This window comes from Silene latifolia, chromosome 6, assembly GCF_048544455.1.
Source record: "Silene latifolia isolate original U9 population chromosome 6, ASM4854445v1, whole genome shotgun sequence".
Taxonomy (NCBI): Eukaryota; Viridiplantae; Streptophyta; class Magnoliopsida; order Caryophyllales; family Caryophyllaceae; genus Silene; species Silene latifolia.
This window is the reverse complement of record NC_133531.1, coordinates 60,223,183-60,295,271: the sequence shown is the minus strand read 5'-3', so window position 1 is coordinate 60,295,271 and position 72,089 is coordinate 60,223,183. Positions and strand designations below refer to the sequence as shown.

At 38.3% G+C, this 72,089-nt stretch overlaps 1 protein-coding gene across 2 annotated transcripts; it reads left to right on the top strand.

The window, feature by feature from the left end:
- The first annotated feature begins 23,990 nt into the window (after positions 1–23,990).
- Positions 23,991–58,212, top strand: LOC141586824 (polypyrimidine tract-binding protein homolog 3-like). 2 transcript variants are annotated; one of them, XM_074408195.1, is made up of 15 exons: positions 23,991–24,002; positions 48,836–48,910; positions 49,125–49,182; positions 49,430–49,501; positions 50,113–50,189; positions 52,515–52,593; positions 53,498–53,630; positions 53,924–53,988; positions 54,068–54,117; positions 54,219–54,260; positions 54,709–54,760; positions 55,016–55,069; positions 55,957–56,061; positions 56,142–56,285; positions 57,520–58,212. In XM_074408195.1, the coding sequence occupies exons 3-15, from the start codon at positions 49,126–49,128 to the stop codon at positions 57,907–57,909; spliced, it is 1,320 nt and encodes a 439-aa protein (XP_074264296.1). In that variant the 5' UTR covers positions 23,991–24,002; positions 48,836–48,910; position 49,125; the 3' UTR covers positions 57,910–58,212. The 2 variants fall into 2 exon arrangements, with proteins under 2 accessions (XP_074264296.1, XP_074264295.1); XM_074408194.1 differs by lacking the exon at positions 23,991–24,002 and having other exon boundaries at positions 48,722–48,910.
- The last annotated feature ends 13,877 nt before the right edge of the window (positions 58,213–72,089 follow it).

Here is a 72,089-nt window from a genome sequence, read left to right as displayed (position 1 = left end):
TATTTATTTATTTATTCTTTCTCAAATTATCCGTTTTAAAAGTATTTTCGACATAAATCAATTAAAACCATTGTAATTATTGTAATTTTTATTATTGTATTTCTTGTATCATATTGTTTGTATGTTTCTTTCACAATGTAATCAATCTAAACCCTACTTTCACATTAATTGTATGAATTACGTGTTAACCGACTTAGTCTAATTCTTCACATGTTAGGATCAATTTATTGGATGTTGCATTGCATGCATATAAATCGACAATATATCGAGTATAGACAATTTCCCTAATCATTAGTAGAGGCCGCTATCGAGGCGGGCGGGATTAGGTGTTCGATCAAAAGAGCTTCCTAATACGTACCCTCACCCCTTACTCCAGATCTCTGTGAACATCCGTGTTCATTGGCATCCACGAGAGTCATTCTAGACATAGAATGCTAAGGGTAACGAGTTCTTGGTGTTCATGTCACTACTTTGTGTCTTGACATGGCACGAGGTATTCGAACGGTTTCCAATTTTCCACAATAAATTGGTGGCGACTCCACAAATGCAAACGCTTGTTCCCAAGCGCCCCCGTGGCCCATGTCCACAAGTATTAGGTATTTATTTTTGATACTAAAACGACGGTATCAAATTTTGGCGCCGTTGTCGGGGAGGTGGCGTAATTTTGTTGCTTATTTTAAGTTTGTCTCTCGTCTCAAGGAACTCATTCCTTGAGACTGATCTCATATTTTTCTAAGTGCTTTATTAGTGTTGCAGGAAATCTGTTTTAGAAGAGAACATTGTCATATCTGCTCTTCTGTAGACTCTACTTGCTGAGATGTCGAATATAGCCAGTCACTCAGAGCCTACGGTGGATTCTCTGCCTAAAGGTTTCTTGCTTCCTACTACAGATGCAGGGACCTTTGGAATCCATCCGTCCTATATAAACTTGGTTGAGAGAAATCTCTTCAAGGGATTACCTGGTGAAGATCCATGTAAGCATATAGAGCTTTTTACAGAGTATTGTTCCACCATTCCTTTAGCTGCTGGGGTGACGCAGGATAGAGTTAAGGGAGTCCTTTTCCCTTTTTCTTTGACTGATGATGCCCGGGTATGGTTGAGAGATTTGGACAGGGAAGCTGCCGGTGTTACTAACTGGAATTCCCTTGCTTTAGCCTTCTACAGACGGTATTTCCCACCACAACGCACTAATGCGTTGAGAGGCCAAATAATTGCATTTGAACAATTGCCTACTGAATATTTGAATGCGGCTTGGATTAGGTTCAAGAGACTTGTTCGTTCTATACCTCATCACGGCTTCAAATGTTGGTTCCTGTGTACCCAGTTCTACAATGGGTTATATCCTGACCAGAGAGCCATATTAGATAGCGCAGCCAAAGGAAGGTTCCAGAAAAATGTTGAAGATGATCAAGGATGGCCCCTTATTGAAGAAATGGCCATTCACGTAGCTGAATATGGAAATCCCAGAGGAGGTAGGCGCGTAAATGAGTCTTTGGTAGCTGAGGTAGAAAGTTCCAGTGGAAGGCTAGACAATTCGGAGATGTTACAAACTACGGGTGTGCATGAACAGGTTTATGCCATAATTGAGCAGGAGGTGATTTGTGGTAGATGCGGTACGGAGGGGCATGACCCTATCACTTGTATGGCAGATGTGGCGCGCGTCCGCGCTTATCAAAAATTCAAGCAAGGAGTACCATTCTCTAAGCTATATGAATACTTGACCATGACAAGTACCTCTAGTCCTTCTAAACCAATGCCACAACCAGTTGATTCACCCTCTACAATTGGAGAACTTGCAGAGTTGAAATCCTTAGTGCTGAACTTAACACTTCAGTTTAGAAAGAAGTCCGACAAAGATGACAACGCTATAGAAGAGCTGCAAGACCAAGTCGCGCGTCTTACATCCGCGCAAAGTCTAGTGAATCACCCACCTCCATGTGACCCGATCAATGCCATAAATCTCCGAAGCGGTCTTACTTATGATGGACCGAAAATGCCGGAAGATGAGGTTATAACTGCTGATGAGACTCCGAATATTGTTTTTAAGGAGTTAAGTAACGTTGTCCCTGCTGAACATCGTCAGATAGCTCGATCGAATGCCCCTCCCCCTCGATCGAGTGATATTTCCTCCACAAGTACTCGATCAAATACTCCCTCTGTTCGATCGAGAGAAGCCCAAATTGCTGAATTCGATCGAGGATATCATTCTTCTCAATCGAGTAAATTGTCCAACAACAATGTTCGATCGAGTGATTCAGGCCCTCGATCGAACTGTGCTGAATTTGAAGAACTCGATCGAGAGGTATGCATTCCTCGATCGAGTACTTTTCCTGAAGAATGTGTTCGATTGAGTGGAAACAATGCTCGATCGACCACCTGTGCTAGCGGGAGTTCTATTTCACAGCCTAATTCCACTACCGTGTCATGTTCCCCTGCTGCGGAGATGTCACGTTCTGTCAAAGGTAAAGATAAGGTCGCAGGCCCGCTTATTGCTACCAGAGTTCCTTATCCGGGATGTCTGAAAGATGCTAAGGTCGAGCGACAGTACGGTAAGTTTGTGGACGTGGTCAAGAATCTTCAGGTAACCGTCCCCTTTACTGAACATATTAACCAGGTACCTACTTACGCAAAATTTATGAAAGACATTTTGACGCGTAAGAGAGAGCTTAGTGAATTCGAGACTATTGCATTTATGGAAGAGTCTAGTAATTTACTTCTTAATAAAGCTCCACCGAAGATGAAAGACCCGGGTAGATTCTTTATTACCTGTACCATAGGAAACGAAGTGATAGATAAGGCTCTCTGTGATTTAGGAGCCAGTGTCAGTGTCATGCCTCTTTCTGTCTGCAAGAAACTTAATATGGGTCACCTTAAAATGACTAACATTACCTTACAGATGGCTGATAGATCTGTGGAGATCGACCCTACTTACCGCTAACTTCTGTTGGTAGTATTAGGTATTTATTTTTTATACTAAAACGACGGTATCAAATTTTGGCGCCGTTGCCGGGGACCCTTGGGTATCTTAGAGGACGTGCTTGTTAAAGTAGGCAAGTTCTTTATACCAGTGGATTTTATCATTTTACACATAGCTGAGGATACCCGGACCCCAATTATACTAGGAAGACCATTCTTATGTATAGCTGGGGCCATTATTGATTTCAAACAAGGGCATTTGACTCTTGCAGTGGGGGATGACGTGATCACTTTTAGTTTACCTGGTACACTTGCTCGCCCAATGATAGAGGATACTTGCTATTCAGTTGATATTGTTGACGAGTCTGTTTATGAGTTCTGGTCGGATTCTTTTATAAAGGATTCACTAGAGGCTTTGATGCTTTTGGATGAGTGTGCAGATAACCCAGAGAACAATGACGCTGTATTGGATTTGCTAGAAGCTGCATTAGATGAGCGTGAACTCACCGACGCTGGGGGAGACAGGGTGGAACAAATGATAAATACTCTTTGCGCCATAGAGGTAAAGGTACCTGAGTGTAAGCCTCTTCCTTCTCATCTTAAATATGTATTATTAGATGATACAGAGCAATATCCAGTCATTGTTAGTGCTAAATTGGATGATGATCAGCTGACCGCTTTGTTAGCTGTTCTTAAGAAAGACAGGAAGGCCATGGGTTATTCATTGGATTACATTAAGGGCATTAGTCCTGACATTTGTATGCACAGAATTGAGCTTGAGGAAGATCACAAGCCTTGCAGACAGGGTCAGCGCCGATTGAACCAGAAGATGCAGGATGTTATGATGGTTGAGGTAATGAAGTTGCTCGATGCAGGTATTATATATTCTATTGGTCATTCTAAGTGAGTGAGTCCAGTTCAGGTAGTTCCTAAGAAAGGAGGGACTACTGTGGTCAAGAATGATAAAAACGAGTTGATACCTACTAGAGTAGTGACTGGTTGGCGGATGTGCATAGACTACAGACAGCTAAATGCCGCCACAAAGAAAGATCACTTTCCCCTTCCTTTCATTAATCAGATGGTAGAAAGGTTAGCTTCCCATAAGTTTTTCTGTTATCTAGATGGATACTCAGGGTTCTTTCAGATCCCTATTTATCCAAACGATCAGGAAAAGACTACTTTTACTTGTCCTCAGGGTGTTTTTGCTTATCGCAGGATGCCTTTTGGTTTATGTAATGCCCCTGCCACCTTTCAAAGGTGCATGATGGGGATATTTTCTGAGTATATAGAGTCTATTATGGAAGTCTTTATGGACGATTTTAGTGTCTATGGAAGTGACTTTGCTAATTGTCTAACTAACCTTGATAAAGTGTTGCAGCGCTGCATTGAGGTTAATCTTGTGCTTAATTGGGAGAAGTGCCACTTTATGGTCAACGAGGGAGTTGTCTTAGGGCACTTAGTTTCTGATAGGGGCATTGAGGTTGATAAAGCAAAGGTGCAAGTGATTCAACAATTGCCTCCTCCTGTTAATGTTAAAGGAGTGAGGAGCTTCCTTGGTCATGCCGGTTTTTATCGCCGGTTTATCAAGGATTTTTTAAAAATTGCTAAACCGCTTACACAACTGTTGCTTAAGGATGCCCCCTTTGCATTTACTGGTGAGTGTCTTTCTGCTTTTAACAGGTTAAAGCAGGCCTTGATTTCAGCACCGATTATACAGCCTCCCAACTGGGACCTGCCGTTTGAGATTATGTGCGATGCTAGTGATTATGCACTACGAGCGGTGCTAGGCCAGCGGAAAGACAAAGCCTTGAATGCAATTTACTATGCGAGCCAAACTCTGGATGAGGCTCAAGTGAAGTACACCACTACTGAGAAGGAGCTGTTAGCTGTGGTTTATGCGCTAGAAAAATTTCGCTCTTATTTGATAGGGTCAGAAGTCACTGTTTTTACTGACCATGCAGCGCTGAGACACCTTCTTGCTAAGAAGGAAGCTAAACCACGGCTGTTGAGATGGATAATCCTCCTTTAGGAGTTTGATTTGCAGATCAAAGATAAGAAGGGTGCAGAGAATGTAGTAGCTGATCATCTGTCACTATCGCAGCAAGAGGGAGAAGATTCCCTACCTATTGATGATTCTTTCCCCGATGACTCCTTATTTGCTGTTTTGTCTTCTATTACTAACCATGATCCATGGTATGCAGATTTAGCTAACTATGTTGTTAGTGGCGAGCTGCCACCCGACCTTTCTTATCAGCAGAAGAAGCGTTTTCTCTATAACGCTAAGCAGTACTTCTGAGATCACCCTTATTTATTTAAGGAGTATGCAGACGGTCTCTACAGATGGTGTATTCTGCAGTGGGAGACAAAGGCAATCTTAGAGGGCTGTCATTCATCTTCTTATGGTGGTCACCACGGTCCGTCGCGCACCGTGGTAAGGTACTTCAGTCTGGTTTTTACTGGCCTACTTTATTTGCCAATGCTAAAATGTTTGTTTCAGCTTGTGATGCTTGCCAACGCTCTGGGAATATTTCTAAGAGATATGAGATGCCACAAAATGGTATCTTAGAGGTCGAGGTTTTTTATGTCTGGGGCATTGATTTCCAAGGACATTTCCCGTCTAGCAAAGGTAACAGGTATATTTTGGTAGCTGCAGATTATGTGTCTAAGTGGGTAGAAGCGATTGCTTCACCTAATTGTGATGCCAAGACTGTGATTAAAATGTTCAAAAAAATTATTTTTCCCCGATTTGGTGTCCCTAGGGTCGTTATTAGTGATGGGGGAATGTATTTAAAGAGAAGAAACTTACTTCTATTTTGTCTAAGGTTGGTGTCCAACACCGACGTGGTTTGGGGTATCATCCCCAAACTAGTGGGCAAGTTGAGGTCTCTAACAGGGAAATAAAAGAGATTTTGGCTAAGGTAGTTTCTAAATCACGGAAGGATTGGAGTCTAAAACTGGAGGACACATTATGGGCTTATCGGACTACCTTTAAAACACCGATTGGTGCATCACCATATCGGTTGGTTTATGGGAAGTCCTGTCATTTACCTGTTGAGTTATAGTGTAAGGCTTGGTGGGCTATTCGTGAACTAAACTTTGATCCTAAGTTGTGTGGTCAGAACCTTTTGTTGCAGCTAGATGAATTGGAGGAGTTTAGGCTAAATGCCTATGATAGCTCACGCATCTACAAAGAGAAGACGAAGAGATGGCGCGACAAACGGATCCTCCCTCGACAATTTCATGTCGGGCAGAAGGTGTTTCTGTTTAATGCCCGACTGCACCTATTTCCTGGTAAACTGAAGTCCAGGTGGAGTGGCCCTTATATAGTGACTGGTGTCACTAAATTTGGGTCCGTTAAATTAGAGAGTTCCGAGGGCAACAGGTTCAAAGTCAATGGCCAATATGTGAAGCATTACCATGAAGCAAACGATGCAGATGGCAGAGTTGAAGTTCTGTACTTCGACAATCCTGACGCGCCAGCTAATTGAAGTCAAAAGGTCGTGCGGAACCTCTTAAACCTGCGCTATCCGAGAGGCAACCCGACCTGTTTTTGTTGTAATTTTGTTTAAACTTGTTGCTTTAGTTTGTGTGTGCCTAGACTCTAGTTTTACGAACATTCGCTGGATTTTCACGCCCTTTTGTTAGTTGCGTGGTTTCTTTTATTGCATTTTGCAGGATTCCAACGACAACGGTTCGATCGAGAGGTTTCATTCCTCGATCGAACACTTCTGCTGCTCCTTTCCTTCGATCAAACACTTGACCTTCTCGATCGAAGGCCTGCAAAATCCCTCTTTTCGATCGAGAGCCTCTTCTCCTCGATCGAGTGCTTCTGGCACCATCTCCACTCGATCGAACCCTCCTGCCCTTTTCGATCGAGTCCTGCTGCTAAATCCCGCATGCTGCAATGATATTGGGCCACTTGCGACCTCCCATGTTCATGGTCGGTTTGGGAAGGTTCCTCCTTTACGTTATCTTGTAAGTTTTCCGACTTCCATTCTCCTTTTCTCTTCAGTTTGCACTTCTTTCCCTGTTTTTGGTACAATGAGGGCATTGTACGGTTTGGTTTGGGGAGGTGTGCATCCATATCTGTGTCTGCATGTTATTTTGTTGCATTTCCATTTTGCATGTTTATATATTTTCGCGTGCATTGTTGTTTTAAATTCAAAATTTCCGCAAAATTCAAAAAAATCACGTTTATTTCTGCATTTAGGTTGAGTCGGAACGTTGAACTTTTACGCTACTTTGAGTCCTTTTACCCTTACCTTGCATATTCTTAACATTCTGTTGGCATGGTAATGTGCATAATCTACGAGTTTTTGTTTCACTCTTATCTGAACGAATAGACTTGACTCCTATATTGGCAAGCTACATTTACATTCTGAGGTTTAGAGCTTTATAAACTGGTGACATTCATGACCGGTTTCATGTAGGATGTGAGTAGTACTCTCTATAAGGCATGTAACATCAATTTGCATAAGCATGAATTCAGTCTACTTAGTACCTGTTTGCATTCGGTCCGTGGTTGGTAACACATGTTAGGAGAGGCAATTCCCTTTATTTCATTCTACCCATGAGCTCCACATAGCCAAATTGCATGTTTTGTCCCGTATTGCTACAATCTATAATTCTGCCTACCCTAGCCAAGCTAGTAATAGTAGCTGTTGGAAATGTTCCATTGCAATATGGTTATATATCTGGTTTGAGAAGTTGGTGGAAATGTTGAAGGGAATGAAAAAAATGAAAAGAAAAAATTATGAAAAATTGAAAAAGAGAAATATGAAAAAAAAAAAAAAAAAAAAAAAAAAAAAAAAAAAAAAAAAAAAAAAGATTATGAGGAAAATCATGAGCCAAAATATATCATGTTGTGATCGCCGCCCCCATGTTATATTTGTGTCCTATGGGAAGTTGACGATATTATGGTGGTTAGTGAGTTGTGTGCTGCAAATTGGCACTGTTTTGCATTGATATATATTGAGTATGAAGTTGGGAAGTGTTTCTATTTTGGACCCGTTATTGCTAGCTTGGCTACTAACTCTTCATCTCCAAATTTATTTTAGCCTCTTCTTACCCATTACCTCACTTACCCAAATGTAAGTCCTCAGCATGTGTCTTGGTCATTAGTTGGTTGGAATGCATATGTACGGTTGTAGAGACTTTATTCATGTTAGACTGCATGCATGTTCTTATAGGGCGAGTTAGGTGAGTGTCTCTACTTCTTTCTATCTTTTACTTATATACTCACCATGTGTGATGAGCGACCCGTGAGAGTCCGATATTTATGAGTCTTGCAAGGTCGACGGTTCAGTAGTTTGAGACATTGATTTAACTCGTTTGCATTTGCTTACTGCCACTTTGTTAGTTGTTGTATTAAATTGGTTTGGGTGGATAATTTGTAGCTGATGAGTAGGTCTCGTTCTATTAGTTGTCTTTAGTTGCATTTATAGTTTGCTTGGGGACAAGCAAAGGTTTGGTTTGGGGAGATTTGATGCGTGTATTTTATATAAGGTTTTTACCTCATTTTTACACGCATTTCTTTGTTATTTATGTGGCATCTAGCTACAAATGCCCCCGAATAGTCTACTTTGGTTTGTCTTGTATAAATTGTAGGTATGAACTAGAAAGGAGTGAAATCAAGCCTGAACTTGTCCTAATCGCATGCATTTTGGAGAACAAGGAACCGGAGCTTGGAATCTGTCACTTAGAGATGCGTAAAGTGGCTTCGGAAGGTGTCAAGGAGTTCACCCGTGCTTATATAGCTCGATTGACCTATTTTGCTACTCATAGTGGTCGATCGAATGCTTTATCCATCAAGAGTCACTCGATCGAGCTCTGTCTTTACTCGATCGAGATGGCTACCCTCTGAAGTCTTCGATCGAACGGATTGTCAAGCATTCTCCTCGATCGAGTGGTTTCATTTCACTCGATCGAGAGCCTATGTGTTTTATGCGGGCTTTGAGTTGTTTTCGAGATTTCCTTTTGTAATTAGGATAAATAAGTTATGACGGCAGTCAAGATTTTTTTTTTCTTCTTTTTCCTCTCTTCTTTCCTTCGACTCTTTCTCTTACTCTCGGAGAACCTTTGCTCTTAAACCCTAACTTTGGATTTTTCCTCCTTGTAATCAGTACTCTTTATTCTACTCTTAATCTTTAATCAATTACTGGTTCTATTGCCTATTTCCCTTTAATCTCTATTGTTGATTCTCTCTTTTCATACTTCTATTATTTGAATTCCTATAGTTCATGTATCGTTGTTGTTTGCTCGATAATCATGCATAGCTAATCTCCCTTGCTAAGACATAGGGGAGCCATGATTTTAAGGAAATTATGAATAGGTGATTGGACTTGATGCGAATTAGATCTATGTTGTTAATCGCTGCATATAATTGTTCTTGTCTACTTGAGTCGACGCAATTAGGTAATTAATCACGGTACACCTTGACCTAGATCGGAAGATTGGAAAAGGTAAGACTTGCAGCGAACATTAGGGCATTCTAATGAGGGCGGAAGTTAAGTTATAATTGTCTTAGGACGAATAGCGGACCGGAAGGACCTTTTCACTACCCTGTAGATCGAATTTGCATTGACCTGTGACCCTAGATTACATTTCTCAAGAATCATGGTGAACTGACTGTCTTAGCTACTTTTTCTCTGCTTGATTGTTATCAACTCTCTTCTTTATTTCTCTTACTTTATTTCTCTCCTTTGATCTCCTTAGATTAGAACAATCATTTAAAAAAAAAACCCCAAGAAATTGTGAGTCGGGCGGACTTAGTTTAGCAGACATTTTCCCATCTCCCTATGGAGATCGACCCTACTTACAGCTAACTTCTGTTGGTAGTATTAGGTATTTATTTTTGATACTAAAACGACGGTATCAACCTACTAAACCGATCCAGCTGGTCCCATCCGGTCAAATGGATCGAAATTTTGGACCGAAATTTGAAAAAATTGGTATGTAAAAATAAATCACAGTGTAACCGTTCCCAGACCGGAATTTTTATAATTCGATTCGGTTCCGGCCGGGAATTTTGTCGTTCTGGTTCATGTCCAAACCGGTATCGGTCCGATCCGATTTTGGACCGGTGCACAGCCCTAGTTGTTTCTTGATCGAGTAACCCCAAAAGTCGAGTCAAAAGTTGTTTAGAAAGTTTGGAAAATCCCTATTTGTTCCTGGAGTGCCCAACTAGACCTAGCAGCTAAAAACTCGACCGAGCAAGGTATCTTCGATCGAGCATGGTGATGCTGAAAACTCGATCGAGAAAGGGAAGTTACTGGATTGAACAACCCGTTATTACAGCATCGCGAGATTTCTAATTTATGCAACTCTGTATTATTATTCTATTATATTCTAATCTTTTCCTAAACCGACTTAACTCACCCCAATCACTACATATACCTTCTAAACCCCTGGATTAAAACCCTTTCACTTATTTTACTAGTTTTCACACAAAATCTTGTAAACTAGTAAGGAGAAGGAAAGAAGAGGATCTTGAGCAATCGATTTGAGGGTTTTCTCAATTTCAAGCAAAATCAAACCTTTTTCGTGGTAAGTTCTCTAAAATGCATTATTAATCATTTGTTTATTTAGTAATCTTTATAATTATTGTTCCTAATTGAATAAAACTAAACCCTAGACTTGGGATTCAGGAAAAAGTACTAATCAATTAAATTATATGAATTGGATGGTGATTATATGATATTATATGTGTGACACCCCCATACACCAAGGTGCATTACCAAGACCACCTAATACATGAAAGTGCAACCATCTCGGTTACCCGAGTCAATATATATCAAATATACCATCAAAGAACTGATAAGTTTAAAGTGATTACATGCCAAAACCCAAAACCAAGCTGATAAGAGTACGATACAACTGTTGCAAAAACCAAACTAACTAAAGTAAATAAAATGTTCGACGCGACAGCGGAAGACTCCTAATTGACTCGTGGTGACTCATGCCCACCTAATCCCTCGCACATCCACGTCATACCTGCTCAATAACTGCCCACCATCTCCGAATGGATCACCACGGTTTATAAAATAATTAAATGGGGTCAGTTACTGCATACACAATATAAGATAATACAACAACAAGCACATAGTCACAATCCTCCAACACCGTCACATCACCAATCACCTGACTAGCCTGAAGGTTTAGTCCTGCCAGATTACTAGTCGCAACCAGTAATCCACTTCGTTGGTGGGGGACCGCAGCTGCCGTTCCCACCTAAGCCCCGCTGATACCTGTCGATGTGAGTATCAAAAATAATATTTATAATTTCCAAACTACAACTAGCAAGCGGTAGTAAGGGTCGATCCGCAGGGAGGTAGGGAGATAATAGTTGCTTTTAATTTTAGTCTAAGGGTAACAGTTTGAGGGGGTTTTTATATGAATTAAATCTAAATCTAATAACATAAACTAAATAAGCAAATAAAAGTAATAAAGGATGTAAACAATGATAAAAGAAATGCTAAGACGGTTGGTTCACTATAGTTATGATGGCACATAATCCTAGGTAAGTCCGAAATACAGTCGTGTAGGATGGGTAAAACATGTCCTCTCGGTCCAAGTTAACTATTAGCTCCATTCGGCCTATGCTACTAGTCCCTAGGTCTCACTAATACTAGCTCTCGCCCTGAAAAGTGATTCCTAAAGCCTAAATTACTTATCTTTCGATCTTAGCAATCTAGTCATCTTAATTCATTAATTAATGCCCTTCCCTATCTCTCGATCTACGGGTTGGTCAAAACTAAGCATCTAACAAGTCTTCTCTCGGTCTCATTGTTAAATATTGCACTTAACGAATCAAACGGTGCTAATCAGACACGAAGTCGGTCGATCGACCAGCTACCCCAGTCGATCGACAAACCGATTCAGTCGATCGACTAGTTAAGCCAATCGATCGACCAAACCCTAATTCGGGGTCACCTATTCTAATGCCATCTACGCTATAGATCCCCTACATCTTAGCACGGGTTGTTTAGCTAGACATATTGCTAGACATATTTACGCAAATAACAAGAACTAATTTGATAATAAGCATAATGGATTGCATAATTGAAATAATTGAATGAATAAATTCGCATAAAACTATAACTAGGGCTTGGGATTCTATCTAGCAAGAACTAATACTAACGAAATGAATAAAACAATACTGAAATTAAAGGAGTAGGATTACCAAAGCAAAGGAACAAGCGATGAATCCGAAAGTAAGGTACGAACTTTATTGAGAATTCTAAACTACGAATAGCTAATGTATTTTATTGTATGTAAACTAAAGATATGTATGATATGAACTAGATCCCCCAAAATAGAGGAGTTGAATCACGTTATAAAGGAATTATCCCGTAACCTAATCCTCATAATCTAATTATAATGGGCTTTGTCACGTCTTCTAATTTGCGTCAGACTCGTTGTTCAGTCGATCGACCACTAGGACCAGTCGATCGACTAAGTTGCGTTGTACAGAAGCTTCTGATGATCGTGCTCTGGTCGATCGACCAAAGGCACCAGTCGATCGACTGCTCCTCTTTCCTGAAGACTTCTGTTCAGCATTCTGACAGTCTATAGACCATGTAGGTCAGTCTATAGACCACTGTAGCTGGTAATCCGCTTCTGAAACTCTCGCAAATATATCTTTCAAGCCTTGAAATGCGCGCCAAGTTCATCTCTCAAGTCACTACTCCATGTCAAATGAAATGCTAAGTACTTAGGGACGGGTTCGGCTCGATTTCCGCTGGATTCTTCACATTTCTGCAATATTACACAAAAACACGAAAGTAGACGAAAATAGGGAAAATAGTAGATAAACTACATAATTGAGCTCTGAAATGCGTGTGAAATAGGGTGTAAAACATCATATTTAGGACACACATCAAACTTCCCCAAACCAAACCCTTGCTTGTCCCCAAGCAAGAACTAGACTCGATCCTAAAACCTAATTGGAACGATTTCAATCTCAGAGCGAAATGCAACCTGCAAAGCCTAAACCAGTTTAATGCAACAACTAACAATCAATTAGCAATATGAATCATGCAAACGAGTTATATAGTCGTTAAAAACTGCTGAACCGTCAACTATAGAGACTTATCATATTGGACTCTCACGGGTCGCTCAAATCACTCAATAAATATAGGTGAATATATGTAAAGATAGAAAGAAGTAATTTTGTAATGACTCTCACCTGACTACGACCTATAAGAACAAGCCTGCAATCTAATATGAAAATAATCTCTACAACCGTACATATTGTTAGAAATCTATATCTCATTATACAACATATTCATATATGTTTCAATTTAATTTAGTCATAAAATTAAATACAAATCTTATGCATGCAAACTTAAATTAAAAGAGAAGAAATCATCAACCCTTACTATGATAATTTCGGTCTTATGGGCACCAACAAGATCTCCTTCTTGTTAGTTCTTGAGCTTTCCAATAATGGATGAACATTCATGACTTCAAAATAGAAGCCCTCCAATTAGTAGCACCCAAGACTATCCCAAAATCCCACAAACTAACATGTACTAGATATTTGTAATGTGGTTTACCTTAAAATTGATTACTAATACTCATATACTACTACTAGTATTATTAGTGATTGATTTTACAAATTAGATTCATAAAAAAGAATTTTGTGAAGAACAAGAGAGAGAAGTTGTGTTTTTTATCATAAAAACCTAAGAGAATGAATAATAGAGAAAAATCACTCTATTTTTCTTACCCTCAAAACCGGTGGGCATAAGAGGTTTATGGACCTTTTTCTTTTTCCTTTTTGTCTTCACAAGACAAAATATGTAAGCCTTTGTCCATAGTCATGTCACTATCAAGCATATTAGACAAATGAATAAGACAAATGGAAAAAGACAAAACTTCTCACAAGCCCACCAATATTTCGGTTTATATGTAGTAATATGGAGTCCATTTTATTTTTGTCAATTGTACAATTGTATATCATGTGACATGTGACATGTCTTATGTCATGTTTTAATTTAAAATGCATATTTAACAAATTAAATATCATTTACAAATTAAATAAATCACATTTAACAAATTGACAAGTAATTCAAAATTACTTTCACATAAAATGGTCATTTAATTACTAGTTAGTATAATTCACAACATCTTGTAATTATAACTAATTTATCATTCTCATCTCGCGTGTTTCGCAAACACCGATTAATTTTAGTAATATAACTTCTTAAATTACTAAATAAAATCTTATTTAATCACATTATAATAAGATGTCATTTTCTCTCTTATGATAATAATTTGTTCAATTTTAAGGAATTAATTAATCTGTATCGACATACAATTAATTAACCTTTTTCAATTAAGGGAATCGTCCTTTAGGTGTGACCTCGAGGATCAATCGATCACCACCGTCGCACGACGACAATAATGTCAAACTCTAGCTAGCCAATCATTACCGATATGTATGGACCAATTGACTATATATGTAATGTATCATCCCTTTCGTATTCTTGGTATGAGATTTAAATATGTGATCAATATGATCGACAATTGTGATCGCATTATTGTCGGGGACACTTACTCCAACAATCTCCCACTTGTCCTCGACAAGTGTGCGTCACCAATTCTCTTGTCCTATTACTATCTCCCACTCAATGCAAGGTGTCTTTCGGGTCGTACTTGCAAGTGATCATATCGAGAGTGGTTTCCTCGATCTGGAGAATAACTGATTTGACCGGAGTTATCTACCATAGATACCTTCCGAGCGTGGCCACGCATTTCCGATTCATTACTCCTCGAGTGGCCCCGAGATATTGTTTTTAACCCGACAAGGGGGTGGACAATTCCTATCGCACTTATTCCCTTCGACTAGCCACAGCCATCATAACCCAAAATATGCCCATTTGACCCCATTTACGAAGGTCGTAGTAACACAAATCAAAGTTAATCTGAAACTGTGCCACCTTAGGCGAACAGTCTTTAGTCAAAAGAATCGACTCATTAGAATACTATAGTAGCTCTCGCCACGACCAGGCTATATAAATTTGTCAGAACTCTATAAGCGGTCACTGCCCGACAAAGTGTTCCTAACAGTCTGCCTATGTGATCGACTAGTCATCTCACATGACTGTATGGCACTGAATTTGCCATCAATCGCATCACACTCTAGTCACTTCGAGACGTCACCTCATACAAGTGACTATGGGCGAATACTTATGTTAATCCGGGTTCACTTTAACGGGGTTCAACATTGTCTCTACAACCCGTTTGGATGTAACAAAGTATAAAAGAGTTTTAAAGTAAAACTCGAACGACAAATGCGATTATCACATATGAATAGTCAATGCCTGATTACTACTTCATATTCTTTAATCCAGTTTGATCTTGAATGTAGTTGTTCATCTCAATTTTATTGAAATGACATGACTCATCATGTTAAACCTATGAGAAGGCTTTGGTTAGTAGGTTTTATCAACTTCTTGTACCTTACTCAACCTTACTACATACTCGTTTTCCTTTGTAATGTATACATTTGCATTACAAAACTTTCTGAGTACGTGTCGGGATCTAATCAAGACATAAGCTCTCTAGCCTTAGAATAGCTCCCATTGTTTTCACAGTGTGCGGGACCCATCCCTCTCGCACATCTCATGATTGCAAGTGTACTCAATTTCCGTTGTAAGTATCTCTCATTGTTCTTTATTGCCTAGAACGATTCTAGAAAACTTATTTCTTAAATAACATAGCCACAATGGTATCTTAACTATCCTAATGTGTTTTGATTATGGTTTTGTCGGAAACCATGCGCAATCTCAATTGTCAATTGTTACTTGTGTAACACCCTTACACAAAATTGCATAAAAAACACTTTGCATTACATCCTTAATGCTTCTGCAAGCACATAAGGGTAATTTTTATGGCTTACTTGGTAACTATTACTTAAATTCGATTTGAAACAATTCATCATACTCAAAGTATACGAAATGTTATACATCATTACTCATTTAATTGATTCGGCAGCGGAAGCAAAGGGAATCAATCAAATATGTTCAACTTGATTGAACTAATCATGAATCTTATCAACATAAGACTTCTTATTTGATGCTAATATCATGTAGATTTATCTACATAAATCTGGATATTAAAGATGTATTATATTACTCCAAGTCTTAAATCATTTCCAATGATCAATATGTCATCCATATATTAGACTAATTAAAATTTCCGTAACTCCCACTAATCTTCATGTATAAACATAAATTTTCAACTTATTGAGAAAAGTTTCATCACATGATCAAAATGTTGATTCCAACTCATTGATGTCCTACTTAAGACCCTCTCTTAAGTTTCACATTATCTTAGGATGGCAAGAATCTACAAAACTCAAGACATGTATTGAATACATTCCTTCTAATTGAAGAAGTGGGTTTTAGATTCACTTGCTCACAATCCCTAAGAAGATCCAAATAGACTTAAGCATTTCAACTAGTGCAAAACCCTTTGCAACCAATCAAGCTTTGATATCTAACAATTCACTTGGAATTTATTTCGGATTTTCATGGCTCTAAGCCTTGTATTGAGTTGTGACTTAAACACTCTCATGTAAGTCATATGTTCATTACTTTCCAGAAGTAATCAACTTGAATCAAACAATTTCTTCGTAAGTTGCAAGCTCTTTACTTTCTAAAAGTAACATTAATTCATCATCTTCAACAAGTGATGACTTTAACCTCCTAGGTTTTGAAAAAACAACGTCTTACACAAAACGTCTCATGTAGCCAAGAAAGACCAGTTTCTCGCGACATAACATTCTTTGTGGCTCTTGAATAATTTCTCTATTTCTAGAAGACAGCTTCACGAGCCACAAACCCGTTGTACTCGTGATTATAATAAGGAAAAATGAGCATTAGTTTCTTTTGAAAACTTACAAACATGGTACCCTACCATTTCATATCTCATATGATTCGTTTTAGATTTAGTGGAAAAATAATTTAGACAAAATGATAAAATCCCCAAAAGGATCAAGTAACTCAAAGTAACTTGATTGAAGTCCAAACCATATCGAATAGCGTTTGAATTCTTTATCCAACCACACATTATCCCATAATGCGTGCTAAGAGAGATTAATTTGTGATACCATATCACATTTTCTTTGGCTTATATCAAAGTCTTCACTTTGATAATCCCATCACGACTAAATCGTGATTCTTTGAACTCTTTGAACTTCTTCAAAGATTTCTCTATTTACCTTATTAAGTGAACATATTAGCGTAAACTTAAATTGTTGGTAAAAAAAATGATCAACCTATTTTGGATCAATGATTTACAACCTCGATCTCCTTTTCAACCAAAAGGCACGAGACATCTTATTTTGAATACAAGATACGCATATACCATAAGATTAACAATCTAATGGTTTCAAGAGTACTAGATAACTCTTTGCGTTCATCATTCCAGAATCTAAGGTTCAATCTTGGGTTACCAATTTGAGTCTTGCATCATCTACATGATATATCATTCTAGTTTGGTTTAGAATATAATCACCTTGATAATGGGCTAGCCATACATCAAATCATGGTGTATAGGGTCACAAAAGTGAAACCTCTTTTGTATCTTAACAAGTTTATATTCTTATTTAGAGTTTATGCACTTAATAGTCATAATTAAGGACAACTATAAACCCTAAACTAGATTGATTACACAATGACTCTATCTCTCGACATTATTTGATGCTAGTCGTCATATTATAATCATCTTATGTGTCGAAAACAATGATGAAAACCTCCACTGGTTTCTAATATTGACGAAGTAGTACTAGCAAAATATATGTTAATCAAATAAACATTTAAAGAAGAAGGTCTCATTAGATGTCCCACAACTAACTTGTTGATTCTTCAATAATTTGGGGTAGTTTCCTTTCTAGTGTCCAACATTTAAGACAATGGAAACTATATCGATCGGGATTGACAGGTTTAGTATCGTTATTCTCAATAACTTTACTTTTAACATTACCTTGTATCAATTCCATTCTAATTTTACTTCTTTAAAAACCTTATCCTTTTCTTAACGGTTTAAGAGAATGCTCCCACTCAATTCAATGAATCTTTACTTTAGAGAAGCAAAGTTGAATCTTATGAAGACTACTCTTCAATTCAATCGTTTTAGTCTTAAAACTTTCATTGAAGTGGTTGCGGTATTTTGGTCAATTTTGATTTCCAACAAATCTAGTTACCAAAATGATTTAACGTTTCAAGGTACTTAACTCAATTAAGCATATGAGAAACAATTCATTGTAAGTAGATATGTTAGTCAAGAATCAAAAACCCTTTTGATCACGAATAACTTTCATCTATACTCTTTACAAGAGATCCTTACAATGGATAATACGAGGTTTTTAGAAGAAAAATTCAAATTTTGTCTTTAGTTACGATGTTTTAATGCAGATTTGAATAAAATCGAAATGATATCGTATATGAATTGTAGTAAAGAAATAGAACAATATGATAACGGAATAGTGGAAAACTTAACATTTATCGTTTTATTAATACTTGTAAATTTTAATTTAAACAAGTTTTATTGCATTTATCTAGTGACCACTACCCAACTTGATAAATGATTCCAAGATCCAAATTCATATTAACTTGGGCACGGTAGGGCCGATTCATCCCTTATCAATATAACTCGGTGGATTAACGCTTTAATCGATTCTACTTTTAGAACTCTTGGTCGATAAAATTACATTAATATTTATCTTTAGCCCGGAACACATGCGACTACGGTCACGAATACTTCCGTTGAGCTCAATCCAAATTTCGAATAAATGTGTCCATGATCCAAATCCACATCAACTTGGGCACGGTAGGGCCGATTAATCCCTTATCAACATGAATTCGGTGGATAGACATTAATCACCCACTTCCCCTACGTAACAAAGTTTGTACCCCGGTAGGGCCGAGTGCACTCCCTCGCGAAATAGGTTTTCATGGTTTCTACTTTTTGGTAAGGCTAAGTCTCAATTGTTTATTTTTAGCGAGAGGTCATGTCAATTTATTATCTATCATGCTTTAAGTGAACTAAAGCGGTGAACTACGATAATTATAATTGACACGGTCGATAAACTCGATTAAAATGACAATGCATGTTTTAGTTATGGCGATTTAGCGATGCATGCAACATATAAATAAAATGCAAAACATAAATAAAATCCTAGTGTGGCCTTCCTAAAATAGAAAATCTAATTAACTATTACATATTCGGAAACCAACTCCATTGGTCCCTTGAACTTCAGTTTTTGGCACGCATCTCGAGGCAACACCGTCTTTAATTGTTCGCCTTCTCGAGTGACACCGTCTTCAAGGATCTCCGGAATAAATAAATTACATAACAAATTACATAATTTCCTATTATACATTTGTAATTAAAATAAAAATAAATCTATTAAATTACAAAACGGTGATACGAGATCATAATAAATTACAACCGAATCGATATTCCCATACATTTCGGGTAATACCAATTAAAAACTAAGGCCATACTAAGTAAAATTACATAATTCAAAAATTACATAAAATAAAATTATGACAATCATAAATAAAATGCAGCATATAATATGTATGAACATGCCCAATTTTATGCTAAATCCCCTTTAAGGAGCCAATATCGTATATTAAACGGTTTTTACGGATTTGCGTGATTTAACCTTTTAAAATCACAATAAATTACATAAAATCATATTTATGCACAAGTTAATTACCCTAACCAACTTAGGACTCAAAATTAGTCTCCACTAACATATTGACAATAATTAACTTATATTTCTTAAAATTGTTCATTAATGGACTCAAAATTACAATAAAATGCCATAAACTCCAAATAAATCACAAAAATCTCAAATAAATTCAAAATTTGAAATTTTAAACTCATGAAAATTCTGAAAAAATACCATGACACTCATAATGTTCAAAAACTTAGGTTAAAAATTTCAAAAATTATCAAGGAAAAACTATGTTGCGATTTACCGGATTTATCAAATATTATCATAAAAATATGAGAAAAATTATATTTATCAACTTTTCAATTTTAGATCTGAAATAGGTAATAAAATGCAACATGTGACGTTTTTCCTTAGTCATGAAGTATGTTTTAGCAATTATTCACTAATTAAAGTCACTATTTATGCTATTTTTCATCAAAAATTCATAAATCATGCATAAAAACTTCATTATAGCCTATTATTTTACACACATCTTGTAAAATTGCATGTGACAACATACTAAATTTCTATGACCAGATTCAAAATTTATCTCATATTAACCTATTTTTCATTTAAATTCGATTTTTATCATGAAAAATCCATATTTCGAGCATAAGAACTCCAAAAATTATGAAACTTTACAGGTCATCTAAAAATAATATATGTGAAAACATATCCAAAAACCACCTGAAAATTCGAAGTTTAGCTAATTTTAGTCCGAAAATGACATTTTTGTCATAAAATCACATTTTTAATGCCATTATTATATAAAATGAACAATAAAAATCCATAAATTAACCAAAATATCCTAAAAACATTTTAGGACCATAAACTTTAACATGCATAATAAATTTCGTGATATATCATAATAAGCACAAATTTATAAGTTTTATATGTTAATCGTATAACTCGGAAAAACTATAACCGATTTGCATGCAAACAACCTAAGGCTCTTGATACCGCTTGTTAGAAATCTATATCTCATTATACAACATATTCATATATGTTTCAATTTAATTTAGTCATAAAATTAAATACAAATCTTATGCATGCAAACTTAAATTAAAAGAGAAGAAATCATCAACCCTTACTATGATAATTTTGGTCTTATGGGCACCAACAAGATCTCCTTCTTGTTAGTTCTTGAGCTTTCCAATAATGGATGAACATTCATGACTTCAAAATAGAAGCCCTCCAATTAGTAGCACCCAAGACTATCCCAAAATCCCACAAACTAACATGTACTAGATATTTGTAATGTGGTTTACCTTAAAATTGATTACTAATACTCATATACTACTACTAGTATTATTAGTGATTGATTTTACAAATTAGATTCATAAAAAAGAATTTTATGAAGAACAAGAGAGAGAAGTTGTGTTTTTTATCATAAAAACCTAAGAGAATGAATAATAGAGAAAAATCACTCTATTTTTCTTACCCTCAAAACCGGTGGGCATAAGAGGTTTATGGACCTTTTTCTTTTTCCTTTTTGTCTTCACAAGACCAAATGTGTAAGCCTTTGTCCATAGTCATGTCACTATCAAGCATATTAGACAAATGAATAAGACAAATGGAAAAAGACAAAACTTCTCACAAGCCCACCAATATTTCGGTTTATATGTAGTAATATGGAGTCCATTTTATTTTTGTCAGTTGTACAATTGTATGTCATGTGACATGTCTTATGTCATGTTTTAATTTAAAATGCATATTTAACAAATTAAATATCATTTACAAATTAAATAAATCACATTTAACAAATTGACAAGTAATTCAAAATTACTTTCACATAAAATGGTCATTTAATTACTAGTTAGTATAATTCACAACATCTTGTAATTATAACTAATTTATCATTCTCATCTCGCGTGTTTCGCAAACACCGATTAATTTTAGTAATATAACTTCTTAAATTACTAAATAAAATCTTATTTAATCACATTATAATAAGATGTCATTTTCTCTCTTATGATAATAATTTGTTCAATTTTAAGGAATTAATTAATCTGTATCGACATACAATTAATTAACCTTTTTCAATTAAGGGAATCGTCCTTTAGGTGTGACTTCAAGGGATCAACTGATCACCACCGTCGCACGACAGTAATGTCAAACTCTAGCCAGCCAATCATTACCGATATGTGTGGACCAGTTGACTATATATGTAATGTATCATCCCTTTCGTATTCTTGGTATGAGATTTAAATATGTGATCAATATGATCGACAATTGTGATCGCATTATTGTCGGGGACACTTACTCCAACACATATGTATTCCAACCAAACAAATGACCATGACACATGCCGAGGTAAATATGGATATGTGAGGCAATGGGTAAGAAGGGGCTAAGATAAATTTGGAATAGAGGAGTTAAAGCCAAGCTAGTAACTACAGATCCAAATTATAACAACGTCCAACTTCTTGCTCAAGAACAATCGATACAAAACGGTGCTAATGATTAGCACAATTCTCACAATCTCCAATAACAACTGTAATTCCCCAAATGATAATAATAAAACATGGGAATAAAATCACCAAACTATAAAGATTCAATCATGTGATTTTTTCTTTTCTCTCTTTCGCTACTGCAGCAATCAGTCGATCGACCAAGTGGGACGGTCGATCGACTGATTCTCTTTTCTTTTCGAATCATTTTTTCTCTTTTTTTTTTCTTTTCTTCTAATTCTGTTTTTTTTTTTCTTTCTTTCTTTCCTCCTTTCCAACATCCCACCATCCTTCTCATAAAGAGCAATATAGCCAAAATGCAATAAACACATTCCCACAACTACCAATACTAGCTCGGATAAGGTAGGCTAAATAATGGTATGTAGCTTATGGGACAAAAAGGCAATCTGGCTATGAGAGGTTTATGGGTAAAATGAGAAAAAGGGACCTCTTCCACATGTGTCAACAAACCACAAACCGAATGCATACAGGTATTAAGCAGATTAAGTTCATATTTATGCAAATTGATGTAACATGTCTTACAAGGAGTAACTACTCACAATCTTAGATAAACTGGTCGTGAATGTCACCAGTTATAGGCTCTAAAACTCAGAATATGATGTAGTTTGCCAAAAATCTAAGTCAAGTCTAAGGATTCAGCGAATAAGTTAACGAAAACTCGTAGATATGCATATGATTCTACCAATAACATGTCAATTAAGCACGGCTTAGGCATAAACAGATGAAAATGCAATGTCATCATTGAAATACTATCGTTCCGACTCGACCCACATGCTAAAATAAACATGAAATTTTTTGAATTTTTGAAATTTTTTGAATTTTCTGTATATATAAGAGAAATGAAATAACAAATGCAAACTGAAATGCAATAAACGTGAAACAGAAATGCAATAAAACATGTGAATGCAATGAAAAACCCTTCCCCAAACCAAATCACACAATGTCCCCATTGTGCAAAATCATGTAATGAAATAAAAGGGAAACGGGAATTTGTGTTATTATAACTAAAGAAGACATGAAAAGGAACTCGGAAACTCACAAGATTTTAAGCGCAAAAGGAAACCTCCCCAAACCAGCGTGAGCTAGGAGGTTTCAGTAGCCAGCAATGCTACCATAAGTACCTGAAAAGAAACAAAAATACCGCGCGTAATTCCGAGAAAACAATTTACGAAACGCAAAATTATGTGCAAAATAAGAAAACGGAAGAAAACAGAAATGAATCAGAGAATAAAGTGGAGAAATGACTAACTCAACTCCGCAAATCGACCAAACACAGCAGCGGAATGCTCGTGAACAGATACAGCAGCGGGGCGCGGTCGATCGACCATACAAGGCAGTCGATCAACTGAGATACCTGTTGTAAGTTTCTGATTTCTTCGAATTAGCTCAATAAATTGAGCTAATATGGTCTATAAACCTGCAAATACACATAATAACGCGCCCAAAATTGCGCTAAACCCAAATGTAAAGTCTTATAGCCTAAATAAATCCTAAGCAAACCAAATTAAAGCGAAGTCTCGCGCAAACCAAAGCAATAAATAGTCTTAAAAATGCAATAAAAGTGTCTAAACTTTTGAAATAAAAAGTTTTCATCCGCGAAAAATGCGGAAAATCTCCGACCATGGCTTCTGGCTATATGAAGTACCCTCCGCGGTGCTCAACCTCTTAGCACTCCATTCCACCACATCATCCGACGGGTCAACATCAGAAGCATCTTCCCATACTTGGACATCCTCTTCAGTTTCAAGCTCCAAGTCTGAAACTGTAACTCGAACTGGCGCCTTCTTGGGCTCCTCATCTGTGCAATAGCTAAGACATCCTAGACCGCCTCTTTGAACGATTGGCTCCTTCACAGCTGGAGCAATGAACGGCTCTTCCTTCCCCAAACCATTCCCTGCAATATCCAAAACAGAAGAATTGTCCTCCAATTTGCTCCCAATCTAGGGCGGAGGTGTCACAACAGGAATAGGCATAGGTACTAAAGTAGGCATATCAGAAAGCACAAAATAAGATTTCTTTTCAGAAATCACATTACAAGTAACTGGCCACATAGGGACTTTCTTCCTAGGGGACTGGGCAAACATAATAGAGTGCTTCCCTACCTTAAAGGTCAAAGTTCTTTCCCCCCACATCAATTCTTTGCACCGGCGGTGTGCGAAAATGGTCTTCCCAAAATAATTGGGGTGTTGACATCTTCAGAAATGTCCAAAACAACAAAATCAACGGGAAAAAAGAACTTCCCAATTTGCACGGGCACATTCTCTAAAACACCTATCGGTCGCATCTCAGACCGGTCAGCCATTTGCACAGTCATGTCAGTAATAGCAAATCTAGTCAATCCCAATGTCTTAGCCAGGCTCAAAGGCATAACACTGACACTAGCCCCTAAATCACATAATGCCTTCTCAATGGAGAAGGTACCAATATTACAGGGAACAGAGAAACTTCCTGGGTCAGACAGTTTACGATCAGCAGTGTGAGTTAAGTATGAACTAGACTCCTCAGTTAAATGCACAGACTCGACAGCATTCAAAGACCTTTTCTTAGCTAATAGCTGTTTCATAAACTTCATATATGCAGGTATTTGATTAACTAGCTCTAAGAAAGGTATTTGCACATTAAAACTACACACTAAATCTTTGAATTTACCGAATGTTACCTCATCTTTGGTTGGCACTAGTCTTTCTGGATAAGGGGCTATAAGAAGCAACTTAGCCCTCTCCTCTAGGTCTCTCATACCGGCATCAGTGGACTTAGGCTGAAAATCAAATACTTTATCCTTGTTGTAGCTCGAACCTTCTTCAGACCGTCTCAGGAATGAACCATTAACCGTCGTAGGGTCATACTTTGGAACCGGAACTGACCCATCAGCATTTGGATCTTGCCTTGATAATTTCGGAGTCGTCTTACCCCGAAATAAGTAGTCCCTCAAGTTATCTGGCATTTGAGGACGAAACGGTTTGACATCAGCGGCATCATCAGTCGATCGACCAGTGGGGTCGGTCGATCGACTGATCTCCTCTTTTTCAGAATGATCAGAAAGATCAGAAAGTGTCGCTGAAGAATAAAGGGTGGTCGATCGACTGGGTGTGGCGGTCGATCGACCGTGATCGCTGTTGTTCGTCTTTTTCTCGCTCTTTTTCTTCTTTCCTTTTCCAGCAGCTTTTTCGGGTTTATCTCCCGCAATAGCGGGCCCATTAAGAGTAGTCCCGCTCCTCAACTTAATCACATTCAAAGTTTCTTTCTTTTGGTCCGGCTGCGACGGTAATTGCCCCGGAACTCGAGTTGCACTCTTGCTAGCCAGTTGAGCGATCTGAGACTCCAACAATTTCATCCCGACCTCTCTAGCTTGAGACTCCTTTAGCAACAAATTTTTCAACTCAGTAAAATCGGAACCTTGGAACTGCTGTTGCTGCTGAGGGACATACGGAGGCTTTTGGTATGGCTGCTGCTGCTTATGAGGGGGCACATAGTTCTGCTGCGGCGGAGGTGGAGTCGGATTTTGGACATTCTGGCTACTCCACCTCAAGCTTGGATGAACATTCGGCTCAAAATAAGTGTTGGTCTGCCTATAATGCTGGAAAGCTGCACAAACCTCATTGGGACTGATACAGAAATCTGCAACGTGTCCTTCTCCTCCACACCTCTTGCATGAAAAAGGACCGTCTGAAACAGCGTTCACTTGGTAAATACCTCCCTTTGAAGCTCCTCCTAACTCATACTTGTCAAATCTTGCCGTAAGAGCCTCTAATGCAGCTACAGAAGGAGATTCAGCAGCTCTCCTTTGATTTCCCCTAGAATTTCCATGCTCAGCTTTATGGGTGGCCATATCATCAATAATCTTCCACCCCTTAGTTTCTCCAACATTCTCCTGGAATCTACCATTAGCTGCAGCATCCAGGATAGCCCTCTGATCATCATAAAGCCCATTATAGAATTGATTGCACAAGCTCCATTGCTCAAACCCATGGTGTGGAATAGATCGCACCAGCCTCTTGAAACGGACCCAAGCTTCATGAAAATCTTCATTAGGTCCTTGCTTAAAACTCGTGATCTGAGCTCTAATCGCATTGGTCTTCGATGCAGAGAAATATCTTTTATAAAATGCTAGGGCCAGCGAGTTCCAATCAGTAATCCCATTAGCAGCTCGATCCAGATCTCGGTACCACTCCCTAGCGGCATCACGGAGTGAGAATATGAACATCGTTTCTTTTACCTGGTCCTGGGTCACACCTGCTGGTGGGGGTATAGAACAACAGTAGTCAATGAATATCTCCATATGTTTAGCTGCATCTTCATTTGCAGCTCCCCCAAATTGGTTTCTCTCAACCAAGTTAATGTAGGGCAGTTTCGGTTCAAATTTTCTATCCGTCCCAGCTGGCAACGCGAATCCCTTATAGAGATTCTCGGCTTTTGGCTCGGAGTGATCGCTATACTCGCTTCTTCACCATCTCTAGAAAATCTGGAGAAGTAACGGTATCTGTGGAAGAAACTGGAGATGGTGGTGGATTTTCTTCAAATAACTCGTTCTCGTAAAAACTAGACCGAGAACTAGGCTCTTCCTCGGACTGTGTTTCTTGAAATAGCCTTCTCTTAACTCGCAGGGTCCTTTCTAACTCGAGATCAAGGGGAAATAATTCGCCTTTTTGAGACCTGCGCATAAGAATAAACTATAACAAGAAGATGAGAAAAGTTTAAGGAACGAAAAGTTCCTTAAACTAAGAAAAAGACTAAAATAAATAAGCAACTAAAACTAGCGCTGCCTCCCCGGCAACGGCGCCAAAATTTGATACCTGTCGATGTGAGTATCAAAAATAATATTTATAATTTCCAAACTACAACTAGCAAGCGGTAGTAAGGGTCGATCCGCAAGGAGGTAGGGAGATAATAGTTGCTTTTAATTTTAGTCTAAGGGTAACAGTTTGAGGGGGTTTTGATATGAATTAAATCTAAATCTAATAACATAAACTAAATAAGCAAATAAAAGTAATAAAGGATGTAAACAATGATAAAAGAAATGCTAAGACGGTCGGTTCACTATAGCTATGATGGCACATAATCCTAGGTAAGTCCGAAATACAGTCGTGTAGGATGGGTAAAACATGTCCTCTCGGTCCAAGTTAACTAGTAGCTCCTTTCGGCCTATGCTACTAGTCCCTAGGTCTCACTAATACTAGCTCTCGCCCTGAAAAGTGATTCATAAAGCCTAAATTACTTATCTTTCGATCTTAGCAATCTAGTCGTCTTAATTCATTAATTAATGCCCTTCCCTATCTCTCGATCTACGGGTTGGTCAAAACTAAGCATCTAACAAGTCTCCTCTCGGTCTCATTGTTAAATATTGCACTTAACGAATCAAACGGTGCTAATCAGACACGAAGTCGGTCGATCGACCAGCTACCCCAGTCGATCGACAAACCGATTCAGTCGATCGACTAGTTAAGCATATCGATCGACCAAACCCTAATTCGGGGTCACCTATTCTAATGCCATCTACGCTATAGATCCCCTACATCTTAGCACGGGTTGTTTAGCTACACATATTTACGCAAATAACAAGAACTAATTTGATAATAAGCATAATGGATTGCATAATTGAAATAATTGAATGAATAAATTCGCATAAAACTATAACTAGGGCTTGGGATTCTATCTAGCAAGAACTAATACTAATGAAACGAATAAAACAATACTGAAATTAAAGGACTAGGATTACCAAAGCAAAGGAATAAGCGATGAATCCGAAAGTAAGGTACGAACTTTATTTAGAATTCTAAACTACGAATAGCTAATATATTTTATTGTATGTAAACTAAAGATATGTATGATATGAACTAGATCCCCCAAAACAGAAGAGTTGAATCACGTTATAAAGGAATTATCCCGTAACCTAATCCTCATAACCTAATTATAATGGGCTTTATCACGTCTTCTAATTTGCGTCAGACTCGTTGTTCAGTCGATCGACCACTAGGACCAGTCGATCGACTAAGTTGCGCTGTACAGAAGCTTCTGATGATCGTGCTCTGGTCGATCGACCAAAGGCACCAGTCGATCGACTGCTCCTCTTTCCTGCAGACTTCTGTTCAGTATTCTGACAGTCTATAGACCATGTAGGTCAGTCTATAGACCACTGTAGCTGGTAATCCGCTTCTGAAACTCTCGCAAATATATCTTTCAGGCCTTGAAATACGCGCCAAGTTCATCTCTCGAGTCACTACTCTATGTCAAATGCAATGCTAAGTACTTAGGGATGGGTTCGGCTCGATTTCCGCTGGATTCTTCACATTTCTGCAATATTACACAAAAACACGAAAGTAGACGGAAATAGGGAAAATAGTAGATAAACTACATAATTGAGCTCTGAAATGCGTGTGAAATAGGGTGTAAAACATCATATTTAGGACACGCATCACCCGCTCATCTTTACCGAGCGAAAACCCATGTTCCTTAATGTGCACATCCCCTCTTGTGGCGGGTTCCACAAGGGGCAAATCAATAGCGTGAAGCCACTCCCGCAAGTGACTCCACTCAGCCGAGGGCGCACCTCGTGAACCACAGACAAACAATAACAACCAATTACAATATCAACAATACTAAATCAATTACGATATAACCAAATGCCAACAACCAACATCCATCTCATAATCATGTATACAATAACTGAGTAGGAAACCCTACCTGGAATGCAATCACTACAAATCGACACAAGCAGCAGATCAATAGTGCTCCTCTACGAAATCACCTCCTATCAACATATAGTCATACAATCACAATATAATACCAATAATACTCTCAAAATCCCCAAATCACCCAATTAGGGTTTAAACCAAAGTTAACGAATAAACATAAAAACTGTACTAGGATCTTACCAACAATATGATGGTCTCAAAGGTGTAAAGAACTCTGCGATCTGACGACTCTAGCCCTTTGGATTTGATAACAATGCGAGAGAAGATTAAATGTAGTTTGTTTTCTCTTGTAAAATATTTAGAATAAAGTAAAAAGTAAAAAGAAACTGGTGAAAAAACTTTATATATCATTCTCGCATTGCTATCAAAACCCGGCCAAAAACTCGTAAGAACCAACGTACTCTTTCGAGTGACTGAGGTACTCGATCGAGTAGCCCCTTACTCGATCGAGTTACCCCTACTCGATCGAGTACCCGACAGACAGAACACTGTCCAGAATGCAAAACTCACTTACTCGACAGAGTAAGCCTCACTCGATAGAGTACCCAACAACTCATAAAACCGTAGTATTACAATATGTTGTAGGCAACGAGTTTATAGAGGATCGATTCTAAGTATTGTGCTAGACGTGAATTTCGTGAAGACTAGCAAAAAGGTAGGGATTTCTTACTCACTTCTCCAATTATTATTGTTGTCTTAAGATGGATTGTATATAGTGCTTATGATATTGTGAATAATGCGTTGAGATGGTTGAATGTTTACTATTATTATTGTGAAAGTTGATTAGTGATGAGATGTCGATCAACACGTTATTCAGGGGGTTGTGCGAGTGATGATGTGATTGCCACGGTACCTTATTTAGGGGGTTGTACCGCAGTGGTTTCTAACACGTTGTTAAGGGGTTGTTCTACAATAGAGGTGCTCAGACGGTTGGCACGTGTGAAACGTGAGGCCAGGTTGTATGGTGATGGTTGTTACGTGTGGGGCGTGAAACCATGTTGTATACGTTATTATGTTTGTTGCATTGTTGTTGTTGTTGTTCATTAATATTCAAGTTACTGTTATTATTATATAAATCATGTGTCTTTAGTATGTCAACCACTAGTTTACTATGTGCGCTCTTGTGTTAAAATTACTTTTAACTCTGCGATGATCCATTTGATATTTTCGGCAAATGAAATAGTGAGTCATGCAAATGTTTATATGTAGTTGTGGATGTTGCTGGGGCGTGGGACGTGTCGAGCATCACCTAGGAGCGACCGATTAGTAGCTTACTATTTTTATTTAACTTAGATAATAAAGACTTCCGTTTTATTAGTTAGTTATTAAGTTACTGGTTTTGGAATTTGTAAGACAGTTTGACATTAATATGCAATTCAGTTTAAAGTACTCTTTTATTGTTTGTCTTATGATATGTACTACCTCGGGCAACCGAGAGGGTAACACCCTTATTTATTTGGGAATGTCTTGTTAAAAGTTCCTGGATAAATTTAGGGTATTACACACCTACTAATGAATCTCTTTTATAAACTCACGTGATAAAAAGTGTAGATTATAATAAGAAAGAACACGAAGAAGATAAGAGTAATTATTATCAATTCGAATCAGGTCCATCTTGATAATCCGACTCCCCTCTTTAATCAGGTCTTTGCATCTTTTCACCATAAATTTGGGATTATTGCTAAAGAGTTGATTTTCACTAATAAGTTGAATACAAGGGTAACTATCCATTCGAATAATCAATTTGTCCAATCTTAGTTTCTTATCACGTTCCAACCTGGTAAAAAGAGATACTAGTCCGGCCTTCATAGAGGAGCACAAAGCAAAAGAAAAATAGTAAGCAGCTAACAAATCTATTTCGTCTCGAAAAAATCCTTCACTACCAACTGGGCCCGAGATACCTTTCGACGCTCCGTTAGTATCTAGAAAAAGCCAACCATGTCGAGGAGGAAACCATATATCTATAAAAAAAACTTCCCTCTTTGCACTGCCCAAATGAGGGATGAACATGAAAAACTGATCGAAAGCCCTCTTGGAGGTTAGGAATTGGAGGAAGATAAAGGCACGAGGGTTAATGGGGTTATCCACCAACAAGTAATCGCAAAGTGCATCGACTAGTCTTCTGTAGGATTGGGAATATTATTGATAACATTATTTGACAACCAATTTGAAAAAACAAGAGTTGAAAAACGAGGCATGAGAGGCTAAGTCCTCGACTTGGCTCCAATTGTGACATTTAGGAAAAGAGCGGAGTAGAAGCTCAAACACTTCTTCTTCAGAACTACATCTTGGGCACAACGGATCTTCACCCATATTCCTCCTAACCTAGTTGACATTAACCATAACCATGAGCGTCTAACCATAGAAACACTCTCCAAACTAGGGGCACGGGGATAATGTTCGCATCCGGTCCCTTCAAATAACCCAAAGCAGATTTAATCGAAAATTTATCTGATGCTCTTTCCAGGAAATCGCACCCTCTAAATTTGTGTCAGGAATAAATAAAATAGCAGACGTGATTTTTTAGTGCTCAATTAGAGGAAGAAATTAGCGAATAAGCTCCGTTTTCACCCTATATTTTCACACCACATATCGCCTATAGTAGCGCCTAGATTGTTATCTGGAATCCGGGCAATCATAGTATACGGAGACAAGTACCGTCGATCAGAGGATGATCCCATAAAATGGTCCCTCTACCATTTCCAACCACTATAGAAGAACTTTGCATAATGATTTTAGCTTAAGACGATATAACACCCAAACATTAGACATATTTTGTTTGAGTTGGAACATGTCTATATTAGACCTTGAAGTTCTGGATGCCTAACATTGTTGTTGTTGAAGTTGCGAGTCTTGTCACTACTAAGCTACTATCATATGTATTGTTGTTCTTAGATTATCTTTTTGGATGTATAAAGTATTAAGAGTATTTTAGTGTATTTTTTATGTTAAAACATTTTTTATCTCTTGAGAAGGGAAATCTAAATTGTGGGTTTAATGATAATTAATTTTTGGAACGGATCAGTGTTTGAGGGACACTTGGAGGGCGTTTGGATCGAACAAGGGGGAAAGGGAATTAAAGGCAAAAGAATGGAGAGGAAATGGAATTCCTTTGATTCTCTTTCTTTTTTTCGGTTAAAATATAAGGGAATGAAATAAAAAGCCAAAAAAAAAGAAAAAAAAAAGAACATGCAACACCTACAAACCACCAACACGAACCATGACCAACATGACTCACACCAACAAGAATAAAGGTTGTCGACCACCGACGATTCGTACCAATCACTTGTGTGTCAATCACATAACACTACTTCTTCCCCTTCGTTGCCCACCTGTTCCAAATCACTATTCACCTCCATAATCACCACTTAAAACACCACCACACCAGTCCATGAAACACAAAAACGCCTCCCTCACCCCTTAAAACACCAGATCTGATGGTTTTAGGGTGGGTTCATGGGCCTAGGATGTATCACCTAAGGGGATAAGGGGAGACATGTCGCGAGCGAAGGAGCAAAAGGGTAGCGTCGGTAGTGGTGGTGAGGTTGGATGGTGTCGTCGGTTGTGGTGGCAGCGGTGCGATGGTGGTAGAAGTGGTAGTCAAATGAGGTAAGGAAAAGGTAGGGAAAGGGAATTCCATTTCTTTGGGGGGAGGGGGGGGGGGGGAGGTTGAAACAAACAACATCAACGGGAATGAGGGTTTTGATTCCTTTTCTTTTCCTGAATACTATCCCTAATCAAATGCCCCATTAAATTTTTAAGATGGAGGGATCTTTTATTTTTCACACTAAAAGTTTTTAGCGATAAATTAACATAAAGGTATTTTGTATTTTAAAGTACATCTCATTTTTGATTATGGAGGGAAATCAGAAAATTTTGATATTTTTGCAATAAAATTTTCGGCATGTGAAATAAGTAGGGTAGTTTAGTATAATAATATTTCAACCCTTAACTTTAGTTACTTTTTGTACTTTTACCACTTTTATTTTATAAATCTTATACAAAAAAAAACATATGAAATTCATAAAAGGATGTAATTAACTTAGTTATAATGTTACATCCTATGTCTAATTATTTGTTTACATATGATTAAATTATCTTTTTGTAGATACCCGTATCCGTCGATATTGGAATTTACAGAAATCCCGACAAAATACCCGATAATGATAGGACACATGTTTACTTACACCGCTCATTAGCGGATTTCGTTTAGTGATGCGCGGGACAAGCGTTATTTGACAGTTTTATAATTTAAATGAAATTTAAATTATTTTGAAATAAATGAAATTTATTTCATCGGTTTTCATATTTTTAAGTTTATTTAAAATTTAAGCTTTTATAATTTATTTGAAAAATGAATTATCGTTCAAAGTTTTTATTTAAATTTATTTTAAATGAGATTGTGATGGTTTTTCGTGTTTTTATCGTTTTATTTAATTTGAAAAATTAGATTTTTCAAGCGGTTTTTAACTCGATTTTTAGACGGTTTTAAGCTCGTTTTTTGGACGGATTTTGGCACGATTCTTGAGGCTTGCTTTGACCCATCCCCCATCTCCACACGTCCCGGGTTCGAACCCCACTACCACCTCTTTTTCCCTCCCCCTTTTCCACCCCAAAACCCGCACACATAACTCCCCTTCCCCATTTTTTTGCCCGAGCCCAACACCAACCAAAACACCACCCAAAAACCCACCCTTACCCATCAACCCAACACTCTCACCTGACCCATAACCCAACACTCCCACTTGACCCAAACCCACGTCCAAAAACCTGTACCCAACCCGCACCCGAGCCCCTGTTTTGCCGCATCAAAACAGGGTGCAAACCCGAGCTCCTTTCGAGCTCAATCCAACCCTACTCCTTCCCTACCTTTACTTGTTTGCTCTCCAAGCATAGGAGATATTTTTCACCTCCCATAAACAGCTCACAATCTCCATAAAACCAAAACACAATCTCCAATTCCTATCATTTCCATAACCACCATATCCACCTCCACCTTCCATATCTTTTCCAACTCTCTTCCCCCTTCCACAAGCCAACCATATACCAGCCAAATGACCTAACCCTAGCTCCCCTACCCCGTTTCCTATATAAACCAAGCCTCACACTCGAAAAAATAGGACGGAAAAAGAGCATACACACATACACGGTTTTGAGAGCTCGAAACCCTAAGCAAACCTTCATCAACCTCACGTAAAAAGCTGCCTCAAACTCCTCTCATACCCAGAAAAAAAGTACAAGGTTCATACAAAGGATTAGACAAGCATTAGAGCATCGATTTGCTCTCTTGTTTGTGTTCTCCCGCGTTTTGGACAGCTACTGTTCTCGTCCATATATCTTTGTTTTAAATTCATTTTTACTTCTGTTTCTTGCTAAATTTTGAATATTTGTCCTTCAAGGATTCCAGAACATCTTTCGGATTTAGAATTGAGCAAGAAACGAAGTCACAATCTTTGTTTGAAAATCGTTGTACGAAGTACAACATAAATCGTGTTTTTAAACTCGTGTGGACAGCACCTGTTTTCGTTCATTTTTAATTAATTCAAAGTACTTTTTACTTCGTTTTTTTGCTAAAGTTCGAATCTTTGGAGTCTAGGGATTCCAGAACATCTTTTGGATTCAGATTTGAGTAAGAAACGAAGTCACAATCTTCGTTTGAAGATCGTCGCACGAAGTGCCTTTTTTAGCGAGAAAGTTTATTTTTCGAAATTGTTTTCGTTAAATTGTTTCAAAGTTTGTTTTACAATCGTCGAAGACGCGCCTTCTAAGCAAAGCTTGCATACGGGATCCCGAGTGGTGTTTAAGTCTACATGTAAGTGGTCGGTACCTCTTGGAGGGTTTAGTTTTCGGTACTTGTCGTTAGGAGCACCTAGACCAAAACACAATTTATAACTCCACAAACAACTCTACAATTAGTAAAGAGGTAAGTAAAGGTCGGATCCCAAGGGACGGGAATTGAGATGAGATTTTCAATTGCAACTAGCGGTGTCTAGGGGTGTCACAATTTGGGGTTTGAAGTAGAAGATCACTAAACTAAATAGCAATAAAAGTAAACAAGCAAGATGATTAAAAAGGGATGTAAACAATTGATAAAAGGCACTAGGGTGTCATGGGGTCATAGGGGATTCATGGGAATTGATCATACAAATATATTCTCAAATTATAAGCAAGCAATTATTGTTGTGATGGATCGAGTTGGTTTATATCTTACAATCCTAGGAAAGTTTGGGTCCGGAGCAATCGATTAGATTGTACAACACCTACAAGTCGACTTAATCTTCCCTACTCAACTATATGCATGGTCTAATGAGACTCGAGTTGGTTTATGTCTTACAAGTCTCATTGAAAGGATAGGTGATGGGTAAAAAAATGCAAGGATTCATAGGCTCGCATTTCATCAAACATAACATGTGCATAAGTTGAGATCACAACAAGCAAGCAAATAAACTATGAAAACATATTAATTTAAGCATGAATCATCCCCCATGTTGGTTTCCCCTAATTACCCATTAACCCTAGCTAAGGAAACTACTCACTCATTATCATGTTGAACATGCTAGCAAGGTTGTCAATCATACCAACAAAGTAAAACATGATGAATAAATGAAGATAATTAACAATAATTAAAAAGGGATTAAGAGGATTATACCTACTAATGATTCCAATAATAAAGCAAAGAATAATAGAAGTACTTGATGATTGATTGGAAGGTTGTCAATCTCCCAATAATAACCCAAATAATCTTCAATTACCCAAAATGAAAGATGAACAAAAGAGAGATTAAGGAAATAAAATTTGTATTAAGACTTGATTAAATGTTGATTACAAGATTAAAGAGAGATTTGATTGATATTAACTACACTAAAGATTGCTAAGAAGAACATGCTTAGCTAATTAGACTAATGGGGTATTTATAGGGAGGATTAGGTACATAAATTAGGGTTAACTAAGGGCTTAAATGACGATTAAGTCCTTGAGGAATCGCCGGTCTCGAGAGAGACTCCGGTCTCCTTTTCGCCGGTCTTTGGAAAAATATGCGCATCCTTCATTGAACATGTAGAAGACGGATTTAGCTGTCACACAATCCGAGCGTCCAGGGCACGGGACGGGCGGATTGTGGAGGATCTGGCCGAGCGGATTCTTGGGGTGGACGGGCGGCTTGTGGTGGTTCTGGACGGGCGTCCAGCTGGGGAAGATGCTCGGATTGCATATGCTGGACGGGCGGATTGTGGACAATCCGCTCGGATTGTCTTACAGCTTCTTTCTTTCTTCTTTTCTTCCTTTCTCTTCATAAAATCCTTGAGGATTTCCTCGGGGATGCAAGGATCTTTTCTCATCATTGCCCATCTACTATAGTATGTACAAAGGCCTTCTAGTCTTGTCTTCTCTTTGATGCTTGGTCATTGAATTCAATCAATTTAGCTCTATTTTGCCATGAAAATGCAAGGTTTGCACTCCTTTCCTACCAAGGACACAAAACCTCAAAGAATATGCAAAACAAAGGACTAAAGACAATAAATGACCCAAATATGCACTAAAAAGCATGGGAACAAGGCTAATTCGGGGACTAAATATGCTCAAATTATGGTCACATCAAATATCCCCAAACCGAACCTTTGCTCGTCCCGAGTAAAGAGGTGACAAAGACTAGGACCATTATTTAAACTAACCTAATAGCATAGCCGTCATCCGATATGAGACAATTAGCGGGTCTCACTCCGCCCCTTCAACTCACAACAAGACAACCATGAGGTAGGATGCCTTCTTGCAAGGTAAGGTGGGTCTTGCCAAAATGGCGACACATCCAAACATTAAAGCACATAAAACCGAGTAATGGATGCATCTACAAAAGAATAGCCACTTTCCTCATCTAAGTGGCGGGAATTATCTACAAGGGAAGCAATTCAAGGGTACACACTCCTTCATAGATGCAATTTCTTCAAACTACTAAGCCTAGAAGGATACCAATAAATCACCTCCAAGTTGTGTCAAGCTAGGGTACCTTTGTCCTCAATCGTTAAATGCTTTTGTCAAGAATAGACTCCCTATGGTGTTAGAAACACTGGAGGATCGCGGAACTCCCCCTCTTGCCTAGACAAGAAGAAGGGTCGTCCCCTCTCTACCATGCACAAAAATGGATACATTGGATAAAGGGATCGATAGTATTTGAGTTTCATTTGGGAGTTTTCTTTGTTGTTGTTTTTCCCCCCAATTTCTTGTGGCATATAACATTTGAGAACACTTTCTTTTTGCCATTTCTTTTGATTTTTGGCATTTCAATACTTGACAACCTTCAACTTTTCTTTGCATTTCTTTTTGAACATTTTCAAAGTCACCCCATATGTAGTGAGGGTGCCTTATATTTGAAGCTTTAGGAGTTCTATTTTTGCTCCTCTTTTCATTGATGCATTTTTTTTTTGCAAACTTTCTTTCACTTTTCATTTCATTTCTTGAACTCAAATCAATTTCTTTTTGTGCCCATTCCCTTTGATGACAAAAATGTGGTAGAACATGGATGATGAATGCATGGTTTCAAGGGTCACCTTGGAATAAACGGTAGCCAAGGAGTTATCACACCACAAGGTACTCTTGACTAGGCCTTAATCCATGGTCAAAGGATACTAGCATGACACATCCTAGGGTGTTTTACAAGTATTCTAACAAGCAAAGTCTTAAGAATAAAAAGCATCTACTAGGGCCTATATACACTTGTCAAGCTTCCCAAGTAGACGGTTTCGCAAAATTTTTCTAACATGCAAACTACATGCCATGATGCAACTAACATTTATGCATCCTAATGCATATGATTCTACCAACTAGTATGACATATAAACTAAATGCAAGTCCTAAATTCACATTATTTATACCGCATCAATCAAAATAAAGCCACATAGTCATTAACATAAAGAGGAAAAGGGAGATTGGAAAGATCATACCATGCAGTCTTCAATATCCTCATGTTTCGGATGTGGCGTAGTCGATCAATGTGAACAAGGATAGAACAAACACAATATATACAACAATATATACAGGTCTACACTACAAAGGAAATGAACTTGTTTTTGATTTTTTCAATTTTTTGATTTTTCGAAATTTTTGATTTTTTTTGGATTTTTTGAATAAAAGTTAAGTTAGAGTTTCCCATCCCCACACTAATATGGGCATTGTCCTCAATGGCCAATATGATAGAAAACTATGCAAGTATGATGCATGAATTCTATACTAAATGCAAGCTATACTATGCTACACTACATGATGCATGGGTATTTGTTTATGACGGAGAGCGTAATTTAGATTACCTCCCGTTTCGTATGCATGTACTTCCCAAACCAAAATAGACATTATTTCTAATGTCTTAAATTATGGGGTAGTTCATGCACACAAGATGTAATGCATGAAACTAATTGTCATCTTGGATTTTTCAATGGGAACAATAAAAGAACACTTTAATGGGGCCGAGGTGTTAGTCCTCATGTTGCTAGGACTTTCCAAACTATGATCAAAGTCAAATATTGTACAAGTTAACAAACATAAACTTCTTTCATGAAAATTTGAAAATAAAGAGAGGAGATGAGGAAACTTCACTTTAAGCTTGAGATGGGTGCCTCATGCCCGCTCCATCTAGCTATGAAGAGATCTTCTAGAGATCGCCATCATCTCCCTCTAGGTCACTATCCCATATTTCCTTGGATGCATCACTTGTATTAGGGTCCATGAACTCATCCTCTTCGCTACCAAGCTCTACCGTATCCCCACCGCAAGATTTGTCGCTCCCTTCATCTTGTCGCCCATTTGCCCCCTCATTTGCCCTCTCCGAATTGGGGAAGAGTATATCCATTTGTGCCCATGAGGGAAATGCTCCCTCCTCACTAATCTTCCCCCTTTGAATCATATCGTGGTATTGAGGGTAAAGTGCATAATAATTGTCCACGGTAGCTTCATATTGTCGGAAGTGCAAATCTTGAAGAATTCCCGTTACAAAGTCATCACGGGGGAGGATAAATGGGTTAGGGTGGTTGTACGGTTGATATGGGAAAGGGTAGGGAGGCACTTTGATTTTCTCATCTTGAGGTTGTTGCTCTTGTTGTTGTTGGGGATTTGGAGGTGTTGGTGCTTGCCTTGCTTGGGTTGGGTTTGTAGGGATGAGGTAGGATGGGATTGGTGAAAGAGGTCCCCTTCTTGGTGAGATTCTTGGTAGACCGGTCATTGGTAGGTAGATTGGATCACTTCCTTTTGTTATCCACTTGATCCTCTTATCAACCCCCTCAAGGGTTATCCAATGATGATGGACAAGAAGGAGGTCTTCATTTATCCTTGTATTTCCGGAAAGAGGAGTATACTCATTATTCTCATTGAATTTTGGATTGAAATGCTTTGCAATCTTTGTAATGAGCCCTCCATTAACAATGTGTTTCATCCCATCATCATCACCGTTTCTAAACTTTGCCCATTTCTCGAGTAGCACAATAGGCGCATTAAAGTGGTACCCACCCCTTCCTTGGATATCGAGGTAAGACTCCATGAACACAAGATCGAGTTCGTTCACTATTGCCGGGTCTCGGCGAGCAAGTAGAGTGCCGGAAAGGAACCGGTAAGTAAGTCTCAAAATAGGATTTTGAATGTGGAAAGCTAGACACTACTTGATGTACATGAAATCTCGGCCAGTCATGGCCCTCCATAGGGGTGCAACACTATATCTCTTCGGTTTTGATGTCCGGGTAGGCGAGACATCGAGACCAAGCACATTAGCAAATTCTACTAGAGTCATCATTCTTGAAACACTTTCCAACCTAAATTCTATGCATATCGTTCTATTCAAGGTTGTAATTTTCAAGAAGCTTAAAAATTCGAGAACAAGGGATCGGTAAGTTTGCTCGTGCATGTGGAATAGGGTAGAGAGACCAAACAACTCAAAAAGGGCTTCCATTTGATGGTAAATCCCAAGCTTCCTTAAAGTTCTATGACATAAAAACTTAGTAGGGAGAATGTTCTTACGAAGAAGCCGGTGAAAAACGAGTCTTTGCACATCATTGACGAATTCAACATTTGAGAAGTCATCAAGCCTTGTAAGATCCAAAATTTCTTCATGCTCCCTCCTTAGAGTGTTGATGTGAGAGGTAGAAGAGCTTATTCTTACTCTTGGTCTTCTTCTATCCCTAAAGGAAGATCCCTTTGGTCCCATTCTTTGATTATTGGGTTGGAATTTTTGATTTATTAAAGTATGAAGATGCTCCTTGTGGATTGAATGTTGCCTTTGGAACCCTAGAAATTGGGGCTTTTTGATTTGTGGAATTAAAAGAGTGTTTGGGATATGCTTTGGAGTCATAAGGAGGTGGGTTTTTATAATACAAGTGGAAGGAAGAGTGATGTGTCACAAATTGTGTGGTGGGGTGAATTAAAATTGGGAAAGTCGGGATTGAAAGCCGCAGGAAGACGAGCGGACTCGGGCTCGGGACGCTCGGATTCTGTCATTCTGGGATGAGGGGATTCCAGGGAAGACGCTCGGATTCTCTTACAGCTAATTTTTGCAAAAAATTGACGCAGCCAAGACGAGCGGATCGAGCACAAGACGAGCGTCTTTTCTGGAGCAAGACGAGCGTCTTTCCTCATAGCCGAACGGATTCTGTTACAGGAATTTTTCATAAAATGTTGCAGCAAAAAGACAAGCGGATTCGTCTTCAGACGCTCGGTTTCCAGCAGGACGAGCGGATTCTCAAAAATATGGGCGTCTTTTTACAAACCGAGCGGATTCCTTCATCAGACGCTCGGATTCCTTGCTGCGGATTCCTTTTGATTTCCTTGACTCCGATAAAAGCTTCCCCACACTTGAAAATTAGTTCCTTCCTTCATCAAAAATCATTAGTGACCCTCCCTCACTTACTCTCATGGAAAGAAATTATGTTTATGATAAAAGGAATGCAACAAAATTATAAATACAAGTTAGCTAGAAGGGTTAGTATATTTACAAGTGGTGGTTTAGGGAGGACTCCACCAAACTCTCCCTTTGATGATTCCTTCAAGGATGAGGAGGCCCGAGGTAGGTGACCTCGACCTCTCCAATAAATGCTCCCTCATAATATGGCTTCAATCTTTGACCATTGACCTTGAATTTGCTTCCATCTTCCGCCTTAATTTCAAAATCCCCATATTTTCCGACCTCGGTGATCACATAGGGACCCATCCATCTAGAGTTCAACTTCCCGGGAAAGAGTCGATATCGGGAATTGAATATAAAGACTTTATCCCCTTTGTGCAAGGCTTTTTGCTTGATCCTCTTGTCATGGAGCAATCTTGTCCTTTCCTTGTAGATCTTGGCCTTCTCATAAGATTGTAGTCGGAATTCTTCCAACTCTTGAATTTGAATCATCCTCTTTTGACCACTTAATTTGAGATCAAGGTTAAGGGCTCGGATTGCCCAAAACGCTTTGTACTCCAATTCGATTGGCAAGTGGCATGCTTTTCCATAAACAAGCTTGTAAGGGGAGGCTCCTATGGGAGTCTTATAGGCCGTCCTATAAGCCCAAAGAGCGCCATCAAGCTTTATGCTCCAATCTTTTCAGGTCTTGTTTACAACTTTCTCAAGAATTTGCTTGATCTCTCTATTCGAAACTTCAACTTGACCGCTTGTTTGAGGATGGTATCCCAAGCCGGTTCTATGTTGAACACCGTACTTGGTCAAAAGGGATGCAAGTTTCTTTTCATGAAAATGCGTTCCTCCATCACTTATGATTGCTCTAGGAACTCCGAATCTTGGGAAGATTATTTTCTTGAAGAGCTTAGTGATCGTCTTCGCATCATTGTTTGGAGTGGCAACTGCCTCCACCCACTTTGAGACGTAGTCTACGGCTACAAGGATATACTTATTCCCATTGGATGTCACAAACGGACCTTGGTAGTAGATCCCCCAAACATCGAAGATCTCCACCTCTAGTATGCCCCTTTGTGGCATTTCATTCCTCCACGAGATATTCCCCGTCCTTTGACAAGCATCGCAATGAATGATGAATTCCCTCGTGTCTTGGAACATTGTAGGCCAATAAAAGCCCGATTGAAGAATTTTTGCAATGGTTTTCCTTGCTCCATGGTGCCCACCGTAGGGTGATGAGTGGCATCCTTCCAAGATTACTTGGACTTCCCATTGGGGGATGCATCTCCGGTAGAGCCCATCACTACACTCTTTGTAGAGGTTTGGGTCATCCCAAAAGTACCTTTTTACTTCGAATAAGAACCTCTTCCTTTGGTTGTGGTTCAAATTTGGAGGGAGTACTCTTCCAACGATATAGTTGGCATAATCGGCAAACCATGGGGTGATGTGCCTCTCAAGTTGTATTTGAATGGCCATCAAGATATCGTCGGGGAATGAGTCATTGATCGGCGTTTCTCCTTGTTCATCATGAAACCGGATCCTTGACAAGTGATCCGCCACTACATTTTCGGCTCCTTTCTTGTCTCTTATCTCCAAGTCGAATTCTTGAAGGAGCAAAATCCATCTCAACAACCTTGGTTTTGCCTCCTTCTTTATTAAGAGATGTCGGAGAGCACGGTGATCCGAAAAGACAATTACTTTAGATCCAAGCAAGTAGGAACGGAATTTGTCCAAAGCATAGACAATAGCAAGAAGCTCTTTCTCGGTGGTATCATAGTTCAGAGGGATCAAGAGTCTTGCTTATATAATAGATGGCATGAAGAGCTCTCCTTACCCGTTGTCCAAGAACCGCTCCAACGGCGTAGTTACTAGCATCACACATAATCTCGAACGGTAGTTCCCAATTTGGAGGTTGAATGATCGGTGCCGAGATTAGTGCTTCCTTGATTCTATTAAAGGCTTCAACACACTCGTTAGTGAAATGGAATTGGGCATCTTTAAGTAAGAGTTGAGTGAGGGGTTTCGCTATTTTTGAAAAATCTTTTATGAAACGGCGATAAAAACCCGCGTGACCGAGAAAACTTTTCACCCCTCTAACATTCACGGGAGGTGGGAGTTTCTCTATCACCTCAACCTTAGCTTTATCAACCTCGATGCCCTTTTCCGAGATTAAATGACCCAAAACAATTCCTTCATTGACCATGAAGTGACACTTTTCCCAATTTAAAACAAGACTAACATCTTCACATTTTTGCAATACAAGAGAAAGATTATGCAAACATGAGTCAAAGTCCTTTCCATAAACGCTAAAATCATCCATAAAAACTTCCATTATGGTCTCTAGGTAGTCGGAGAAGACACTCATCATGCATCTTTGGAAAGTGGCGGGGGCATTACACAAGCCAAAAGGCATCCTCCTATATGCAAAAGTACCATAAGGGCATGTGAAGGTGGTCTTATGTTGGTCATCCGGGTGTATAGGGATTTGAAAGAATCCCGAATACCCATCAAGGTAACAAAAGAATTTGTTGGAGGCTAACCTCTCAAGCATTTGGTCAATGAATGGTAGGGGGAAATGATCCTTTCTTGTTGCGGAATTTAATTTTCGATAGTCAATGCACATACGCCAACCGGTGATCTTCCTTGTGGGTATTAGCTCATTTTTCTCGTTTGTCACCACCGTGGTACCTCCTTTTTTAGGTACCACTTGAATGGGGCTAACCCACAAAGAATCCGATATGGGATATATGATTCCCGCATCAAGTAATTTCATAACCTCTCCCTTGACAACTTCCTGCATGTGGGGGTTTAATCTCCTTTGAGGTTGAATGGTAGGTCTATGGTCCTCCTCTATATGAATTCTATGCATACAAAAGTTGGGACTTATCCCCTTAAGGTCATCTAGGCTATAACCTATAGCCTTTTCATGTTGTTTCAACACATCAAGCAATTTTCCCAATTGGTTTTCCTCAAGTCTATCATTAACAATCACGGGTTTGGTCTTTGATTCATCAAGGTAAGCATATTTCAAATTTGGGGGAAGGGGTTTTAAAGTAGGGGTTTGTACCTCACTTTCCTCCTTTGGAGGTTCATTGAGAATTTGCTCCATTTCCATTAGACATTCCATTCTCATGGCATATTCAACTTGTTCTTCATTCTCATCAATCTCATCACACTCGAATTTCATGACGAATTCCTCTTGCTCTTGAGCTTGTAAGATATCTTCTAGGATGGATTGCTCATTTTCTATAGGTTGACATGCTTCCACAAGGATGTTATGTACTAATTCGGATTGTGCACGAGTAAGTTCTTTGTTAGCTAGAGCGGCCTCAAAAAGATCTACCTCCAATTCCCAATACATATTTTTAGCCTCACTTGCTTCCAAGGCTTCCAATGCTTGCATGAGGTCTTTGAAGAAAGGTATACTTAAGTGGTCCTCTACAAAACAATCTATAAGGTCCATCTTGCAAAATATAAAACAACTTGAAAACAATTAGAACAAACCTTGAGGAGTTTTACTTCCCCAAGGCAAAGAAAGACACAACTAATAACAATTTAAGAAAATCTAAATCAAGTTAACACCGTCCCCGGCAACGGCGCCATTTTTGGTCGGTACCTCTTGGAGGGTTTAGTTTTCGGTACTTGTCGTTAGGAGCACCTAGACCAAAACACAATTTATAACTCCACAAACAACTCTACAATTAGTAAAGAGGTAAGTAAAGGTCGGATCCCAAGGGACGGGAATTGAGATGAGATTTTCAATTGCAACTAGCGGTGTCTAGGGGTGTCACAATTTGGGGTTTGAAGTAGAAGATCACTAAACTAAATAGCAATAAAAGTAAACAAGCAAGTTGATTAAAAAGGGATGTAAACAATTGATAAAAGGCACTAGGGTGTCATGGGGTCATAGGGGATTCATGGGAATTGATCATACAAATATATTCTCAAATTATAAGCAAGCAATTATTGTTGTGATGGATCGAGTTGGTTTATATCTTACAATCCTAGGAAAGTTTGGGTCCCGGAGCCGAATCGATTAGATTGTACAACACCTACAAGTCGACTTAATCTTCCCTACTCAACTATATGCATGGTCTAATGAGACTCGAGTTGGTTTATGTCTTACAAGTCTCATTGAAAGGATAGGTGATGGGTAAAAAAATGCAAGGATTCATAGGCCCGCATTTCATCAAACATAACATGTGCATAAGTTGAGATCACAACAAGCAAGCAAATAAACTATGAAAACATATTAATTTAAGCATGAATCATCCCCCATGTTGGTTTCCCCTAATTACCCATTAACCCTAGCTAAGGAAACTACTCACTCATTATCATGTTGAACATGCTAGCAAGGTTGTCAATCATACCAACAAAGTAAAACATGATGAATAAATGAAGATAATTAACAATAATTAAAAAGGGATTAAGAGGATTATACCTACTAATGATTCCAATAATAAAGCAAAGAATAATAGAAGTACTTGATGATTGATTGGAAGGTTGTCAATCTCCCAATAATAACCCAAATATTCTTCAATTACCCAAAATGAAAGATGAACAAAAGAGAGATTAAGGAAATGAAATTTGTATTAAGACTTGATTAAATGTTGATTACAAGATTAAAGAGAGATTTGATTGATATTAACTACACTAAAGATTGCTAAGAAGAACATGCTTAGCTAATTAGACTAATGGGGTATTTATAGGGAGGATTAGGTACATAAATTAGGGTTAACTAAGGGCTGAAATGATGATTAAGTCCTTGAGGAATCGCCGGTCTCGAGAGAGACTCCGGTCTCCTTTTCGCCGGTCTTTGGAAAAATATGCGCATCCTTCATTGAACATGTAGAAGACGGATTTAGCTGTCACACAATCCGAGCGTCCAGGGCACGGGACGGGCGGATTATGGAGGATCTGGCCGAGCGGATTCTTGGGGTGGACGGGCGGCTTGTGGTGGTTCTGGACGGGCGTCCAGCTGGGGAAGATGCTCGGATTGCATATGCTGGACGGACGGATTGTGGACAATCCGCTCGGATTGTCTTACAGCTTCTTTCTTTCTTCTTTTCTTCCTTTCTCTTCATAAAATCCTTGAGGATTTCCTCGGGGATGCAAGGATCTTTTCTCATCATTGCCCATCTACTATAGTATGTACAAAGGCCTTCTAGTCTTGTCTTCTCTTTGATGCTTGGTCATTGAATTCAATCAATTTAGCTCTATTTTGCCATGAAAATGCAAGGTTTGCACTCCTTTCCTACCAAAGACACAAAACCTCAAAGAATATGCAAAACAAAGGACTAAAGACAATAAATGACCCAAATATGCACTAAAAAGCATGGGAACAAGGCTAATTCGGGGACTAAATATGCTCAAATTATGGTCACATCAGTAAGTTGAGGGTGCACAAAATCCCGTCTCTCCTTCCTTTCACTCGTGTGGTACACGACCATGTGGCCTTTCTATTTCATTTTTTATCGTCTTTTAATTATCGTTTTATTAGTTAATTTTACATAATTATGATGCTTAATGATGGATTAATTGCTCTTTAGAATAGATAGTATGTTAATCATGTTTGTTTTATTTTACGACGATAACATGTTTATTAGAATGATTATATGTTTAGTTTATAAAACGAAACAATTTGTTAATTGTATGATGATAACATGTTTTAAATCAATTAAAATGAAATTTTAATTAGTTTAATTCGATCTCATATGTTTAATGTTTTAATTACGAAGTAATTAGTTTGTTTCACATGTTTAAGTATTTTGGTTTAATTTTAATTATGAAATAATTATATTAAATCGCATGTTTAATTGATTAATGACGCTTGTATGTTTATTTGTATCATTATCAATTGTTAAATCTTAAACTTGGCCTAATTAATATGTAGAAAGCATGTTAATGAATTAGACATTCATAGGTCATACAAAACCGACATAGGATTTTAAATGAACTTCTTTAAAGAACTTAATGAATTCATCTTTTCTATGACGATTTCTCGCTAGTTGAATTGCGCATGCTTAGCATCTGATTCATTGCGCTCGATGACTAGAATAGTCAACGTTGACCATCCCCTTAGGCTGTGTGTATGGCCGTGTTTTGCCTCGGTTTTCGTGCCGAGTTTGTTTCATTTTTTTTTGCTTTATTTAATTATTGCGGTTTTATTTCAATTGTTATTGTTATTTAATCGTTGTAATTATTGTAATTTAATTCAAGTAATGTAATTTGTGCTTTAAAATATGGGTCTAGTTAGTCCTTTATTTTTTGAGTCAAAATGATTTACAAAACCTTTGTTTTAATTGGTTAAATTGAAGTATTTAATTAATTAAAGCAAAGTGGGTGCGCAAAACAATGATGAGGCTAAGGACGAAGTCCATGTGAGCCGTGGCCTCATCATTAGCACGGTCTTCAAGGACTAGATAGGCGTGTCGGTCGTGTGTCGTGTGACATGTTTTAGCAATTGTATTTAGATCGAGTTGTATCTTTAATTCAATTGTTTGCAAATCGAGTCGACGAGAACGTCTGGGTTGTAATAGGTAGATCCCTAACGGCTCCTCCATTCTCATCTAAGCCATGTTTGTGAATGCTTGTTAGCGTAGTTCAAATCAACCTCACATGCTAAATCACTTGGACAAAGTAGATTAGATGCATTAAACGATTAGAAACCAAGCTCACATGTTAGGATCAAAACGGTGTTTGCATTCTCTTACAACGAATCATAGTCTTGTCCAATTAGTCATCGTAGTCCTTAATAGAGGTCGTTATTGCAATGGGCGGGGGTGGGTGTTTTATTAACGAACTTCCCATCACGTACTTTCAACAGCAAACTCAAATCTCATTTATGGTTCCCAAAATTTCTTAAATTTAGTGGCGACTCCAAACGATTTTCAAACCCGTGGATAATCCGAATCCCCACGTCCACACTTTTTCAAATAAAATAAAAGATAAAACACTTTATTAATGAAAAAACGGTTGTAAGCTAGTATTTGTGTTATTGTTGTAACTTACGTGTGTCGTTAATACAAAACTCTTATAGGAGCTCTCTAAGACAATAATTGTGAGCATCAATTTTTTTTGGATTGATACCTAAGTTCAATAATACTATTATTTATATTCATGAGATCACTCCACCTTATGATAATCTTTTGATGTGGGACAATCTAACTATTTATAGGTAGTATATTCATCGCACCTATATTATTTTTCAATGTGAGACAAATAATATACTTAAAAGTACACCATACTTTTTGCACCTAATTCGACATCAAACCCGGATTAATAATAAAAATTATATAATTAGATTCGTGGTAAAAAAATGTTATCGTTAGAATATAGATTTCATATCATTTGCACATATTTTAATTATAATAGAAAAAATATAAAAAAAAAACGCAATTACAACAATTGAAATGTCAAACCTTTTTTTGACAAATAAACATGATGCGAATTGCAACTTTCTGCAAATACTTGCAAGATGTTATAAATATTAAACTCCTTAGATTTAATTGACAATAGATCAATCGGAAGATGCTGTGTTATCTTATTTTGGATATTGAAGCATTGAAGCATTTGCCAGATTTGTTGTGAATATTTATTGTCGTCGACCACCACCGCCGGAGTACCGAGGTTTGACCGTTGTCATGGAGTTCGTCTGTTCGACCGATGTACATGGTGCTCGGGTGATTGGGAAGGGACGAAGGGAGGCTGAGAGCATGAGATGTTTAGTTTTTGGGTTTTTCATTATTTTTCTCTAAGTATGTGTGAGAAATGAGAGGGGTACATTCAGAATAAAGGGGAAAATGTGCGGGATTGAGTAAAATGGTGTGCGAGATTTAGCAAGTAAAAAAAAAACGCGTACACATATTAATAGATAATATAACATTTGTTCATTATTACATCGGGTTTGATGTCAAATTAGGATTTAGTAATTCCTGTGTCGATTTAGCAACTTCAAAAAAAAAAAAAAAAAAAAAAAAAAAAAAAACCTAAAGATAGGGTGGTTGTTCATGAGCTGGGCTTGTGTGTTTGATTTGCTTAGGTTAAATATGGTAATGGCCGCATAATTGAATTGAAGACACACTTAAACACTCGACACACCCAATGTCGTAATTTGTGGGGGCATTCCCTTTTTCCACACTTCCTTCCCTTCTTCTTCTTCTTCTTCTTCTTCTTCCTCCTCAAATCCGTAACTTTACCTTTCTTTGAACAAGTCTAATTTCCCAAATTATAAGTTAGTAATCTTTTCATTTAACCCTTTAAATCCCCCCTTTTTTTTTCCTTTTAAAGTTTCTGGTATCTGCATATTAATTGAACAAAATTGATTGATGGGGTTTCTGGGTTATCTATATGGATAGATGCAGTATAAGCTAAAAGATTGAATCTTTTTATATGTTCTGTAATATTTTATGCATTCAATGTGTGATTTATGTGATTTAATGTTGTAGGATGTCTGAACCTTCCAAAGTTATTCATGTCCGCAATGTAGGACAAGAAATTACTGAGGTAATACCTTTTGTTTATTATTACTTTAGATTTTAGAAAAGGGTTAGTCTTGCTTATGACCGTCTTAAGCTTAGGACGTAGTCGTTTTAGTTAGCGTTAAATGAACCACATCGCAATAACAAGAGGCCATCTTTACTAGTTAAGCTTAAGACGGTCTCGAATGATATTTTGCCCTTAAATAATGAATGATGGTAATTAATTTAGGCTAGTGATATTGATTTATGTTGATGTTGATTGGAAATTGCAGGGTGATTTACATCAACTGGTTCAGCCGTTTGGGTCTGTCACCAAAGTAGTCATGCTTCGTACCAAGAATCAGGTTAATCTACTTGCGTTTCGGTTTTTAGGTTGATGGGGTTGCCTGTTCGTTCTATGTCATTGTTTAGTTAGATGGGTTTATGAATAGCAATCTGAATGATCAACTGAACTTAGCTAGATTTCGACATGGGATGCTGAAGGGTTAGGATTCCGGAAACCTCAAGTATTTTGCGTATTTTACCTTATATCCGTCTTTTCGAGTTAGGAAATATGAAATCTTATTGATTTTGTATATAGTACTCCCTCCGTCGTGGTCATTTGTTTACCTTTGGTTTTGGCACAAAGACAAGCACAGGGGAGGAGACCATATGGGGGTAGTTTTATCGAGTGACAAGTGGACATTCGGTTATATGGAGGATCAAATTACCATTGAAGAATATTTCCAATATAGAAAGGTAAACAAATGACTGAAACACGCATAAATCTAATAGGTAAACAAATGACTGGGACGGATGTAGTAACTTTTCTTTAAAAAAAAACAATGGGTCATTGTAAATAACTTTTTTTTTTTAAGTTCACGATACACTGCCGATTGAGGTTACAATAGCAACCAGTGGTAGTGGACTTCTGGCTAATTGAACAAACTAAATTTTTTACCCATGATGGATACAGGCACTCCTCCAAATGCAGGATTTGGCTTCAGCGATCAGTTTGGTGGACTATTTTGCAAATTCGCAGCCCAGTGTCCGGTATTGTTATTTTTCTCGTCCTTAGAATTTGCTTTTGATGATGTTAGAGCATCTACTATAGCAACAAATGGAGAGCGCTTGATTTACTGTCCATTTACTCTCTTTCGTTGGTTAGCAAAAATTATCCTTACATCCACAATGGCAAAACTGTCTCATATGCTCCCCTAATCTTTATGTAAACTAAAACCCAAATAATGATTTTGTTCACACTTTTCCATTTGATAATTGATATGGCCCGCTTTTAAGAGCATGTACAATAGTAGATGGAGTGCACTTGTTTTGATCGCCATTCTCACTCTCTTTCTTTTGTTAGAAAAATCAAATTCTCACCTACAATAGCAAAACTCTTCTATGTGCACTTCAACTTGAATTTTGATCCCACCTTTTCTACATATACATAAAAATTCAAACGAACTTTTGTTCTCGCATTTCTACTTGTTATGGTTTACTTCAAATGGAGATCTCTTCTCTGTTGCTCCTCCTCAAGAGTAGGTGGAGAACTACACTCCATTTTTAACTTTGGAGAGCACATAAAGAGCATTAATGAGCACCCTATTTTAGGCATTCAGGCAAAGATGTCCAATTTTCGGTTTTCAACAACATGAAGTTTTTTGGAGGGCTTCCGTTGTACATGCTCTTAAGATGCTCTTGAGGGAGAGCACATGAAAATTTACTCTTTATTTTTCTACCCGGGGAGCACTTAAAGAGCTTTTATTGTGGGTATAAAACATCTTTTTTTTTTTTCTCTTCAACTATGGGAAGCACTTAAAGAGCACTTGAATTACTCCTATGATACATGCTCTTAGTTTTGCTAGCAGCTATGTTATTGGCCACTTTAGAGCATGTACAATAGGGGCTATCCAAGGAGCTTCAAGTGCTCTCAAAAGGTGGTCCATGTTGGAGAGCAAAAAGTAGTGCTCTTTGCCAACAACTTACTCTTTCATGCTCTCCATGGGTCCGATGTAGTGGTGCTCTCAATGTGCTATTATCCAGAACAATGGAGAGCTTAGCTTGCTCTCCATTTAAAGTAGGCCCATATCAAGTAGATGTGTGAGACCATAAGTTTTGTAAACTTTATTTTTGAGATTATTTATAAATTGCGTGGCCCAAAGTATACGATAGAGAGCATGTGATAGGGTTGCTATTGTATGTGTAAAATTGATTTTCACTTTCCAAGGAGAAGCAGGGCAAATCAATGCATACCAATTACCATATTTGTTACTGTATGTGCTCTTGTACCGGTATTTCCATGTCAGGAGATTGTCCAAAATTGGATTGCATTTAATCTGTTTGTTAGACACTTAATGTGTGCAAGATGTATTGTACACTACTTGCATTTTCATTCTATTTTCATGCCTCTTGATGTCAACTTTATAATTTGCTTAGATTGTCAGCTTCAATGGTTTGATCCACAAAATGGAGGTTGTCTTTTAAATTAACATTTATTAGTGGAAACAATGGGTGATGATGAGACGAGACAGCTCGCGAGCAGCTCGGTCAAAGCTCGGCTCGGCTCGGGCATCGAGCTCGCCGAGCTAACGTTGGCTCGGCCCGAAAAGCTCGTGAATGACTCAAACTTATGTAGTTAGATAAAATATTGCTCTTATTTTATAAAAGTATTTTATCATGATACGTGGATTTTTAATATTTGATGTTATTTGAAATATGTAGTGTTTTTATTTAATTTTTAAAAATTTATTTGTTCTTTTTGGACTTATTACACGTTTTTACCAACAACTTGCTTATATATTAATACTTGGTTCACTTTTAGAGTATTCCGGATCCTTAAGTTTTACTTCGGTTTTCAAAATCGTTTTCGATTTAAATTCTAAGTTTTTATAAAAGAAATCTGGGCTTCAATTTTAAAACCTATAAGTTTACCTTACTTTTATATTATTTTTCACTCCCCTTTTGTTTTTCACTTTTCCTTTTCTATATTTTCGCATTTTGAGGTGTGCTATCACCCATGGACGGTTCTAAAGGATGATTCATGTTAGCCGACCCCAAATCATTTGATGTTGTATTTTATCATGATAATATTTTTGTATCACCATATCAAATGTTCTCATTGATTTGCCTAATATTTTTATATATAACCATCGAATCTTTCTGTTGAAAATATTGAAAGATTAAAATGAAAATTTAAACAGTTATATATATTATATCGAGTTTTGCTTCTTGAGCACAAGCCGAGCAAGGCCAAGCTTGTGCTCGGCTCGGCTCGGCTCGTTATTACCCGAAGTGGAAGCTCTCCTACATTCTGGTATTTTTTTGGCCCAATACCTTTCTAGTCTAGTTTTTTATTTTCCTTTCATGCCTTCTCAGGGGACGGAATGTGTACATGCAGTTTTCTTCACACCAAGAACTTACAACAGATCAAAACCAGGGACGCAAAAGTGACATGGTGAGTGTAGGAGTCATGATTTATGGATTTTGATTTAAATGGTTAAACAATATCACTCGTGGCATTACTTCATCGGTCATGGTTGGTATTCAAGTTGTTTGGTCTGATTTGAAGGCCAATAAGATTGTATTTTTGGTAGTACAGCTTTTAGGACATATTACCTAATATATAAATTTTGCTTTCAATCATCTAATACTGAAAGAGGTAAATTACACAGTCGAACTGTGAACTATGTATCATTGTCTCGTCTTTCTAAAAGTTTAAAAACTGTTTTTGGGCGAACACGTAGTTGTTTATTTGATATATTATACTGTCTCCCAGTGTTGGGTCAGTCGTGATACATATTTTGAGTACTTTGTTCTTTCTCATAAACTGTCTTTTATCTCTGATTCTAATTTTGAATTAATGCTCCGCAAAAAGGAAATCGTTCAATTGGGGAGGCTTTATAAATATTTGTTGCATAGAGGTCCACGTAGGATTGCTTTTATCCAAACCTGGCATGTCTAGAATCGTCATGAAGCATGGTGGCTTTGGCTTAGAGTTGCCATTTGGCATGGCCCCATTTGTACTCAAAGAAGGAAAAAAGACATTCTAGATTCCGCCATGTGGCATGGTGACTCCTATAGTTTATTTCAGCCTCAGAGATTTTCCTACGTGGGCCATTCGACAAAAAAATTTAAAACTGACCCAAATCAATAATTTTTTTCAATTTTTTATTTAATGAAAACCCCAAACTCCTAGCTGAAAGAAACAAGAATTATTGTTCAAGGGTATCAAAATCCATTAATATTAGCGAGAGTTTGAATGGCGTGATCACAAAAGTTAAGGCTGGCACACACAACTGACAAAGAAATATACTGCATTTTTTTTAATACTTCACCTTTTATACCTCTTTTGTTGGCAGGATGAAGACCCAAATCGTATACTTTTGGTTAGCATTCATAATGTCCTTTACCCCATGACTGCTGAAGTTCTCAATCAAGTGTTTTCTCCTTACGGGTTTGTGGAGAAAATTGTTACATTCCAGAAGTCAGCAGGTTAGCTCTCAGACCCACATATCTCTGTGTTTGCTTAGAGATATTGTCACTTTACAACACTATCTTGTGATCCTCTCTAATGGCACTTCAAGAATTGAGAAATAGAGTAGAACTAGTTGACTTTTAAGTGTTCTATCCAAGGTACAAATTGACGAAAAGCATGATCAACTGCATAAGTATATATGTAAACTGATTAACATCAGACTGTCCTTGTGGCTGAGAATAATTAAATAACAAACATATCAGAAGTATATGGGAATATTATCTTTGACTCTGTTTCAATGTTCCTGTAGGTTTTCAAGCTCTTATTCAGTTTCAGACACGCCAAAGTGCTACGGCTGCAATGAGTGCTCTTCATGTCTGCGTCTATGTTAATTATTGTAATACTTAAATGTATTTTGTGCATAACAAGGTATCTAATACTGCACACTTTTCAGGGAAGAAATATTTATGATGGTTGTTGTCAGTTAGATATACAATACTCAAAGTAAGAGCCTCTACTTTATTTCTTGTCGTCTTTAAATTCTGGTTTAAAAAACATTGTGTATGATGTTTGTCTTATTCATGTCATTTTCCTTAATGTTGTAGCCTTACAGAGTTGCAAGTGAACTACAATAATGATCGATCCAGGTGTGTTGATGTGGAAAATGTCACTTTTATTTTCATTTTATGAAATAGCTTTTATACCCAAATTATTCCTAATAAAGCAAATGCAAAAAGTTAACATGTATCATGTATGCCACATTGCTGTAAATAGGCAGTGTTCTGGTTATGGTTTGGACATGAAACTTTGAGCTTGTTCTTCAGCTGTAAGTCTGTGAAAAAAAATAGTTACCAGACTGATTTGCAAAGAGGATATGAAATCCTTGTGAACGGTGTTAAGTCTCGGGTTGAGACTTGATCTTGTAAGCGGTTGTTGCGGCCTGCGGGACCTTTGTTGTTGTGCGATTAATGCAGCTGATACTGCCTTACAAGGCAGTCACAGTAACCTTTTCAGTTGCAATGTGGTGTCAGTCTGAGATTTAGTACCATGGCTGTAGGGATTTGTTTGATTGTTATTCATTTCCTCTAATTTCAGAGATTTTACAAACCCAGATCTGCCTACGGAACAGAGAGGCAGAAGTTCACAAGTATGTTTATTTTCTCATTTTTCTCATTTGCTTTTTTATAGTGTAGTTATTTCTCATTGCCATGCTATTCATCATAATAGAAGGCTGTCGATTTCTCACGTGATACATAATTTTCGAGGGTGGGAAATGGGATAACAGGGATTTCTTGATACAACATTGTGCATACAATAACTGAGCCTATTCCTTAGTTTAACCCGTTTGATGCTTGAAGTTTTGTGTGTTTCTTATTCTCTTTTTTACTCTTTTTGGCATCAGTCTGGATATGGAGATGCAGGGGGTGTGTATGGAGCCGGTGGCTCAGGTGCGCAAGTGTAATGATTTTTCATATTATCTACATATATAATTTCCCAGATTTAGGGCTAATTACGTGTTCTCGCTTTTTTTTTTGTAGGATATCAACAGGTTTGTGTTTATTGTGCGAAAGTGTAAAATCAATGGGGTTGTAATTGGTTTCGGGTATTTCAAAGCCTGTCACCAACCTTTTGTAATTATCAGTTTCTAATTGCATGTTTCTAATTTTTATTTCCTTGATGATTATCGGATGGTCTTGTGGTTAGCTGAACTCAATTATAATTGACATAATCCCTTGATTATCTAAATGATGTTAAATTGCTTTTGTATTGATCAAAATTAGCACACCAATGAATTAAGTAATTAAAAAAACCCATCAGCCACCTCTTGTCAATGCCATTGCTACCCCCATCAACCCACTTTAATCGCCACCGCTAAGGCGGTAACTGCGAGACTCACAATTATCCAAGAGAGGAAGAGAGGGTTTGATGTTGTGGGAGGAGCGGAGGTCTTAAGGTTCCTTACATTCCAATTGCTTGCCTCTTATATTAATCCTCCTTACTTCCTCCATTATTTCTGAATGTTGTTACTTGTTTAGCTTTCTTGATCATATATTCATACACCAACCTTATCCAAGTGCCTCAAGGGCTTTCGCAAATGGCAGGGTAGATGGGGGCTAGATGTATACAGTCTTACTCTTGTGGCCATTTCCGAATGACCCGTAAAGAAATCCAGTCACTTTAGTGAGCTTGATTTTTTGTTTCCGCCCTCTTTTTTCTGTGGACGTGCTTTAAAGTTTAACCCTTCGTTTTGTGATTGATTGTCACCCTTTTTGATCCCCTTAAGTATGTACTTCATCACAAAAAATCCCTTTAATTGTCTACCTTTTTTTGTTATCTCTTCAGATGGGAAATTCTGCAGCTATGGCGGCATCCGCTGGTGGTCTCCCTCCAGGTGTTAGTGGCATGAATGATAGATGTACTGTTATAGTATCTAATCTAAACCCTGATGTAAGTAATATATGCAACCGGACTGTCAAGTTGATTATCTGTTTTCCCCTCTATCTGATGTTATATCGATTTCCTGACAGAGAATAGATGAAGACAAGCTTTTCAATTTGTTTTCATTGTACGGAAACATCATAAGGATCAAACTTCTTCGAAGTAAACCTGATCATGCCCTTGTAGAAATGTCTGATGGCTTTCAGGCGGAACTGGCTGTCCACTTCTTAAAGGTCTGATCTCCTTGCTGTTTGATGCTCAATTCCATTCAACTAGTCCTCTACCTGAAAATTACTTTCGTTGCTTTAAATTTAAGGAAAAATATCCCGCAAAACCCAAGTTTGACGAGTCTTCCATTTATTCCCAACTTCCCCCATTCCCAAAATAATCCCAAATTTATATCATTTATTCTGAAATTGCACTTTAAACTGAAGTGTCTGTCTTTTTCGATAAAAGAAAACGAACCAAAAAAAACTCGTTGCCCCCAAAAAAAGTAGAATTGACCTGTTTAAGGATAGGAGACGTAGTTTGAAAATGGGCTTAGTAGAAGAGAGACAAAAGGAAGAAGAAAAGGGAAAATCAGCGCCGTTGGTGACTCGGTGTAAGGTGCAATTTCCGAATAGGGGATAGAAACATGGGATTGTTTTGGTAAGGTGGCTAGATAAGGTAACTTTTCCTAAATAAAATTGTTAGATGTTTGGTGTTCTGCGTGTTGATCTGAATGTACATGGTAATACTTGACATGAAGTAGCTCAATGGAGAAATATGATAGAGGGTGCAGATAGGCCATTCGATTCAGGCCAATGGTTGAGTCATTTTGGGTCCTATTAAGGTGTTAGTTATGGAAAATTTAACTGAAATAATCCATTGTTTGACGAGTCTTCCTATAATAATCCCACCTTGTCCCTTTATACGAAGATAATCCTAAGTTTTGGTTTGACTCACGAGAATGGTCTCAGCCATTTCTCCCGAACCTAGTTTTATTTCCATTACTTGGCTAACATAGATGAGTAAAAATTGTCTGATAAGCGACAGCTATTGAAATGAAAACTCACCAAGAGGAAGAAGAGAGAAAGGCTAGATAAAACAACTATTAGTTCGTTTTTTTGTAAGCTTAAGTGATTCAAGAGCTTTGTGATGAAGTTATGAGTAAACGTACGTTCGGACGAAGATGGGACTATATTCGTGAACACAAAGCGAAAACTGAGACTATTGCTGTATAAGATGAAAGGTGGGATATCATTGGAAGACTCGTTAAACGTCGGATTATTTTCTGCTAAATTTTCCTCTTGTTATTTGTCCCGTAGAAAGAGTAACGTGTAATTTTAAATTAGTCAATTTGGGTTTGTTCAATGATATGCAACATCTGGCTGTAAAGTTTGCTGTCACTTGTACTCAAGGGTCAAGAGCATGTCAGTCAGAAAAAATTTGCTCATCTTTTTCTCCACTTTCTCTGCTAAACTTCAGGGAGCAATGCTGTTAGGGAAACGGCTAGAGGTTAACTATTCCAAGTATTCGAACATCACGCCATCCTCAGAGACTCGTGATTTCCAGAACTCAAACCTAAACCGGTTTAACAGGAATTCGGCCAAGTACTACCGATATTGTTGCTCTCCAACCAAAATGATTCATCTATCAAGTCTCCCAGAAGACGTAACTGAGGATGAAATTGTAGATCTCTTGGAGGAACATGGACCACTTGTAAACACCAAGCTTTTTGAGGCAAATGGCAAAAAGCAAGCCTTGGTCTTATTTGAGGACGAAGAGCAGGCAACCGAAGCGCTCGTCTGTAAGCACGCTACTCCTCTTTCTGGTTCCGTTGTCCGCATATCTTTCTCCCAATCACACAACACATGATCTTTTCTAGAGGGTTGGAAGTTGGAACATTGTGCTTTTCAGAACACTTGGTCCATTTTCATGATTGATTTCTCATAATACTTTGTTGTTTCCTTTGCCTGTTGTCGAAAATTTTTGTGGATCGCCTATTAGTCGTCTTTTGTATTTTGCTGAGTTTATCACGGACGTTCTTTTGGGGAATTCATTATCTTTCTGTCTCTCTGTTGGTCTGTATACCCAAAAGTGTAGAACCATCAATGACTTGAATGGAAGGGAGAATATGTATTCGTATGGAAGATTATACATGTCAGGCGATTTTGATGATCTTAATAGTGTGAAGATCTACCATCATAATTACTGTTGGTTTATAAAGGGTGTTATGACAAATTACCTAACTTTTGTTCTTGATGATAAATTACAATAAGTGAATAATTTTGTATTAGAAAACATTTCTTAGGAGTAAAATTAGGCTCTTATTGTAATGTTTGGAGAGAGTAGTTTATCATCGGAAATATTTTTATCTTGTACACATGTTTTAATAATATAATATTTTTATCCGTAAGCGTGCATTGTGCGTGCCATAGTGTGATTGGATACACGATACGAGCATGGGACCTGCCATAATCTTCCTAATGCCGAGGCTTGAAGTGTGTGGCTGAATAGCAATGATAGGTGCCTATGCGCGATGGTATATGAAAATTTTGCCATGGTGCATTTGTGCATCACATGCATAATGCATTCCATTATGAACCCCACACTTGGTCTCACGGGATGCCTACATAGAGGCAGAATAATCAATAGCAATGATAGGTGCCTATCCTCTGGTATTTCATGTAGTTGTTTATGATTTGATGTTAGCAGTTACTCAAGAACAAACCTTGTAAAATTGATAGCAAACTTCTCTCTCTAACTCTTCTCTCTACTTTTTTCTCTGAAAATCCCCTCCAAAAAACCTTAACTTTGATTCACTTCAGCCGCCACCCACCCATCTACTCTCCCTCTCCTTCAATCCTTTCGCCGGAGATGCGGCTTTCTTATCCCATCTCCGGCGACCCTCACTTCCGTACAAATTAACACACTTTTAATCAATTTCTGTCCATTTTCTTGGGATCTGACTTTTTCCGACCCGTAGCTCCGATCGGCGTGATTCTCCGGCCTCCCTCCTTCTTCCTGCTCATTGGTCCTTGTGTTTCTGTCGTTATCATCGATCCCTGTGTTGGTGTTGGTCACTAAGATGGTGTTCTGTTCGGTGTACCTCTGTTAATCGATTTCCGGTGTTTGTCGCTGCAAACTTGGGCTCCTGTCCCTTCGTTTCCTCGTCCTGTCACAGATGACCTTGCATGCAGCCCAGGGGTGATCCCCTTTTGTTTCATGTTTATGTCGGTTTTTTCCGATTTCTTTGTGGTGTCCATGAGCATAGCTCGTTGGGTCGGTTAGGGATCGATAGGTGATCCCCCCATTTCCCCCATCTATCGGTCTTTAACCTTTTTTGTGTCTTTGCCCTTTGTTCTTCGGGACGGTTTAGGGCCGATTGATGATCCCCCATTTCCCCCATCTTTCGGTTCTTTGTCTCTTTGGTGCTTTGTGTTGGTTGGCTTTTGCATGCAAGGCAGTGGTCCTGGGAGGATCTGCTTGGTGAAATGGGTGTCGTTTGTTAAGTTTGTTTGCTGTTTGTTGGGTCTTTCTAGTTTGGCCACCTTTTGGCACTGTCGGTCTGACTCGGTTTTGATGGTGGCTTGGTCCATCTTTTGGTTGTGGGACTCGGTCCGTCTTTCTTTTGGTTGAGGGTGAAGCTGGAGGTTTTGTTGGTTGTTGTCTGCTTTTGTTTCGGAGTGCTGATCCAGTCGTCTTGGACACTAGTTGGTTTTTTGTGTGTTTTGTGTGGGTGTGTCGGATGGATTGTGTGGGTTTGGGTTGGTCTTTGGTGTTGGGTGGTTTGGATGGGGTGGTCTTTCACAAGTCTAATGTCGTCTTTTTGCTTTCTTTTGGTCTTTTTTCTCCAAATAACCTCCCTTTATGGGAGACTATCTGTTAGGATTAGTTATGCTATATGGAATAATGGCCGGTCAAAGGCGTCGTTGGTAGTGTTTGATGGATGGTTGGTCAGGGGGAGCTCTCTTGCCTTTCTTATCACCTTACTTCCTTTCTTGAGTTGTTGGTCTTTGGACTGTTGGGACCGATCGCCACGGTGTAGGAGATTCCTCTCCACTGAAGACAAGCTTGTTCAGCTCGTTCTTCCCCCTTTCTTTCTACGCTCTTGTGGCGTAAGTGCACCTGGCTCGTCTCGTTGGCTTATGGAAGTTGTTAGTATTGCTGATGGTTTGGAAGAAGCGGCTCGTGGCCTTTCTATATCATCTTACCAGCTTGTCACTTGGCGTCTCTTTTGTTATGAGACGGTTTTAGTTTTATTAGATTTATGGTTTGTTTTTATCTTAGCTACTGTTCAATGTATTATTAGGATCGCTCATGCTATAGCTATGTCTATAGCCTAAGAAAGCGATCTTTTTCATTCTGACAAAAAAAAAAAAAAAAAAAAAAAGTTTTTACTGGACGTTTCTTAATGGTTTCAATTTCAAAAGCTTGATTATGAAGGCAAATAATACATGTTCGAGATGGCCTCATCCCCTAGGGTGATGTCTGATTTAAAGTTGCCAAGGATTAACCCCAAACGTGTTTCATGTTAGTGGTGATGATAGCGGATCACTACCTCTACCATAACCCCCGAGGACGAGGAAGCGTGGTTTGATTATGTTGGAAAACAGTTCACGTATTTGATGTAACCATCCCTTTTAGTAATTGAGCTTACATGTATTTGTTTCTGAGTTTTTAAAGTTTATATGTTAAGTTGTTGACATCAAAACTCAAAATTAACTGAATTTAAACGCATAGTTTTTGAGCAATATTATATATTTTTTTTAACTTGGTTTTTAAGTGAGCGAGTTTAAAAACTTTATAGTAAAACTCATAGTCTGTAAAACAAAACTTGAAAACTTTATTATAAAATTCAGAAATTACACAACAAGTTGTATTACCTCTAATGTAGAATCTATGAACTTTGCACAATAGTGGCCCTTAGATTCGTTGAAGGTCTATGAGTTTACGCCTAGAAGGTTAGAAGGCTACAACTTTTAACTTATTCTAATATTGTTGTGTGGAGTAATTTAAAAGGCGAAATTATGGAGATTATAACAGCAACTCCGATGTTAAGCTAGGATTCTACTAACTTGGAGTTCAGATTTACAAACTACCGTTTCCTTCATTCCTTTCTATCTTCCCATTTTTCAGTTATTCAGTAATCTCATTAGTATCTTTAGTTATATCTTTATATACATGTGACTTGTGAGCATTAAATATAGGATTTTTTTTAAGATACTTTAACTCATTATCTCCAGTATGCATCTATATCTAATGACGAGGATGTAGAGATACAAGAGAATTAAGAAAATAATGACTTCGGTAAGTATATATTCTTAACTTACTCTAATGTTATATTGTATTGAGCATCACTAAATACTAATTCTTTTTTTTATAAGGGTTTCTTGACTTTATACTATATTCGACAATGTAGGATGACTTCAAAATCGAAACTTCGAAAGACCTTATTTTCTCATTTTATTACTGTTTTTTTCATTGATAATGTGGCTATATTGTTGGATTCATCTGGCTGAAATATTGTTGTTGTATTTAGTAGGCAGTTTTGTTTAAAATTGCGTTATAAAAACATCGTTGTTTGATTAAGATGTTATTAGTGATTTTATTTGACGTAATTATACTGTATTTGTATTCGGAGTGTGCTAACTACTTATTAGTTATACCTATGCTATTATACACAGGGGCGGATTTAGGCCCAATTTACTAGGGCTATAGCCCTAGTAGCTTCCAGGAAAAATAAATACATGTATAAAATAGAGTAGTAGAATATCAGTTACTCCTCTTTATCATAGTGGTTTGACATTCAGTTCTCAGGCTTGAGATCTAAGCTTGAATCTCAGCAAAGACATTTTATTTCTTTTTTTGCTTGGACTTAATTATACCTACCTTTTATTTTTCCTAAAATGAGTTACCTTGATTTTATAGTTTCTTCTATTCACACTTAATAACAAATACCATCAAAATGATATCACCGCCAAGACTTGGCCCCTATTTTCTTCTAGTTTTTATTTTTTTCCTTATTAACATCTCATACATACATCATCTACTTTGAGCGGTTACCTTTTTGTCTATTTTAGTTCACGAGACCGTTAGATATAGATTTTGTTTCTTTATTGAGACTTGTGCCCCTATAATTTCGACTTTCCAACTCGTTTTAATGTACAAGTGCACCATTTAATTATGTACATCATTGAAAATGGAGTTTATTAAATTATCTTATAAACTTAATTTTAAGTGGTTATTAGTCGCATAAATAACTTGTATTATAAAAAATTTCATTTGCTATATGAGTAATCGAGTGTTAAAATGTCGATAAAATACAAATTAAAACACTTAATTTGTCATGTTTGGTCAAAATATTAGAAAAGGGAAATGTAAAATATATACTCTATAATAATATCGGGTAAAAGATACCCTTTTAATGTACTCTGAACCTCGGAAAAAAATATTTAGCCCTAGATACATACAATTCCTGCTTCCGCCCCTGATTATACATTGTTGCTCTCTAAAAACATGATTACCAATTTTTGCATAAATTATGGAAGCAATTAGATGGCTAGAGTAGAGGAAAGATATATGTATATACGAAAAAAAAAAAGTATTACAATTGGATCTGATTCGAATATGAAATGGGTATGGTTCGAGTTTGAAATGGGTATGGGTTGAGTTTGAAATGAGCATGAATAAAGTTCTGTGTCGGGTTTTGGGTAGGACTTTGGATTGGGTTTGGATATGGATAATAAATATACAAAAGTGGTGGGTTAGATATAGATCATCAAATTTTGGTTAGATAGTGAAACAATTTTATTAAGGGTTATTTAATGGAATACTATGAACTATGGGTGTCCTTCTCAAAATACTATGACCTATTAATTAACTACGATTACTAGCAACTATTAACTCCCTTTTCTCCTATTACACTAGGTGACCTACTACCTGTTTAGCAAGTCTTCTTACTTTCTATACAAACCCAACCATGAACCACCCTACCTTTATCATCACCATATTACCAACACCATCCGCAACATCACACCGCACCATCAGCCACCAGCCCAGCACCACTAACCGCCAAACGCCGACCCACCACCAGCCCAGCACCACCAATCACCAACCGCCAAACACCGACCCACCATCCCAATTTTACATCCAGTTCATTTATTTTCTCCTTTCTGCATCTCATTTGTAACTGATTTTTTGTGTGGGTGAATGGAGTGTTTTATTTGTGCAATTGTTATGTGAAAATCTAGTGTTTTTTTTGTGTACTTATTTCTAATATTGTTGGGTTGTTCCTCAATTGGGCTTTTGTAGATTTGGGTTGTTCTTCAGTTGGGTGGTAGTTAAATTAATTGAAATTCGCAAAGGGTATGGAGGCATCGGGACTCAGGAGGTAACAATGGAGCTTTCAAGTTGCTGAAGAAACGGGATGAATTGAATGATAAGAGGAGATTGAATGAAGGAAATATCAAACCAGATGATGACCAAAAGCCAGCGACAATGAAAAATGAATTTCGAGATTTTTTTTTTATAATTACCACCATTACGACTCATTTAGGGTGTTTTAAGAATCTTGGCGACGAAGTTGATGACGTCAAGCCCAAATATAACATAGGGTTTGGTGGTGGAGTACACTAACAAGAATAATCACCGTTGTTATCTTGGCGGCGAAGCCGACGATGTCAAGCCCAGAGTATGCGGTGCGGGAATATATTTTTTTCTTGACGGAGCTGTTGTCGGTTGGTGTTCGGGGTGTTGACGTGAGAAGGTTGCAGCTGACCACCATGGTGAATGGTGGTTGAGAATGATGTAAATAGGAGAAGGATTGAGCGGTAGTGGTTGGGAGGTTGTAGTGGTGTTGTTAAAGGAAAAAAGTGGATCCCTTGTAATTTTTAACCTGCTCCAACCGGTCAAAAAATAACCAATTTTGTTCTATTAAAGGGAGTGCAATAGTTGCTAGTAATCGTAGTTTATTACCCGGTTTGTAAACATCGACGACGTTTTCAGTAAACATCAACGACGTTTTCATTGCAAAAGGCGACACTACCCCTACTCTCTCATTAACAAACACACTTTCCTCTCTAATTCAAAAAAACCCAACAAATTAAAAAACCACCCACCAATTAACCACCACCACCACCACCTGATTCCCCCACGCCACCACCAAGCCCAACACGCCGCCAGTAGCACCGCCAGGATGCCGCCATCCCACGACCACCACCGGTGCCACCACTTCCGCCACCACCAATAAGAAGTTAGTCTCAATTTTTTTTATATTAAAGTTAGCTAAATTCTTGTTAAATAATTGCTTTTTGTTTGTTTCCCTTCCCCTTCCCTTATTGTTATTCTTAATTGACTATATGACTTTAATTTTGTTATTTAATTGAATTAATTTGTAAAATTAGTTTATGTCTTAGGTTTTATTAAACTTAATTGAATTAATTTTGAAATAGGTTAGTTTTTCTTGTGAATTTCTTGTTAATTAGTTAGTATGATGTTAATTTCATTATTGTTTGTAATTAGGTTGATGTTGTTTGCGAAAATAGGTTAGAATTTGAGTCGATTTTTGTTGTTGTTAATGCGTGTTTGGTGTCGATTTGGGGAAGGGGCTGAAGACCATGGATCAAAAGTTGAATCTCAACAATTGACCACGGCCAAACGTTGAGATCCAACGTTTGAACCATGGAGAAACGTTGAGATTCAACGTTTGAACCATGGGAAACGTTGGGTTCTAACGTTTTGTCCATGGTAAACGTTGGATCTCAATGTTTGGCCATGGTTCCAACGTTGGATTTCAAAGTTTGGCCATGGTCAATTGTTGAGATTCAACTTTTGTCCATGGTTCCAACGTTGGGACTCAACTTTGGTCCATGGTCGATTGTTGAATTTCAACTTTCGTCCATGGTCAAACGTGCATATTCCACTTTCGTCCATGGTCGATTGTTGAATGTCAACTTTTGACCATGGTACGTTCAATTTTTTTTAAAAAAAACCGTGTTTTTTGCTATTATTTGTCGATTTTTTTTATTTTATAAGTTTTGTAATCGATTAGTGTGTTTTCTAACAACTTTTATTTTAATAATGCAGATGAGAGATCGAAATGAGAGAGGAAAGGCCATTATGCAACCTCCACCACCCGGACACGACCGTACCGTTGGCCGGATTATTACGATGGCGAAGCGTCGTTTGCGTGTTAAGCAGGCCCAGCCACAGCCACCGCCACTTAGAGAGCCTTCTCGCATGGTTATGATGCCTACTCCCGGTCACGTCCGTAGTGATTCGGAGGAGGTGAGGTCACAGAAGATTGCCGGTAGTTACCGACATGTTGGAGAGGAGGAGCCGTCGGATGAGGGGTCGGAGGACGAGGATGTTGGAGAGTATCGGGTCCAAGAGAACTCATCCTCCCAGAGATTGTTGACTCAGAGGTTGGGCCGGGATCATAGAGGACGTTATTCGAGTGTTAGAGAGAGGTCCTCTAGCACGGATAGGTCGAGAAGGCCGAAGAAGGATACTTCTTGGATCCTGAGAGAACCCGTTCCTGGTGGTCCTAGTAACATTGCCATCTTACGGAGTTTTGGTGGACACGTTGCGTCCAACTGTTGGTTGGACCCTAGCCCGGAGAAGTTGAGGTCGTGGATCAAGATCTACGAGAGGCCGAAAGCTGTGAGGGAGATTAGGAAAATGGATCTCAGTGAGGTTGTTGCCGCTAGGGTAGAGGCGAGCGGGCTTGGGATTTTGAGTGAGTGTTTTACCACCTGTCTAGACGATAACCTCCTTAGTGCTTTTATAGAGAGGTGGCACCCGGATACTAACACTTTTCATATGCCTTTTGGAGAGAATAGTATCATGCTCCATGATGTCCAACAGATTCTTGGGATACCTGTTAATGGTGAGCGGGTGTTTGTGGACGATATGGCCGAGTCTGATGATAGTGGTTTGAGGGGAAAGATTGCTAGGTTTTACGGAGTCCTTGAGTCCGAGGTTGTACCATCGCGCTATAAGAATGGTGGTTTACTTACGTCAGAGTTGAGGACTGTTGTTCATCTAGGGAACGAGCATGACTCGTTACGGGCTTACCTCTTGATTTTATTGGGTCATACTCTTTTCATGGATAAGAGTGGTGATAGGGTGAGTGCTCAGTTGTTGCCTTTATTTGATAGTCTTGATCGGGTTGATTCCTATGCTTGAGCTACCGCTTGTTTGGCTTACTTGTACCGACAGTTAGGGATAGCATCGCGCTGAGATAGTACTGGTGTTAGTGGGTGTCTACCGTTACTCCAGGCATGGATATACGAATACTTTCCCAAGTTTCGACCCGGCGCCGGATTCTTTCATAAGGACCGACCTCTAGTTCTGGCTTGGGCCCACTTGCCTCAGGCTAAGGGTGATTCTGAGACTTTTCAGATGTATCGCCATAGTTTGGACGATCTTCAGTCAGAGCATGTCCGATGGTTGCCCTACGGGAACCGTCCCCAGGTATCTTGTAGGGTATCGCTTTACTCGGGTTTTATCAGACATCTTGCTATAGTAGAGCCGTACCAGCCTGATCGGTGCATGCGTCAGTTTGGGTACCGTCAGACTATCCCGTACCCGATGCCTATTCCGTCTCTTGAGTCTCGCCCGACGAACAGGAATTACAGGCTTCAATTAGGGGAAGAGCCTGATAGGACATGTGGGATCGCAACTTCGATCATATCGTTACGGCGTCTGTCAACTAAAGCATTTATGCCTTTTGATCATGCTGAGGGGTACATGAGTTGGTATGCGGAGATTTCACACCCTTATTTCTATCCCCCCTCACACCGCCTCCATTTTCGTACTGTCGAGTTTCATGAGGAGCCGGAGGTCGCCCTAGCTCTTAGTCGTCAGTTCAAGACCGTCTTCCAACAACCCAGTGAGGAGCTGGAGAGAGACAGCGGCTAGAGGATTTGTTTGCGGACATGCGTCTCTACTATGAAGACGTGTATGACGACTAGTTTATTTTATTTCTTTATGTTTGTCTCTTTGTACGGATTATGTTATTTTCTGTTTTTTTTTTATTTCCTTAATTTAATTTGTATGGATATTTTAATTTCTGTTTTTTTCCCTTAATTTAATTTTAGTAATCATTTTATTGATCGGCATTAGTTGAAAAACGAAATTGAAAAAACAACTAAAGTAAAACGTAGTTAACGGAAATTCAGAAATGACATAAATTGAAACTACAATTTAATTAAAATGTAGTTGACGAAAATTAAACGACATAAACTGAAAATACAACTTAATTAAAACGTAGTTAACGGAAATTAAACGACATAAATTGAAAATACAACTTAATTAAAACGTAGTTAAATTAAATTCGAATTTAAATTCGAACTTAATTATCTTCAGTTGATGATGATGATGATTCCATATCTTCTACATGTTAGGTTTATATACCTTTTATTAGACTCTTCTAATAGTGAACTAATTAACTTGTTAATTATTTGTTCTTTAGATCTAGTGCATGCATAACAAAATAAGAGACTTATAAGAAAAACAATGTCCCTTACATTGTTGGTTGTTTCGAAAATATGGGCACAAGTAAGGTCACCTTCCTTCACTTGTTTTTGAGCTTAATATGATGGATGATCCTCCTTAGACTCCAAGTATAGAAGAGACTCCAATAAGTTGCACCCAAGATTTAACCCAAAAATTCCTACTAATATTAACTAGATATGTAGTAGAAATGCTTGTAACACCCCCACACTCCAAGTGCCTTACCAGGACCACTCAGGTATAAGGATGCCACCATCTCGGTTACCCGAGGCATGATATTCATAAGACAATAACGAAACAACTTTAAAAGTAAATAAAGTTTAAAGTGATTACATAGCAATTCCAAACTGATAAAAAGAAATACAAGATTCTCGGATTTGTCTCATCGCTAAAACTATCAAAGCTATAAAACATCGTCGACACAAATGAAGACTTCTAACTGCCACGTGACGACTCATCCCAGCTATCTCATACGCGTCATATCATACCTGCTCAATAACTGCTCACCACCCCCGAATGGATCACCACAGTTTTTAAAACATTTAAACGGGGTCAGTACTAATCACACAATTTAATATATCAACAATAAGATAAACAGACAGCTTAACCGTCACACACACACACCATCACACCAATCCCAACAATCTCAATCATCGATCGTCCACCGGGACCGATCCGCCATGGGGGACCGCAGCCGTACCCACCAAATCCCCGCTCCTCATAATGAGCGATAACCCTGTCCATTAATGTGCACATCCCCTTCCGTGGCGGGTTCCACGAAGGGCGAAACTAGGGCGTGAAGCCACTCCCGCAAGTGACTCCACTCAGCCGAGAACGCATCTCGAGAACCAGAGAACAATCAATCACAATCACAATCACAATCACAACCGTCATAATACAATTACTATATCAAACAATCAATCTCAACACATCAACAATCATCCCATTATGGGACTAATACTGAGTAGGAAATCCTACCTGGAAAGCACAACCGTCAGACGGTATCAACAGCTGTATCAAAAAGCCTCTTCTACAAAACCTTCTCTTATCATACAAACACATAAACACTACCAAATCATAATCTACACAAAACCCCCAAATCCCCATATTAAGGTTTAACCAACTTAAAGGAAAAACAATAAAAAGGGTACATAGATCTTACCCTCGATGCAAGGATCTCAACGGTATAACAAACGATGAAAACCGACCTTCCAAACTCTGGGATTTGCTAACAATGCAACTAAGATGATGAACGTACTTGCTTTCTCTCTTTGACAGTAAATTAGGTTTTGAAAAAGTGTTTAGAATGATGACGGAAAAGATTATATATATACCTTAATCGCATAATTAACAAAACCCGAGAAAAACTCCCCGTAAACCGGCTACTCGATCGAGTAGCTAAGGTACTCGATCGAGTGCCCCCTTACTCGATCGAGTATCCTAGTTACTCGATCGAGTACCCAACAGGTCAGAAACTATTTTAAAACGCAACTCACCCTTACTCGACAGAGTAAGGCCTACTCGATAGAGTACCCAAAGACTCATAAATACGGAGTATTACAGTCTTCCCTCCTTAAAAAGAACTTCGTCCCCGAAGTTCAACCCATACTCAAAAACGAACATACTAACTCGATCAAGACACAACAACGTGACTAAGAACTCAAAACAAAACTCCAACCCAAACATGAACTCGTAACACCAACTCCACTAACTATTCCTACCTCCACAACATGGCTCACGATATCGTATCGACTCCATTATATCTCTCTCAACACTACCTCCATACACTACCAACTAGCTCCGTAATACATCATCCAGAGCCAATCCAATATCAAAATACCCCTAACATCAAATGGAATGTTACATTCTACCACCCTTAACAGGAACTTCGTCCTCGAAGTTTACTTACACTCATAAACATCATCAAGCCACTATCAAAACTCTCGAACTCCTAAACATCACACTACTACAAGCACGGCCATGGCCTTTTAACAACATCAACCACAAAACAAATCCCTCCTTTATGCTATGCTAACACTCTACTTCCAATTATTTTACAACATGCACAACCATGAAACTCACTTTTATCGCATCCTACTCCTCTTAAGACAAATGTTACGTCCTCGTAACTCACTAATACTAAATCCTTAGTTAAAACATCTCATCATCCTCATCACCACCACATGTCAAAGATAACCGCCTATAACCTCATTTCTATAACCGTTCCTATTTCCAAGGCTTTCTTACTTAAACAGTTCTCATACTTCAATTCACTCTGCACTCCTATCTAACTAATACCGCAAAACCCTTAGCATAACCAATACTCCAACTCTTCCATATTACCGCAACATGACATACCTCTCTATATAGGCTATATAAAACTTCTATCGCCAAACGCATAACTCATGATCTACACGTGTTACGTACACTCACACAAGATCCTCAAGTTCTTTTCTTTCATCACTGCAAAACTCATACATGACTTAACAAGACACTAAATCCAAACACCCTTCCCTCACTGGCCCAACGAAAGATTAAAACCACCTGCAGCTTTCAGATCATTACCACACATGTTCTACGAATCACTTGCCATGACTATGTGCGCCGATGTCTCATCTACAACAAGGTCAAATGTTATGTACAACCTCTTACAACTGTGCCCTATCAACAGAAAATCACTATACCATCACAACAACAAAACATACACAACTTTCTCCCATATCATACTCCACCCTCACACCCAAGCTGAAACTGGTAAGAAACATCAACAAACAAAACAACAGTCTACATGTTCAACCAAAACTCAGAAAGAATAACAGCAAACAAAACAACAATATATGTATAACTGGTATGCACTATCGAAAACTCGTAGCATAATCATCCCGCCTACTCCACCACAACCGGTGACGACATCACAACACCGTCACCAACAACCGCACCGCAGTGCGAAAATACCCGCATCACAACACGAAGTACCGTGCCCGGATCACCACCCGAGGCACCACAACCGCACCGATAGACATCACAACTTACTCAGACCCATAAACACTGACTCAAAGATAAATTCTCGGGCAGAAAAACTTACTCAAATCCACTTTATTAAATCACAACGTAACATATTATATGGATAAACAGATAAGCACCTCATGAACATCATCTCTACCATTTCACGGAATACGCATGTGTTATCAATACACATAAAATTATAACTAGCCATGCCAAATCAATCAAATTATTGCCTTTTTAGCCTTATTCCATCAGATTGTCGTACCCTACATATATCACAAACATTCATATAACATCTTTATAACTATCACACCATACTGCTTCTCGTGAGGTCAGAACCTCACACAAACATTTATACACATCATAGACTCATAATCACATCCAACTAGTCAATCCTGATCACGTAAGTTAGATAAAGGTTACCTGTCGCCCGAGCTTAACTCATATGCCCCTCATAACATATTTTCCCATTCGCATAACCATCACCTCATGCCATACCATTAATATTCAACCACTAGCGCTCGCCTCATATAACCACATCTTATACTCCCTTACAACCATACTGTGGACAAGGCCCTCGGGAACTGCGTCCGCGGGATCCACACTAGGCATAATCGACTCGAGGTTCTTTCGAATCGAATTAAGACCAATTAGAGTCGCCACCAAGTTTTTTGGGAACTTGGAACCGTTCAAGTCAACTTTACACCTTTCATCGAAAAGCATAAAGCCCATCGACTACGAGTGATTAAAGATAAAGACTTGTACCCTATATCACTCGATTTGAATGACTCTCGTAATCCAATGGTATTTAGACGGATCCACAAACCATAGATCTTGAGTAAGGGGTGAGGGTACGTGTTGGGAAGCCCATAAGGACACCCAACCCCGCCCGTCGATAACGGCCTCTACTAAGTCAAGTGTCGGATTTCAAACAAGGTCATAGCTACTACGATGTATGATATGCAAACGTTGTTTTAACCCTAACATGTGACAACAATTTCTATGTCGTTTTAGATGCAACTAAACTAACTTTGTCAAAGTTGTAATTTAGCATGTGGGTTGATTGATCTAACAACATACAAACGAAAGCAAACAAGGCTTAGGGGGAATGGGGGAGCCGTTGGGATCTACCTATTACAAACCAGGCATTTCATGCCGACACAACGATAAATAAATTACAACTCGATCTAATTACAATTGCTACATACAACTCAAAACACGACACAAAACACACGGCCATTGGGCCTTGAAAACCGTGCACATGAGGGTGGCCCACGGCTCACATGACCCACGGTCCTTGGGTCACTCCTCGTGTTGCGTGCTCTCACTTAATCTCATCGAATTAGACATAGGGCTACGCACCAAAGCATGCATTAGCATAAACCGGGCCATGTTGCTTTAGACAACATGCGGTTTACTACGCTTCTACAAACATTGGGGAACAACCGTCTAACCAAACAAGACTAAGGTTTTTAGAAATCATTTGACTCGATAAAAGAAAACAAACTTGAAAGGTTACAACTCGATAAACA

What these genes read in the sequence shown, in the direction of transcription:
- LOC141586824 (XM_074408195.1), top strand. Translation starts at nt 49,126, where the DNA reads ATGTCTGAACCTTCCAAAGTTATTCATGTCCGCAATGTAGGACAAGAA. An exon ending in TACATTCCAGAAGTCAGCAG is followed by an intron (nt 53,631 to 53,923) that starts GTTAGCTCTCAG and finishes ATGTTCCTGTAG; the next exon opens with GTTTTCAAGCTCTTATTCAG. An exon ending in CCGGTGGCTCAGGTGCGCAA is followed by an intron (nt 55,070 to 55,956) that starts GTGTAATGATTT and finishes TTATCTCTTCAG; the next exon opens with ATGGGAAATTCTGCAGCTAT.